Source organism: Phaseolus vulgaris, chromosome 5, assembly GCF_051622355.1.
Source record: "Phaseolus vulgaris cultivar YP4 chromosome 5, ASM5162235v1, whole genome shotgun sequence".
Classification (NCBI taxonomy): Eukaryota; Viridiplantae; Streptophyta; class Magnoliopsida; order Fabales; family Fabaceae; genus Phaseolus; species Phaseolus vulgaris.
Window position 1 is genome coordinate 1494807 of NC_143502.1, and position 66523 is coordinate 1561329.

Genomic DNA, 66523 nt, shown 5'->3' on the forward strand with positions numbered 1-66523 from the left:
CAGATTCATTTTACCATTTCAATATTATACTTAAGACATTGAAAATGATAATTTTGTTTATGTTTACATAATTTTTATGTTGCATTATGCAATATAACCTTGACACTATTATATTGGTTTTAATATTATATTTAAGCATACTTTTTTTTAACTATAAGATATAGTTTTAAGTTCTTAACAGAGCTAACTCTATTCACAAAATATGACAACAAAAAAAGCTGCAGAGTCTTCAAAATGCATTACACCATGAAGCCTCAAATATCACTTTTAATTCGTAAAGGATCACATCACAATAAGATCAAACACAAGGGATTTCTGTAAGTCCAAAAGATTTTGACATGCAAAAACAGCACAAAGTAATAGAAGAAAACAAGAAATGACTATCATTTAAACCAAATTCCATCTCTGATAGTCTTATTGATGTGAAAAATCCTCAAAAAGCATAACTATCTCGGCCTAATTCAAGATATTGAGATGCAGAACCGAGCACAGAGAGTTCTGACTAATAGTTAAAATGTAAAAGCTTTCGAATTGCAATTCTGCTTTTGATTACCAAAGCAAGTTATATTTTTTCAACTCACACAGTTACAGCACGTGTGGAAGCTCTGTTGTCAGATAGGGGGAGAGACAACCATCTCTGTCACGAAAGTTTGTCTGAGAATGTTTATGCCATGCCATGTAAATTAGTAGGAATTTGATAGATCTACATTTAAATAGTAAACATGGAAGGGAAGACACTAAGCTTATCACCACAAGTTATTTGTAGCAAGCATGTTTTCAATAGTAAAGTATAGTAACAAATCTTCATTTTATACGCACGTGATATATATATATATATATATATATGAAATATGCATGAAAATATCTGCAAATCGTGGAAATAGAAGATAATTCTAAACTTTTATATAAAAGTACTAGACAAGGTCAATCTGAAGTGAGGAGCAGGGGAAAGAAATAATGACTGTTTAAGGTACAACAGTACATACTATCTTGCGCTGAAAACCGGTTCTGCATCAGGTGATGGTTGTGTCCTTCGAGTGTATTTGAGTAGCAAACCTTCTGAAGAAAGACCTGGTACCTTCAGATCTCTGAAACATATCAAAAGAGGTTAACTCAAAGGTAAAAGAAGATGCGACACATTTTGAGGTAAAAATAATTATGAGATGTTCACCTGACATAGGGCTGCAGATCTTTCCATTCCCATTTTTTCCTCTCTCTGAAAAGAATGGAGAAACGCTCAGCTGGAGTGGAAGGCAAAGATGCAACGCTGAAGGCGCGAATCCATGTCTCAACTCCAACTCTCTCTGTCAATACTTCTCCTTCCATAAGATCAAAACTGGGCTGCATTCCATCTGGAACCTTCTGCCTCCATTCATCCATGAAACTCTCTAACTTCCTTTTGCCCCCTTTCAGGATTTCTTTTGCAAAATGTATGCATACTCGCTTCTCATCCAACTTCCAGACACGGCCAGGCATGCCTTCATTTAGTTTGGTGCCATATGTATGCAAACAATGCCTTGCTAGCACCCCAGGAAATCCATCTGATTCCAGTGTACAAACAACTTCATCTTCGTTTAAAGCATTAAGTGACCAATCATTCAACACCGAATTTTTCAAAAGCATTCCTAAAATCATGTCCATGTAACTCCCATCTACTAATCTCCAATATCCATTAATCTCCACTGCTGAAAGAGCCTGCAGTCCAGACCTTAACTCCTCATCACTAGCTTGGATATTGTTGACAAGATCATTCCAGTTATATAATCCTATTGTAGATTCCTGATTGTCTTCTAAATTTCCCACGTCAAAATTGTAAGTCTTTTCTGATAGAAAGGACTTAAGTTTATCAAGTCTGGGGGCCGTCTCTACAAGCTCCATATTACCAGATACAACTTTGATTACGGGTGCAACAACTTTATCTTCTTCCATATTACTATCATTCTTTTGTGGATTTTCATAAAATTCTGAATGATTTGCTGGTGGTACAAGCAGAACCGAATTGGAAGTTCCAACAAACTTCATAGCATATGTTTTGGATGGAGTACAAAGAACTGCATCTTCATCAGGCTGTCCTCTCAAGACCACCCTGAAATAGATCAAAATTTGTATTAAAGTTAAAAAAGTACAAATCGGGGGAGCTGAGGGCAGGGAAAGAGTTACAAGCAAATGATTGTCGGTCAATGGATACCTTTCATGCAGAACATCTGGGAGAAGTTTCTCATCAAGCTCTAGAAGGAGGAGGTCATCATGAGGTCCAAAAAGTGAGTGATATGCAACAGAAATAGATGATCCAGGAGATATATTTTTAAGGGCTTCTGCTCCTCTCGAACCTGGCTGCGGCGATTCCATTACTCCCTCTCACTAAGTACAAAGCATTAGTTTAGGAAGAAAAAAATGAAGATTTCTTCACATACTACACTATTATTGCATAAGTTAGGGAAAGAAAGACACAAGTTTACATCTATAGTATAGTGTGGGCAGGGCTATTCAGAAAGAAAACAATGAGCATGAATCACATGAAACAAAACGTGTCATGCAGAGATATAGTTTCCTTAGACAGAAGTCGCCATTGGTCTGCTTTTGACGAAATATTATTTCACAAAGATTATCTTATCCCTTGAGTATAGACGCTTGGTTCCTTCATTTCTAGATGCTTCTAACAACATTAAAGAAACACTGCACAATTATGATGCATAGCAGTATGACTTCGTGTTTTCAAAGTGTATATGCATAAAACACTATCATTGATATGAAAATAAAAATAATGACTAATATACGTCTTTAGTCCATAAATTTGTGTTAAGATTGTTTCTGGCCATTCAAATTTACAATGGATTTTTTCAATCCCGTGGTTTGAAAAAGGTTCTAGAGTCTCTCTGGCCAAACACCCTCTTCTACCTAAACAGTGTCAAAATCAAAATACGAAAAAGAAAACAGATATACATAAACCATATAAGTGAAATCCTAAACAGCAATTAGGGCAAAGGGACTAAATAAACCATTTCTAATTACAGGGACTAAAATAAATCAATTTTAAATATGAGAGACGAAAAACAAACTTACTCAAACATATTTAAATCTTTGGCTTTAGCAATTGAAGTTTATCAGAAGAAAATAATGAGAAAAATGGATTAAATAAGATTAAAGGGGTAGCAAAACCTACTCTCACTCTCTTCGGAACAAGCAAAAATCAGTTTCCTTTGTTCACATCATCAACAAACTCCTCTTTCCTCTTTTGTGATAAAATTTGAAACACCCAACTTCTAAATCCAAAAGAAATAGAACTATTACCCTAATCCATGCACGTTCATTAGTAACATTTCAAATTACTTAGCAACACAGTATAAAAATTATCAAGCGCTTCTTCAAAGATCTCAAATTGAAGTACAAGGATGCATGCAGATATGTATGTTGGAGGAAAAAGAGTAGAAAAAGGAGAGAACCTGATTGGGTTGAGGAATTTGTGTTCTCCTTCGCTGAGAATTCGAATGAGACGACGGAGATGAGGAAAACCCTTCGCGCCCAAACGAACTGTGATTTTTCATAAACGCGCCACTTTCCCTCTCAATATTTTGTTTTTAAGCATTCATTCTATTTTTATACCTCAATTTGATGTCAATAAAATATTAAAAAATACCTATAGTTTGAAAAAATTAAAATATGATTTTTTTTAAAAAAAAATAGAGTAAAATAAAAAAATTTAAATTCAATATATCATAATAATTATGTTTAAATTTTAATAATGGAAACCCATTAAAACCCAAAATTTCAACAAGATCTTGAATCAATCTCAAGTGACTGATTATTCTTACACCTCCATGCCTTCTTATGTTACTATCGTATTAAATACAAAAATATTGTTTTATCTTTTTTTTGTCACCCACATACATAATCTGAAAAATATTTTTTGAATATGGAAGTGTTCTTTAAATTTATAAAATTTGGAATTCTTTTTTTTATTTGAAATAAGCCTATGGATTATGTAATCCGGAATATATCCAAATTACATAATCCATAAGTGAATCTCATATTCAGAAAAAACTTATGAATTATGTAATCCGGAAGTTAATTACACATCTGAAAAAAAGGTTTCCAGATTACATAATCTAGAAGCTATTTTTATATATAAGATTACATAATTTAGAAGCTAATTTTATATATAGAAAAGACTTCCAGATGATGTAATCCATAAGGTAATTATAAAAGGTTTCTGGATTACATAATCCGGAAGCTAATTTTGGATCTAGATTTTTTTTTCCAAAATATGTAATTTAAAATATTATAAAAGGGATGATACAAGAAGGTATGGAGATAGAGGAAGAAGCAACCATCCGAAACAAATACATGTCATAAAAAAATGACAAATTCTTTCTACACCTAATCTTTTTAACATGCACCCTACATAATTTTAAATTTCAAAAAATATATTTCATTTTGAAAATAAAAATCTGAAATTAAAAATAATACATTAGGAAAAAGTAGATTCGAAAGATATTATTATATTTTAAAAATCAAAATCTCATATTTCAGTTAAAAGAATCTACAATACAAAAATTTTATTTTGAAAAAAATTTCCAGAAACATATTTCAAAAAAAGGATTCGGAATGTATTTTTATATATATTCCATTTTATTTAAGGACATTTTTATTTTTCATATTAATTGTGTGTCTCATATTATTATAATTCAAAATTTAAATCATAAAGAAGAAAATATGGTAAAGATCCTATTAAAAATATTTTAAAAATATTTTCAAATATTACGTGCGGTTAGATTATATAAATAAATATTTTATTTTTTTTAACTAGATTTTGAGGTTAAAAATCATAATCAAACTTATTTTAAAATATTATTCAAACTTAAATTTTGGAAATATTTTCAAAACTTTTATAAACATATCGGTAGGTATTTATGTAATTTTTTAAATAATAACTTTGTGAACTAAAAGATGTCATTTCAAAATCAGAGAACCATAAAATCACGTTAAAATTTAATGGGACAAAAAAATATTCTCACGTTCCAAAAATAAAAAAGATATTTTTAAATTTTTAAAATAAAATATAATTTTAAATTTGAATGTTAAACATATCATTTTTAAATTTAAGAAACTAAAAAATCATTTTTAAATTTAAATAACTAAAAATCACTTTTAAATTGAAAGATTAAAAATTTACTTTAAAAATCTTATAAGCTAACTTCAATTCTATGCAATATAAAGTGAAATCATGAGCAGTAATTAGGGCAAATGAAATAAACATTTTCAAACTACAACCAGAGTCAGTCAAATAAATAAAAAAGATGAAAATACTCAAATATATTTAAATCTTTATCTCAAATTTATTGAAATAACATAATTAGAATTAATGATTGAGTTATTATCCGTTTTATTTTAAATTTGTTGAGAAAATATTATACGAATGAATCACCACATTTGAATTTTATTTTTAATAAACATGTTGATAAATTAAGAAAAAAAAATATTTAAAATATCACTGAAAGATGTGACACTATTAAAAATTAAAGAAAAATACCATAAACTCCGGAAAAGAGAAGAAGAAGAAAAAAAGTTATTTGTTCTTCCTTGGCTGCGAATTCGAACGTGATCATGGAGAAGAGGAAAAACTAAAATCTAATTTTATAAATTTGTAATATATTTAGAGTAAAATAAAAATTTTAAATTCAATATAACATTTTAAATTTGAATAAAATAGAACAATGCGAATTAGCTATAACAGATTTATATTTTAAATAATAAATCAATCATTATTTAAATACATTTTCCGTTTTTCAATTTTGAGTTGATATTTTTCTTCAAACTTTTATTTTGAACATTGTATTATATTCAAAATCATTTTCCAAAATAATAAAATTTGTTAAGTTATCATGTTATACTATTTATAAATATATATAGCCTCATGATGATAGAGAAATTGAATCTATGTATTAAAATATTTCATATTGATTAAAATATTTTCAAAATATTTAACGTAAATGTTAAATGTGATTAGATTGTATAAATAAATATTTATTTTGCTTTACTAGATTTTGAGGTTCAAAAATCATAATCAAACTTATATAAAACGTTATTCAACTTAAATTTTTTAAATTTAAAATGATCATAAATCATATTTCTAAATCTGTTAAAAAACATATTGGTAGTTATATATGCAATATTTTAAATGATAAGTCTCTGAACTAAAAAAGGTTATTTCAAAAACAGATAACTATAAAATGACGTTGAAATTTAAAATTCTAAGATTAAGAAACTTATTTTCAAATTGAGTTTGACACCTTGTTATAAGAAACTTCACATAAGAAAAATTCTTAATTTTTTTAAAAATTCTTATAATAATATAAATTAATTTATAATATAAGTAATTAGTAGATAAAATCTTAGTAACTAATTTTAAATATTAATTTAAAAATTACTTTATAAATTTTTATTAGTAATAGAAACTACTTTAAATACTAATAATTTTTTTAGTTTATAAAATGTTTTCTAATTAGTCAATATAATAACTAACTATTTTGGTTTCTAAAATTAATTTTTATTTCAAATTTTTTTATTAAAATATTTTTAGAATGATATTTGAAAATATAATTTATTTTATATTATATAATCTAAAAGTAAAAATAGTTTATAGATTGCACAAGTAAAAAAAAAACTTATGAATTATATGTCTGAAAGTTAAAAAAGTTTTTGTATTACATAATTAGGAAGTCAAGAAACTTTTGTATTTTACAATCAGAAACTAAAGAAATATATGGATTACACAATTTTGAAAGTCAAAAATATTTCTAAATTGTATAATTAACAAAAATTATAAAAAATGTATTTTTAAATTATTACGAAAATTCAATTTTTAGAGACAAAGTAAATTTTTGTGTATTTATAAGAAAAATATGGGAGTGATTTTTATTTTTATTTTTTATAAACAAACCACTGGTCTTTCTGGTAGTTTTCAATATCTTTGTACCAATTTTTTTTCATGTATGAAAATGTGTTTTTGAAGATATTACATTAAATATGGTAAAAACGTAAAATACAAATTTCCAACTTATAATAAAAGGTTAGGTTGAACTTAAATTCGGTTGGAAATCTCACATCGACCAGAGATTAGAGCCTTTCATAATATATAAGTGGGTGCAAACCTCACCTCATTGAGCCGGTTTTATGAGGTTGAGTTAGGCTTAAAACCCCCTTCTTAACATGGTATCAGAGCCATTTTCGAGCCTATCCTAGCGAGCATTTGTTGGATTTATCAGGCCACCTGCCATCAGCCGATATCGGACCACCCATAACATATATCTCCACGCACGAGTTGGTAGCCTCGGTGTGAGGGGGTGTGTTGGAAATCCCACATCGACTAGAGATTAGAGTCTTTCATAATATATAAGTGGGTGCAAACCTCACCTCATTAAGCCGATTTTATGAGGTTGAGTTAGACTTAAAACCCACTTCTTAACAAACTCAGTTTTGAATACTTGTTTTGATATGTGATTTTGAGTAATGTTGTGTAAGGTTCAGTAGATCCTTAACTGGTAGAATGTAAGAAAACTTGTTTTGATTTTTTGTATAAGGGTTGAAGTATCTCTGAATTACCTCATTTTATTTTATTTAGTTTTTACTGGTAAATTACACTTTTGATAAAAAAATATAAGGTAAATTACAATCTAAATATGAAGAATATTATTGGTGTTTTTTTGTTGAGTATGATCCACACAAAATGCAATCCACAGAATGAGTTGATGTTGGATTTAAAGTGATGACACTTGTTGATCATAAAATAGAGAGAATGAGAACCCATGATTGTGCAGAAATATGTGTTTGTTTTCATGTATATATACACACAATTAATTTCTAATTTATCTTTTAAAAACTAACTTTGAAGGCCTCAAAAATATCACAACACAATGCAAGCTGTGAAAGAAAAGTTTCAGAGTATGAATGCCACACGCAAGGCAAAACAAGAAGCAAAGGCTGAAGAAAAGGTACCTCTAAATTATTATAACACATTTCAACAATTACCTTTTCCTTATATCATCACAAATTTTAACACACATTTTGTATTCCAAAATCTAGCTAGTTTCATAGTTTCACAAACATACCATTTTAATTTTTTATCATAAAAAATATAATAAAATAAATTGAAAACATTTAAAAATGTTCCAAAACTTTATACAAAATTAGTTCTGATACACACCAAAACAGAAAAAAACTACAAAATTACATGCCATGATCCCACAAACCTACCATTTTAGTATCTAAAAAGAGGTAATTGCATGTTTAATCACCACTTTTTTTTTCTTTCTAAGAACGAGTAATTTTGATATGTCATTTGGCCAGTAAAAATGTTAACATGTCACTTCGTGATAATAAATATTTAAATCTTATATTAATTCACTACTAAAAAGTTCAAAACAAGAAATTTAGAGAAAAAAAAATAAGTAGTTGTTATATTTATTAAATTATATATTATTTTAGACATAAAAAATTGATATTTAAATTAAATTTTATTTTTATAAATAATTTTTAAATTATTATTTAATTAGGTATCAAAGTTTTAATTATTAATTATCTAGATTTTAAAGTTGGTAGCTAATTAAATACAGATTTATAAATTATTTATCAATAATAAAAATGAACTTAGATATCAATAAATTTTGTTAGTTTCTAAAATAATATTTAATTTAATCAATATAACAATTAATTATATTTAGTGTCTAAAATTAGTTTTGATTTAATATTTTTTTTATAGTGGTTATGCTAAACAAAAATAAGTAACTAATATTCTAAACTCATATTTAATTCAATTTTATAAAATCAAGTGAAGTTTAGATTCTATTTATATATATGATTAGTTTAATCTTTAGTCAATGAGAGATCTGATATCGAATATTTCGGAGCGATTTTGAAGGCGGAGAAAGAGATTGCGAAGGCGAGAATGGATGTTGCTCGAGAGATAAGGTTGGCAAAACAAGCTGAAGCAGAAATGGATCTTCATGTGGCAAATGCAGGAAAAAGGGTTGATCATGAAATATCTAAACACACTGCTAATAACCCTAACCTTGTTGAAGAAGCCAATCTCATGGAGGACACTTCAAAGGGAGCACAAACAACAAATGTTCCCACTTACAGAAACTAACTCAAATTCATGTATATATATTACATGCTTTATACATTAAGACAAATATGAACAAAAATAAGTCTCCAATTAATGTATACATGAAAAAACCTTTTTTAATCTTATCACTTACTCTCATGTATATATATTTCTAATTCCTTTTTCACTCATAGATCAATTGTTAACAAAAAAATATTATCATTGGTGGGAAATTAATTATTTTTTTTAAAAAAAATATTAATAAGAAATAACCGCACTTATAAATGGTATTTCCAAGTGCGGCTATATAGCCGTACTCTTATCTCTTCGATTTACAAGTGCGCGCTGATCAAATGCGGCTATACAGCCGCCCTTATAAATTTTAAATAGCCGCATTCGTTTTGTCTTTGTGCACTAGTGTTAGTGTTGTTACTAATTTTAAAGATAGGAAAATAATTATAAATATTATTTGAGACTAAAAAAATATTGATATGTAAAATAGTTTCTATTATTAATAAATATTTTTTAAATTTATATTTAATTAACTATCAAAATTTTAATTACCAATATCAGTTTAAAAAATATTTATTGATGATAAAAACTATTATATATAATAATTTTTTGAGTTTCTAAAACAGTATTCAATTTGGTTAATATTGTAATTAACTTATTTTTTTTATCTAAAGTTAGTTTTTAATGATTTTTTTAACGAGTGTAAATCACTTAAACTATATATTAATCTTATATAATATATGCTTAAATAAGTTTTAGGTCCATATATATTATTCAAAGAGTATCTAATAAATTATTCTAATAAAATTTTGATTTTAATAGATAAAAGAATATTAATTTATATTTTTTCATAATTGAAATATTTTAAATTTGTTCTTTTGGTCCTTTAACCTGTCTTTTATCACAACAACCACATGTGTTTCATGTGTATATATCATTACATGTAATAAAATAACTTAGTGCATATTATTTTAATAACATGTGTATATCATATCATTTTCATGTGTATTTCATTGTGTGCTACGTGTTCTACTAACAGTCACATAAACAACAAAACTGACATAAATAACCCAAAAGAATTAAATTAAAATATTTCGTTTATTTACCTCAAAACAAAAAAATAAAAATAATCCTATATCAAGGACTTAAAATTTATTCAAATATAAATAAAGAAAATGGGGAATATAAAAAGATTTATACGACTTTGTCGTTATATAAACTAAGATTTATAGTCTGTAGCTAGAAACGTTGCTCGAAGAATTGAAACAATAATATAAGAAATTAGTACAATTGTGTGTGGCTGATAAAAAAAACAAGTACAATTGTTTGTTAACAATAAGAATTGAATCAATAATATAAGAAACTAGTACAATTGTTTGTTAACAACTATAAAAATATGTCAAAAAAATCTAATATTTATGATAGAAACAAATGCACAAATAAAGTTTCATTTTCTCAACCATTAAGCCAAAGTTAAATTAGAATTTGTACATTATTGCACTAAAGATCAAGTGATAGATGTTTGTTAGACTTTGTTTGTTTAAAAGGCTTCATTATTGAAGAGATGAATGATGTATATTTATGGTTTGAATAAAAAAATGTGCATAGAAGTGAGGAGAGTGGATATATGTGAAAAGTGATTTATCTTTTGTCTTCAGATGCAAAGATTGGAGGGAACAGTCACGTAGGATAGCGGTTTTCCTGTTTTACCCTTGTGTTTTGGTTTTAGGGACCAGATTTAGGTCTTGGTGATTTTGAGCCATTGGACGAGAGAAAGTAATGACGATTCTTTCCATGGTTCGACAAGGTTAAATAATCCATATTTTTTTGAAAATAATTATTCAACAAAGGTACCGAAATAACTTAAATCTACACAAAAATACCTCCTATTTCATTATTTAAATATTTTTAAATATAAGGATAAATTTGTAAACTTACATTTTATATTTTTTTTAAAAATAAAAAAATCTCTCAATCTCATCACATCACTATCAAATTTCAATATAAATTTTTCTCGCCAATTCACTATGATATACCTCAATTCAAATACACCCACCTTCTTCACACTTTCATATCAGATTACAAATAAAGTTTAAAAAACTGAGAGATTTGATGAAAAAAATGAAGAGAATTAAAATTTTGGATTAAAGAAGAATGTTGTATAATAATAAAAAATTAAAATTAAATAACTCTATTAAGATGTAAACATAAGATACATTTAAATAATTCCAAAAAATAATTGTAGTAAGTGTATCCTTTAATAAGTGAATAAGAACCACTTGTTCTCCATCAATTATATTTGTGTGGGTCTTGCTTAGTTATATATGACAAAAATGAAATAATGCCAATTTTGATATATATGTGTACATCACAATAACTCAAGTGGGTTGTTGATGTTACTTGATAATGACACAAACGTCCATTATTGTCGAAATTTAGAAAGGAATGCACTATTTATTACTAAATTCCAAACAGAGATATAGAAAACTTGGTCAATAAAATCCATACAGAAAAGGAAATCACACCTAATGACACGAATACATAAAAAAAAAAAAACTAAAGAAAAAAGTTGATTAAAGGTCATGAAAATAACTACTAAACTTTTTTATACAGTTAAAATAGATTATCCACTTTAATCACATTTTTCCCTTTCAATTTTTTTATTCTTCTTTCCTCTCTACATTTGTTGAACTATCACACTTTACATTAGTTAATTCCTTTATTTTATCATCCCTAACACGAGTTATTTCTCTAAGACTAATTCACCAAAAACGTGTATAAGAAAAAATATTTATTTATTAATAAATTATATGCTGTTGTGATCCTCCTGAATTATATGATTAATTATTTGGATAAATCTCGCATTTTAAAGACAAAAACGAAATTAGTTAAGAAGTCGTAATCAATATCAGACTAATATATAAATTAATAAAAAAATTATATTAATTCATTTTTATTAGTGTGAGGATTAATTTATCATTTTGAATATATTTATATTGATCATCGTGTCAAGGTACATATTTAATAATATTTATCACATTCAACCAGCTTATAACAAACACTAACTTGAGTGTTATGAAAACCTTTTACAGGTACCATAACTATTTGTAATCGAACGATAACTATTTGTAATAGGATAAGATACCAAATTTGGATTTAGATAGAAAGGGAGTGATACTCATTTTCAAATTCATGGTATATGGTGGGTTGATAAGTCTCCATCCATATTTTTATGAATTAATTCCATCACCTAATTGTAGGGATATCGTGTGCGGAAGCGTGATAATAGATAAATAGCCCCAAAACAAATTCTCTCTATATGGGTTAAACACTTACACATAAGAGCAGAAATAGAGAGTATAGGAAGAGAGAGAGAGGAAGCAAGTGTAAGTGTGTGTTGCTGTTTGTTGTGTATTACATTGCTTGAAGGGAGCCACTGTATATAGTGGTTCTAGGAGACAACAATAATAAATACAATTAATGGTAATTAACCTTTTTTTGATGACAATTGATTATGACAATTAACCTCCCATTGATTGCAATTGATTGTGCCAAGTAACCTCCCAATTATGACAAGAAAACGGAAAGGTGAGTCATAAACCAACACTAATAAATTAACTTCACTTTATTCAATAAATTATTTTTGCATCAAACTTGTTTTTTTTTTAACGGAATTGTCTAGACTCATCACAAACAACTCTCTCTATTAATAGAAACCAATAATCACACATATTCTATTCAACTTTATGTAAGAAACATCATGGAAAGGAGGGAGGATGATGGAACATTCATTTGGTTTCTTAAAAATAGATTAAAAGAAGTTATATTTTGATACTTCATATTATATGATATTAAATAACTACTTTTATGTTACATAAAATTGTTAAATAAAAATTAATTTTAGAAAAAAATTAGTTGTTATATTAACAAAATTAAATAATATTTTAGAGACTAAAAGAATTATTGACATCTAAATTAGTTTATTATTGGTAAATAATTTACAAATTAGTATCTAATTAGATACCAAAGTTTTAGATACTAACTTTAAAATCTAAATAATTGGTAGCTAAAAATTAGGAAACTAATTTAGATACCAATAATTGTTATAGTCTCTAAAATAATATCTAATTTAGTCACTATAGAAACTAATAATTTTTTGTCTCTAAAATTATTTTTTATTTAATATTTTTTAGTAGTGATATATCACCTAAATAAAATAACTAATATTTATCTATCTTAAAAGATTACAATTTTGGAACTAAAATCAGAATTCATATATTTTGTAAGAAGAAAAGAAAGTGATTTTAAATTTTATAGATGAAAAACAGTGATATTTTATAATAGAAACAAAAACCAAAACTCATAAATTTCATAGCAATTAAATTTAAAAACATATTGAAGTCCACTAATGATATAAATTTCTTGATGGGTATTGTTTTATAAATTAAGAAAAAGAAACGAAAATCTACTCATAAATTCAAATAAATTTATATATAAGTCGAGAATTATACTTTGAAAACATAATAATTTTTTTTATAAAATTTGAATTTTAATTTTCATACTTTTTTCTTCTAAAAAAATTACAGATAGATAATTTACTGACTGATTTTTTTTTTCCTAAAATGATTATGCAATGCAATGAATTTTAAAACATAATTAGTAATATAGTTAAAAGACCTAATAAATAAGGTGATAGCTACCCTTATAATAAAGTTATTTAAATTTGTATGGAAAAAAGAAAAAAAGTTTAATTACTTTTAGCAAGTGGCAGACCAACAAAAATAAACATCTCAGTGAAGGTCCACCTAATGCAGCGGCAATAGTGCAGCAAGACCAAAAAAAGAGTCTTAATAATATATTATAAACTTAATTATATATTTTAAAACTTTAAATTTGAATTATATCTTAAAATTTAAATTAATCTTTGTAATCTCCATAATTTAAAAAATGTTTGTTTAGTGTGTTTGTTTCAAATACTGCCAAATATATATTTCACTAACTCTATTTTCATTATGCCTTCTAAAATTTTGTTTAAATTCTTAAATATTATTAAAATCAAAAGTTTTTCCTATTTTAAAGAACTATTTTTTTTCTTCTAAATCTGTAGGACAAAAATAGGATCTGTTTTTAAACGAGATTGCAACTAAGAGAACAATTATCTTTCTCCTAGATCGTTGATCTTCTACTACTTCCTTCCTTCTCAAGATAGCTTTACAGCTTTTCCTTCGTACACTCTGATGCTTAAGTGAGATATCGGTGTTCGGTGCTCGATGAAATTAATGCGAGGTGATTATGTTCCTTATTATTGAAATTTATAACTATTTATATAATTATCATAGACTCTCTATTATTGGACCGGATTAAGATTTTAAATCATGACTAATAATATATTATCTAATACTTAATCATTATTTTATTTATTAATCTTATATTAACTTTAATAATTTCGGTGATGAAAACATATACAGAGTACAAGTTGGTTTTGGATTCTCGTGGCATAATAAGAACATGTAATGTGTGAATTGTCAAACTCTACAATACTATAAGTTACTTGGTGAAGACTTCAACTTTTGCTTCAAATTTCCAAGTCTCACACACATTTTCGTGGAGAATTCCTCGAACTTTCACATTTTTCTGATCCATTCATTTTTTATCCCACTTTTTCAGAAAAACAAACAATTCTTCCCATTATATAAGAGCAGCCACATAACAGCTTCCAATTCCAAACACACCCTTAGAAAAAAAAAACATGGTGCATGAAAAGAAACTAGTTGATGAAGTCTCCGGTTGGCTCAAAATCTATGATGACGGTTCAGTAGACCGGACCTGGACCGGACCGCCACAATTTAAATTTTTGTCCGATCCGGTTCTTCCCCACCAACAATTTATCGATGGTGTTGCTGTTCGCGATACCACCATTTCTCTAGGTGATCACAACCTCCGTGTTCGATTATACTTGCCGGAAGTTAAGTCGGAGAGTAAGAAAAAATTACCCATTATTCTTCATTTTCACGGTGGTGGGTTTTGCATCAGTGAACCGGACTGGTTCATGTACTACCACTTTTACGGTCGAGTTGCTCTAGCGGCTCAGGCCATTGTGGTTTCCCCTTTCCTCCGCCGTGCTCCGGAGCACCGTCTCCCGGCCGCCATTGACGACGCCTTTGACACCCTCCTCTGGCTCCAAGCCGTGGCCCAGTCCGGTTCGCAAGAACCGTGGCTCGAGCAACACGGGGACTTCAACCGGGTTTTTCTCATAGGAGACAGTTCTGGCGGGAACGTGGTGCATGAGGTGGCTTCGAGGGCCGGTTCGGTCGAGCTGAGGCCGGTTCGGGTTGCAGGAGCGATCCCGGTTCACCCCGGGTATGTCCGGTCCGAGCGGAGCCGGTCCGAGCTGGAAATGCCGCAATCACCCTTTTTAACGTTGGACATGCTCGACAAGTTCTTGGAATTGGCACTGCCGGTCGGGGCGACGAAGGACCACCCCATAACGTGCCCGATGGGCGAGGCGGCGCCGCCGCTTGAAGGGCTGAAACTGCCGGCGGTGCTGCTGTGCGTGGCGGAGATGGACTTGATACGAGACACGGAGATGGAGTACTATGAGGCATTGAAGAAACGCAACAAGGACGTGGAAGTTTATTTCAGCAATGGCATGACTCATAGTTTTTATCTGAACAAGGTTGGTGTGGATATGGACCCTAATGTTCGTGCACAAACCGATGCTCTCCTCACCAAGTTCAAGGACTTCATTCAGAAGCACTGAATGAATCCAAGAAACTTAATGGTTTTAAACTCTAAATCCTAAATCCTAAACTTTACGTTTGAGTTTGAGATCTTTCAGAACTATTGTGTTAAGATTAAAATAACCGTCGTTTTTCATATTTTTTTACGTCAGTTCGAATTGAATATCTTTCAAAAATCTTCTAAGACTGTTGTGTTAAGATTAAAATAATCGTTATTTTTCATCTTTTCTACATCAGTAAAATAAGAAAACATTCTGACCCTAATCAAAGTTCTATAAGCTATAAATGAAAAAAAATTGTTAGCTAAAAACAATTGGTTTAGACAATACCCATTAGAAGATTAATTGGTTTAGACAATACCCATTAGAAGATTTATTTAGATGGTTTCTTAGATAATTTCCATTAAATAGTCTCTTAGATAATATTTATTGTTAATTAGTCTGCTAGAAGAACTTATTAAATAATTTAAACTTCTAATTTATTTAAATCATCATTTAATTGTTGGAGATTTTACATCGATTATATATAAATTTTTTATAATATATAATAAGTGCAAATTTCATCTTATAAACTAGTATCAAAATTTATAACATAGTATCAAAACCATTTAAAATTTATTCTATGGATAATTTATTACACTTATAAAATCAAGTCATTTTCATCCAAATTGCACTTTGTTATATGGTGGGTTGAAGTCTCCATCCATATTTATACGAATGAGTTGGAGCACCTAATAAATTGACTTTGCATCAAACTTGTGAATGATTTCTTTCTTTGTCGTCAACGGAATTGTATGGACTCATCATCACAAACAATTCTGTCCATTCATAGAAACCAATAATCACACATATTCTATTCAACTTTTATGATACTAATTAACTACTTTTATGTTACATAAAGAAGTTAAATAACTATTGTGACTAACTTATCTATAATATAAAGTTGATACATATCACCTAATTAATAAAATAACTAATATTTATCTATCTTAAGATTACAATTTTGGAACTAAAATCAAAATTAATATATTTTATAAGAAGAAGAAAAAGTGATTTTAAATTTTATATGAAAAACAATGATCGATTATTATAGAAACAAAAACCAAAACAAAATAAACATCTCAGTGAAGTCTAGACAATGCAGCGGCAATAGTGCAGCAAGACAAAAAAAAAAGTCTTAATAATATATTTTAATACTTTAAATTTGAATTATTTGTTAAAATTTAAATTAATCTTTGTAATCTCCATAATTTGAAAAATGTTTGTTTTAGTGTCTTTGTTTCAAATACTGCCAAATATATATTTCACTAACTCTATTTTGACTATGCCTTCTAAAGATGGAAGTTTTGTACTTCATTTTGTTTTTTTTTAATATTTAGGTTCAATTATATTTTTAGTTTTTGAAATTTAGAAAAAATAATTTTTAGTATTTAATCTCTCAAATTTAGTAAAATATAGTTTAAGTACTTAAATGTTAAATTTGAGAGAATAAACATACTTATAGTAAAAAAAAGGGTTATGATATTTTGACACCCTGGCTCTATCCTAAACCCACAATAAATATTAATATTTATAATAAAAAAATAAAAAAAATCTCTTTAATAAAAATACAAGTTAAATACAAAATATTGTAAAATTATAAATGATTAAAATATTAATATTTATTGAGGTGTAGGATGGAGTATGAGTGTCAAATAAGTATTTTTGAAAATAAAATTATGAGTTTGCTTTTTATTTTTTTGGATCATGCGAAGAGTCTTTATTCGAAGTCTTGGAACCTTAATCAAAGAATTTTGAGAATTTTAAAAGTTTTTGTTTGGATTAATGCTCTCCCTTTGAAATATTAAATTTAAGTAAAATAAAATAACTTTATTGAAAGTAGTTTGTATTAATTATTATAAGTTTATTATTAAAATACAAATAAATACATTATATATATATATATATTATCATTTACACTTTAGTCTATATATACTACATATAATTATGATCTAATGATGATTTACGTATACATGAAGTAAAATTAAGGAATAAAATATATTATATAAGCAGAAAGTCCACAAATGTAGTAAATTCATGGTATGAAAGTATGGAAGCATACATTGGTATATTACTAGTTCACTCATCTTTGACTTAATCAATATTCATCAATTTTTCCATGCCTTAATCCATAGTTAAATTTTTCACCAAGCTTTGACCATTCATCTCTGATATTTGACTGAATTTTCATGGCCAATTCATGTTCATCTCTCAAGTGTGGCACTTGTTCCCTCAACTCATCTCTTTGAGCTTTCAAAATCTTTGCTTCCCCAAACACTTCTCTCTTTCTTTGAGTAGCCATGTTCTTAGCTGCTTGTGAAGCAGAGATGTTAGCTTTAACACCATTTATTTGCTCTTCTAGCTCCCTCTTTCTTTCTTCCAAATAGGCCAACTCATTGCACAACTCATTTTCCATGCACACCACTTCCTTGAAGTGTATCTTGTTAGCTTCAAGACACTTTTCTAGTTCATCAGCTTTCAACAACTTTGCTGTGGTGGACTCCATTTTCTTGCTCTCACATGTGTAATCCCTACTCCAATCAGTGAACTGTCTTGAAACTTGTATTATCAATGATCTTATTTCCACTGATATTCCATCTTCTGCTGGTAAATTTGTGAGGTACTCTAAGGTATCTTTCATTGTACTGTATTCATCAGGGCCCAACAGAGCAGAAAACTGTTTGGTGACACAGTCTTGAAGTGTCTTCAATGCTTTCTTTGTCTCTTCACTTGGCCTTTTGTTGGCCAATTCAGAAACCACTATGAAGTCATTGTTAAGTGACACCACAGAGATCTCATCATCCAGAACAGCATAAAATGCCTCCATGTCTCCATCATCTATAGTCAACAAGCTGGTTTGATTTTCCAAGAACTCAACTGTTGTTGGCAGCACCATGGTGGATCTGTTACTGTTTTGAGGTGTCTGTGTAAAGCTTGTGACTTGGGATTGTGGTTGAGCTTTCACTAGATGATCAGAAACTAGCATGTTTGATCCAGAAGCTACAAGAACAAGAGAAATTTAAAGGAGTTGTTGAGATAAAGCAATGAAGTGAAGTTTTTATTCATGTTTTTGAAGGAATCATGGCATATCATTCCACATTGCATATTGAATTGAAGCAATCTGTCTACTACAAACCAACAAGTTTGTTTTGTACTATAAATTTGATTTTAGATTACCCATAGCATGCTTTGTCAATTGGTTAGAATATTAAAATGGAGCTGGATCAACAAACTACCTAAGTAAATGGACACATGATTTGAAGATAATAACATGAACACTATTGCATGGAAATAATGCATATCCATGTAGATCTCAGGCTTACCCTTGACACCACCAATATCTTCATGAGGCAATGATAACATTGAATCTTTGGTAACACCATTCAATGTCTTTTCATGCAATAAATTCTTATCTTGGTTCTGATCAGTTCCAGTGTGGCATGCAGCTATATCAGGTGTCTCACAACCCTCCAAGTTATTGAAAATGTAGCAGTTATCATCTACTCTTCTGCAATATTGGGAATCTTGTGTTGACCTGATGCTTTTTTCACTCTCTGAATCTAAATCTGCATCAGGATCTGTAAGTAGTATGTCCTCCATGTTAGCTTCTTGCTTACACACATGAACTCCACACCAACTCACACTCACATTTGATGCTCCACTTATCTTCTCACATGAAATCTCAACCTGATTCCAGCCATCCATCAGATATAAATCAAGACTAGGCCAGTGGATGGATGAATGAGTTCTCAAGTCATAGAGCCACACATGATCTGTCACCATATCTGAAAAGCCTCTTGGAATTTCCAATTCATAAACTTCCTCACCATTTATATAAAATCGAATTTCACAGTTAAAAGTCTTCTTCATCTCACTCTCAACCTCAAGAGCAAAGCATATGATAATAACTGGAAACTTTTCTCGCACCCAAAATGTCATATATTCTCCTTTGGTGACATGGTCAAACCATGCTGGAACCCTTGTTCCAGGCACCATAACCTGTAACTCCCATCCCTCAAAAGTTTCCTACACAAGAAAGTTCAAGTAAAAATGGTCGGTGACTAAAGAGCAGGGAGATTTAAGAAAGAAGATGCAAACCTTGTTCAATAATAAATTGGATGACTCTGCAGTCAATGATGTGCAATTTCTTGCATTAATGTATTGCATGTTAGGAGGAAATGCTGGAATTTCTTGGAGTTTCTTACAGTTGTCCAAGTGAAGTAATTCCAAGCAAGGACATTCTTGGATGCAGCTTGGAAGAGATACAAAATTATTTTCTGAGAGTACTACTGATGCTAATTTTGGGAAACTATTGAAAATTATGGGAAGATCTTCATCTACAAGGCCACAGTTTTCTAGATTCAGTGACTGAATGTTACCAAAGGTAAGGGTAGGTTCTCCCATATTTGTCAACTTTGTCAAAAAGTTTCTAAGTTGTGGACAGCCATCCATATCAAGGTTTGTAAGACTTTGAAGCATATCAAAGTTGTGAGGAAGTTCCTTGAGGTTTAAGCAAGATGTCATGCTAAATTCTTGAAGACCAGAAAGGTTTCCAATGGAAGGAGGCAACTCTTTTATACCAGTGCCTTCTATAGAAAGGGACATGAGGTTATCCATTTTCCCCAAAATAGCAGGAAAATTTTGAAGGCTTGAGCACCAATTAAGGATAAGACTTCTCAATGATGTCAACCTGATGGCACTTGGAAAAACCTTAAGCTTAGTGCATCCATAAGCCCTGAACTCAACAAGTTTCTCAAGGAATCCAACAGATTCATGAAGTTCTTCTAAATTTGTACAATAGTCAAGATTTAGTTCTGTCAAATTAGGGACTCTTGAAATTTCAGGTAGTTTTGTCAACAATTCACAGGAACTCAAGTCCATAGAAGTCAAGGAATCCAAATACTGCAAAGAAAATGCTAGTTTAGCATAATTGCAAGTTATGTGAAGAAAGAAACAAAGAAAATTCTACCATGACAAAATGAAACCTTACCTTGAATGGCTCTTGCATTGTAAAACGACTTCCTGACAAGTTGAGCACAACAAGTTTCTTTGGTTGAAAAGTAGATGGCAAAGATGAAGGATATTTCATCCAATCCAGCAACCTTAAGTTGTTTGGAAGATGTTGGGGGCTTCCAAAAAAGTGTCCATTTCTAACTATAAGAATCTGAAGATTTTTCATCTTCTTGAAGGAATCATCTTTCAAGTGTACCATATAGTCATCAGGGAGGTCCACCATCATGCCTTGAATTCTATAAGTCCCCTTTAACCAAAACATGCATAAAACTACATTAAGCTTGAGATTTTTTTATTCAAGTATGTGACAGTTATTATGTTTTAAAGTTTAACCAATCACTTTATCAAACTTACACCATCTTCTAATCACAAACCATCATATCAGGGTAAGTTTGTTAACTGTTATAATAGCTATAAAAAAAATTGCACTAAAAATGACTCTAGATTGATTCATAATGTAAAAACCTTTTTACTGGTAATGCATGCCTATTACACTTCATAAACTTGTGAAACAATGTAAAATAACTAACACACATATGGCTCTTACAGTATTTTCAGTGAGTACTTCAAAAACATCTTCATGATGCCACAATCTACTCCTTTTTCCAGGCTCTATTGGTGAAACTTCTCTAACGATTTCCCTACCCATGTCTTGTATCAGATCATGCATTCTCAATCTGTTATATTCATCAATACTAACAAGAGATCTATCAATAAGTACACTGATGCCAAATGTTGGATAAAAACCACAAGCTTGCAGTGTCTTCTCTACATACTCCACTGTCTCCCCCTTGAAGAAGCAAGCTACATCAAGGAAAATTTCCTTCTCATTCTCTTCTAGATTATCATAGGTTACTCTTAGTACATTCTGAACCTCTCTGCTGGGAATCTTTTCATATTTTCCCAGAGCAGATTTCCACTCTGCCACTGTTTTACCAAACAAAGTAGACCCCATTACTTTCAAAGCCAATGGAAGCCCCTCAGCATAGAGAACCACACGGTTACAAATCTCCAAATAGCCTGCATCAGGTGCCTTCCTTTTGAAGGCACTCCAAGTGAACAGTTCAAAAGCTTCACCATGGTTTAGTTTCTTTACTTCATAGGTTTTGTCAACCTGATGAGCAGCCAGCAAGTGCTTATCCCTTGTTGTTATAATGATCACACTTCCAAAACCAAACCAATCGCGTCCTCCTGCCAGTGCTTGAAGCTGCTCCAACTTGTCAACATCATCAATAACCAAAAGTACTTTTTTGCAACAAAGCCTTTTCTTGATAATAGGGATTCCTTTGTAAATGCTTCCCAGCTTGATGTTCTTGTCCCCAACTGTATCAAAAAGAAGTGATTCTTGAAGTTGCACTAAGCCTTGTCTTTGATTTGAACTTTCTCTTATGTCAGCAAGGAAACTTGTAGCTTCAAACTGGTCAGCAATCAAGTTGTATATCGCCCCTGCAATTGTTGTCTTACCTATGCCTCCAAGTCCATGGATTCCAATGACACGAATATCTTCACCTGGTTCAATATGCAAAAGGGGCATCACTTCTGATATGCGAGTCTCTATTCCAACTGGGTATTCAGCAATGTGCAAAATGGTGTGGTTTAGCTTTTCAGAGGCCTCCTTAATGATCTCTTGGATAAGCTGAAATTCATACCTGACAAAACAAGTAACAAGTTCCCCAACACAATGTGTGAGGGAATTGAAAGCTATGAAGGTAAGAAAATGCTATTGAGTACTCTTTTCTTATTACACAGTTTAAAGAAACAAACATAGAAAGATTTTATTGTATGAAAATGAAGTATTTAGTATATCAAACGCATTATTCAATTCTTGATTTTTTAAGCAATTAGAAGAAACACATGAATGAGAAAAAAAAGGAAAAACTGGTGAATAAAACAAATGCTTAGTACTATTAGTTACATACCCATTTTCTAAGGTCCAACCTGAAAAATTGGCTGCTTCAAACAATGCTCTCTTCCACTTTTGCATCTTTTCCACATTACCCTTGAATCTGACTTCATGCTTGGCCATTGCTGTTCCAAAACTTCCTCTCTGATGGCGCACCTCAGAAGGGTCCACATGAAAGAAAACTGGCCACACAAGTTGGCCTCTTGTTTTGTAACACTCAAGGATCTTTGCAAGCTCATCAAGACACCATGTGGAGGATGCATAGTTTTGAGAGAACACAATGATAGCAATCCTAGACTCTTCAATGGCTGCAAGAAGAGCAAGGGATAACTCTTCCCCTCTCCTAAGCTTATCATCATCAATGAAAACATTGATACCACTTTGGCGCAAACCATGATATAGAAAGCCTGTAAAGCTTCTCCTTGTATCTTCACCTCTGAAACTCAAGAACACATCATAAGTCCATCCACGTTCAAAAGCAGAAGATGAAGAAGCTCCTTCACTCAACATAATTGCCATTAGAACCAAACTTTCTGGCCACAGAAATATGCACCATATTCTTGTGCTCAAGTTAAGGAGGACCCCACAAATTAAAACTAGTTCAATTAAGAGTTGAAAACAACGATTTTAGTGCTCAAAAGATACTATTGCTTTTTAACAATTAGCTTATAGAAGACGCAAGTATGTTGAAGAAATTATTTTATGGTTCTAAACTATCATAAATAATTTCTCAAGTGGTGGAAGTCAAAGTCAAACTTATAATCTCACTTTAAAACTGAACCACTTGAATTGAGAGGGTTGACTAAGATGTCATACCACCCATCATTGTCTCTACCAAACAACCACATTTTGTTCTTCACTTGGGTCAAAATAATTTCAGCCACATGTGATGATGGTGATTATTGTTCTTACTAGATGGTAAATTTTTCCTTGTAGAAATGCTGGACTTTGAGAATAAGATCTATATGAAAACCCTGGTACCAAATGAAAGTTCACGTACACAACTTTTGGAGGATCAAGTAACAACTTTAGAATAATAATGAGTTGTTATTAAGATATAATACTAACATTACTCCTTATTTTCTCAACCATGGATCCGACCCAACTCAGCCTGACTAGTCTAACCTAGTTAGGTCTGAGGTGGTCCGACTCCATTATGTTTAAGATGGATCTGACTTGATTCGGCTCAACATGGATCAGACTCGACTTTACTTAACTAGGACTCGACTCGACTTAATGGGGATACAACTTTTACTTGGGCCACGTGAGTCCAACTCTACTTGACCTAGCGAGAGAAAAACTCTACTTGGATCGATGTGGGTCCAACTCTACACCCAATGTAGACTCAATATGGCTTGATCCAATGTTGAGTTAACTCGACAAAACTTAATTTGAGAAGACTCTAATTGATCTGATATGAACCTGACTTGATTCAATCTAAGGTTGATCCAACTCGACTTGATTCGAGGTGAGACCAACTCGACTCAACTCGAGGTAAGCTCAACTTCATTGAGTCTGAGATGGACCAACTTGATTAAATCCACAAGTTACGTAACACTCTAGTTTGTGATGTGCCTACAATGTCTTCGAATTCTGATCTCATATTTCACATCAGTCTTTTTTTTCTTCCAGCTCATTGACACTCAACCATATAAGTGATGATAAGTGCATGGATTTGAGATGTGAATCTCCTACCTCAGTGGCTAGTTAGATAAATAAACTTTATGTAAAGTTAAAATGTAAAGTTTTGATAAATAAACTTTATACTGAGTTGCACTAAATACTTTTTAATATTTATTTTCAGTATGTGACTATTCTCGTGACAAAGTTTAAAAATATTTTGGTTAGTGAGCAATAAAATTCATTTTTTACAACATAATTAGTAAAACATGTCTATAAAAATTATTATTATTATTATGAAGAAGAAGAAGAATAAATTCTAATGTTTATTATATTTTCTTTATGATACGGGAAACTGATGATAAACATTTTGTAATTTTAAGTTTTTGAAAAATATATTTAATTCGCTTTCAATTTAAATATGCTTTCTATCAATATCTTAAAAAATTAATAAAATAATAGACATTTAAAAGTAGATTATATAAAATTTTATAAATGTGTTTGTTACATTAAAATGGCCCCTAACAAGGATTCTGTCCCTGGACCTATTATGATACTAATAACAAATAAAATGGAGTTATTAGGAATATATAAAAACTTTTAAAAAGTACAATGGTGAGGAAGAAGTTAACATGTTGATGTGGCAAAAAATGTATTTTAATCATTAAAAAAGTTATAATGGTAATGAATAACATAACTCCTCCAAGAGACAAAATTGCATATTTTCATCATAATATTAACATTTCAAAATAAAAAAAATAAAATAAAAATAAAAATAAAAATTATATATATATATATATATATATATATATATAACACGTATATCTTTAAAGGTAATACAAACATATATTATTTTTTTTGTTTTATTGAATGTTAGGAAATAGAGAATTTTTTTTTGTATCTTTTATTGAAATGTTTCTTCCTGCACCCCATAAATGTTTTACCTGTAGTCATCAATTTCGAAATTTAAAATTTAATTTTCATAATATAAAAGTGAATTCCATAAATTTAAAACCAATCTTAGAACATTAAAAAGCAATGTGTTTCTGAAGATGCAATCATTCGGTGTGATTAAAAACTTTAAAACCTAATCTCCATTTACCTGTCAACCGTTCTGGTCATGAACACATTGGCAAAATAATACATTTTTCAAGACAAAAATACTGAAAATTATACAGGGTATCCAAACATATCCTACAGAAATTATAAGCTTGCAAAGCATAACATCCTGACTTTAAAAAATAATTTGAAATGTTGCTTGTTTATCTTCCTATCTGCCGAGGCAGCACATGCCAATAAGCCAGAAGTCACAAATTGTGAAAGTTACAAAGCAACTGGTGTCTGCAAGGAAAATTGTCATTAATGATCAATGCCACTTTGCACATCAAATCCCAAACACAGTGAATAAATGACACTTTCCCAATTCAGAGGGTTGCCTAAGAAAAAAATTATGTAGGATTCATACAGTTCTTTTTTAATGAAATAGAGTCAGTCACCATAATAGATGATAGCCCTAAGTAACAGATTATAAAGGAAGATTTCAGAAGTGCTTGTTTGATTTAGCGAAGTGAATATGAAGGACCAGCAAAAGAGTAACGGGATGAAACTGGCACAGCAGAAGCTTCCAAACTGTCCTGATAGTGCTGCATCCGATTGTATTCAGACAAAGCATCAGCAGCAGAATATGTTGAGTAAAGCCTATCTTGAACAGCCTCTCTCCTTTGCAAGCTCTCACTTTGAATCAAGGTTCTTCCCCCTGCCAAATAAGAGCCTGAAGAGATTTCCTCTCTAGGTGGAAAATAAGGATCCCTTGGTGAAGCACCATAGTGATACGGGTCATAAGGATCATCTGCATGTTCAGAAATTCCACCATGCAAATAGGTCTGATGCTCACTCTCATTCAAATGACGATGATTTACATGAAGACTTTCTCTGTGGGAAGGGGCAATTGTACTGTACAGAGGGTCCACATGATGACGGTGATCTCTTTCATAATCCCTCTCATAAGGATCCCGTGTAGGATTAACTTGGGAGGGTGGTATCACATTCCTTCTGTCTCCTTGGAGACCATAAGCTCGGTAACTCTTCTCAGTAAGAAATAAATCACGAGGAATTTCCTCTTGCCGTTCAATTAGGGGATCACCTTCCCTGCGCAAATGAGACCATAATCCCCTATCACGAAATGTTGCTTTTGGAGGTGAGCGAACAGGCTGCAAGCCTGAACGAACATCGACTGGTCGGAAAAGTTCAGTGAGCTTCCTAACCTGAAATGTGACATTTGAATATATCAACGGTGAAGAATAAAAGGAACTGAAACTAGCCCACCAGAGGCATATTTGGTTCTCACTTGTCGAGCAGTAAGTTCTGTTTTAAACTTGTGTTTATCATTGTAATTTTCCTGGATCGCCTTCTTGAAAATGCTTTCTGGTAATGGGAAACAATCAGAAACAACATTGAACCGCACCTGAAGGTTGCACCATCAGCACATGACTCATAATAAACAAAGACAGTATTGGGACAAATTAGATAGGAAAAGTAGATGAGAGCAAGTAACCTGAGCAGGAAAGCTACCACCAAAAGCTCGGGGTTCGAGTTTCATACCACCAGAAGATGAAGCTTTGTAAATCCCATACAACAGCCTCAGATCAAAATCATAAAGAAAAAGCTTAGTTCCAGGCTTGATACTTAGAACAATGTCTTTCTTAATAGCTGAAACACCCATGACGCGATAGTGGAAACAGTCGGGCTTTGTCTTCCCACTACACATAAAGATGAAACCAGCAGGTTTTTGTCTCTGTTTTTCACTGGAATTGGTGTTGTCTGCACCACTATGATTATTTTTGTTTATTCTACTCCCACCACCTTGGTCAGACCCTGTATTCTTCTGCTTCTGTTCACTCTTATCCACCTTAATGATCTTATTATTTTCAGCCCGATGGCTCTTCTCAATAGGACTTCTCTCATTAATGACGTTCCTATGTTGACCTGCCTTCTCGTTATTCCTTCCATTCTCTTCACTCTTGTCTTTTGGCAGTTCATCACTATTGTCCATTACTTTTTTGTTCTTTCTAAGCCTTCTCTTTTCCCCAATCTGTTGAGAACCTTTATTTATCTTGGCTTTTAACTTAGCATCCTTGATTTTCTTATCAATTTTAGATTTAGCCTTCAATGATCGTGGAGTATTCTTGTTTTTCTGCCCTGGTTTACTAGATCCTTCAGCAGGATTAGTTTCCTTACCCTTTTCTGATGATTGAGGATTAGAAGCCCCCTCTTTATTCTTATTTTTCCTGTTTTGTCCCATATTACACCGGTACTGGTACTGAAGTAGACAAATTTCAAAATGTTAAATGTTACTGAAACCTGAAACCAGTAAACAAAAAGCAACAGCAGATCAATTAAGAGGCTAAGATTGAAGAAGAAAAAAGGGAGGTGTCAAAAGAATCTCTAGATATTTTTAAATCAGAAAAAGTATTTCTTGGTTGATTTTTTAATTTTGAAATTATTATATTATTATATTTTTAGATTTTAGATTTTTACTTATTTTTTATTCTATCAAAACATTATTGAGTAAAAACTGATGATGCAATCATATAGTTATTTAAATAATTATTTTTAGAAAAGACAGTAACAAAAAGTAAAAAAAAAAGCTTGGTGCATATATAAAAAAACAGGTTTTAAACAGAAAAAGTGTTGGGTCACACCAGACTTTTAAAAATGCGGTGCAAATATAAGGAGGATTGTACAGATGGTACCCATGCATTAAAATGGGTGACATGGTGTTTTCCGAATTTATAATTCCAAATCAAACAAAATCAGTGGATCTCACTTTTCTTTTGAAATTGGTACCAAATGGTGCAGTGATAGAGCAGCACAAGACATGCACATTCAAAACAGATAGCATTAAGAGCACATGCCATTGGGAGTGAGGAGAGGTTGAAAGGTGAATAATTTATACTTCATATTTGGTTAAAAACAATCACTAAGTGCAAAAGTTAACAAACAAGAAGGAAATACATAACTGGCAAGAGAATGAGGGCATATAAATTAATAAATAAATTGATGTAAAAAAAAAAGGAAAAGGAGTTGGAATTTGTTTGAATGGAAAAAAGAGACTAGATAGAGGCTGAGAATTTTGAAGTCATCACAGTGTGAAAAAGAGTTTCAGACTTGTTTTTACTAATGAACAGAGCATAGATAACAGAGTCGGAAATCAAGTTGAGATGTGAAAAGGTTAACTAGAAGTAGTCAAAATTGAGATCTTACATAAGATTAGAAAGTAAAAAGGAAGATAAATTGTGTACAGAATGTAAAAGAGTATATAAAAGATAAAATCACATTTGAACACTCGTGCAAACACACAAACATATATAAAGACTAGCTGTTAAGAGGGTAGAACCAAAACTGACAAGTACTCCACCGAAAACCCATACTACTCAATGAGAAAATGGCTTGCTTAAAATTAAGGAAAATGAAAAACTACCCACTAAAAGAATTGAAACCATGCTTTAGTAATTGCCAACAGAATTACTTAACACTGAACCATGACATTTCATAAATATGTGATAATAATAATAATAAATATTCATAATTTTAGTCATAATGTCACCTTTGCAGTCCATGTGGATCAACAAGTTTACCAGTGACCCATTTTGACCAATTAATCTAATACCCTCAACTGAGTTGATAATCAACCCATCAATATAATACTGTCCATTCAGCCACCCCAGCAACCACCTCACAGAACCCAACCACCTTCCCTTCTCCCAGAAGGGAGACATGCCAGCTGCTTCTTCTACAACCCTAGGCAAGGACAGAAGTTGCAGAACAGGGAGCCCGGAAAGCTGCAGCTGCATGCTACCAAGGATTTACATATACATGCAACCAGAACAGGCCAGAAGAGATGTGTAAGAGAAGTGGGAAATGAAAGAGATAGGTAACACGTTTTCAGAAAAAACAGAATAGCATTCCTATCCTGGCTTCTATTTGAGACACTACAGCCACATCACCAAGCCACACTGCCATGGAGGCCCTCGGCAACGGGCTGCTAACTCACCGCGGCACTAGGGCCCTATTCTTAACCATGGTTTTGAATTAAACTAAACGTGCCATAATCAGACGACATTGAGACAGTAGTCATTCCAAAACCCAACCACAAGAATCATACTTGTGTGGGGACTGGGGTGTTATAGTTAAGGGTTTATCTGCGTGAACAATACTTTGGTTGAAGTAGCGAAGAAATTACTAAATTTAAAAAATCACAATAAGATTAAAAATTTACCAAGAAACATGTAGCCAGAAGATTCTCTTCCCAATACCAATTCACTAGACTGTCTAATGTACCTCGTACCACTCCAATTACAAAAAAAAAAAAGACACGCAACAAAACGAGTAAAGGCTTCATAGAAAGTGAATACAAAAGCATAATCAAATACAACCCTGATTTAATTCAAACAATCCAAAAACGAAACCCTAATTCCACTCAAATATTTAAACAAACAAAAACCCAAAATTAGCACGAGAGAAAGCAGCTAGCACAGCTTATCCACATAAATACTAAGCAATACATGCCAAAATATCTCCCGCATCTCAAAAACCTATGTTCTAGATATACAAGTTTCAAATTAAGGTTCATTCCTTCACCAATAAATTCAAAGAGCAATTAGAGAGAAAACCTGAGAGATCAATCGAAAGAAAGGGTTACCCAAGCAGAGAAGGAAGTGCCTGCAATTCTGCGATTGAAACTTTCTCAACTACCCAAAATCCTGTGTTTCTTTCTTCCAATCCCTATTCTATCCTCCTAAAACATTTAACTCAATTTTCTTATTCAGGTATTATTAATATGCTTATTTGTTACCCAGAACACCATATTTATTTTAGTTATTTATATAAAATTTTATGTTGACAAATTAAATATACTGATTCCAATAAACAATTATCATGTTATCATATAAAAAAATATAAAGATTAAACCAAAATTAATATACTAAACAAAACGTTATACACAGTATATATCTATTAATAAAAAACTTTAAAAGAAAACTAGATGAAAAAATTTATTATACTAAAAATATAAATAAATTATTAATTATTTTGTTTATCTATACTTGATTTCTCACAAATAACTATCAAAATTAAAAATATCAATAGATAATTTTTTTATAAGTAAATAAAATGCTATTATATTCCGTTCACCACTTATTTAAGTAAAAATGTTTTAGTGTTAAGTCAAAGGGATTTGAAGATAAGTTAATTCGTTTTTATATTAGAAAATACAATTTAAAATATTAGAACGGATAATACTTATTAACTATTTAAATATATCGAGTTTATTTTTTTATATATATATAATGTTAGTAAAAAACATTGTTATTGTTTATATTATTTAGATTTAATTATTCGTTGAGTTAGATTTTAGAGAAAAATATAATAAACTAATTTTTATGATCAATAATTTGTTGGATAAAAATTACAAAGAATATTTTATAATTTTTAGTTGGTGTAAACATTTTTATTAATTTACAATTTTTTTTTCAAAATTATCTCTTAAATAGCATGTTTAGCCTAAACATTTAAATTTTTCCTATAAAAAGAAATGTACTTCTGTTTGAAATTAAGATTTAACGAGTAATTAAGTTTGATTATTATTTAAAAAAATATATAGTGTATTTTACCCAAATGAGTTTATTAGTATTTATTTTATATAGACATTGATTTAGTAATTAAAAATATTTATTATCCTTTAGTAATTGGTGAATCTTAAAATATATAACAATTTTTTGAAACATATAATAAATATTCAAATTTTTTGTCATTTTTTTTAATATTCTCTTTGTTTTTCTTGAATCACCTTTTTCTCATGGTAACAATGAGGTCTCAATATGCTTTCATAATCAAGTACACAGTCAATAGTGTTATGCAAACTTCAAGAAAACAAATTACACGGTAAAAGTTATTTGAATTTAATTGAATTTTGAAATATAATTAATAATATTTTGTGCAATAAATAAAGTTAACAAAAACACACACAAAAAAATTATATTATAAATTCATAAATGTTATTTAATGCATGTGACATTAGTGATTATTACTTGTAATTTTGGATCTTTGAAAAAAATATTTAATTGAATATATTTTATATAAATGCATTTTCTATACTTTTTTTAGTTAATTTTAAAAACTACAAATATTTTATATAAATATCAATATTTATATATCTACTGAACAGCATATATTGAATATGTCAATATATGTTCAAAGATGAAGTAAATTCTTGTATTAGTGTGAGGACCCAATTTAGTTCACAGCTGAACAAGTGCAAAGAGAGAAATAAAATATGACAAATGTTGTGCAGCATACAAACCCTTTAGCCTCCAAGGCAGTGACAGTGGAACCAGGAGTTATCCAATTGCATGCATGGATTTGAAAGATATTTCTTAGTTATAATTTTCCCAAATTACTAGCCCAAAAATATAGCAACATGAAAACATATTTGTCTATCTTCCTATCCATTGAAGGAGTATATGGTAACTGATAAATCTTAACTAGCCACAAGACCAAACCAGTAATCACCAATTGATATCAAACTGATAGCCACAAAATCTTGAGTGATTCAACTCAGTCCAGATAAACCTTGACATCAATCCCATTATCAATAAGTGATTGAACTACAGCTCTGATTTTCCCTTCAAACTTGTCCCTTTCCCTTGGAGTATAGGAAGCAGTGTAAACATCAGCTTCTCTTGCTCTTTCAGATAAAATCTTACCTACGGATATGCATGCTGGTATGTCTGAACGAGACCTGAGAACAGCTTTTATGTCCTTGGAGTTGGTACCAGCAACTGCAACCTGTTTGCTTGTCATTCTGTGAGTGAGTGAAGCTGATACAAAGCGTTTTGAGATAAACACATCAAGGGTAAACGGTTCCATGTAGGCAATCGTTCTTTGTTTGAAAGATATGTGCTTGTGTGGATTCTTTGACTTCTTCCCTTTTTGGTATGTGTAAGGTCTGCTATTGTCATCATCAAGGAAATCCTCAACCCCAAAAAAGCTTCTAGGTGCCATGTGCGTCTGTACAAAAGAAATGAACTAAAAATGAGTATTAATACTTCACAAATGATTCACCTCAAATTGGCATTTCAGGCCTGTTAAACTTTATGTTTCAATTGGATAGAATTCACACTAGCTACTTGGTATGGTAACTTTGCACATAAAGTGCTACATGTCCTGTTGAAAGACATAGTTACATAATGAACTGCAAGACAATGCTTGGTAGTTGATATTAAAGTTGTCAAACCAGAGAGTTTACAAAAATTCACATAGCTTTAGTAAACTCAATCAAGTAGATTCGACTCGTACAAGTTTACCCAACCTAATATAAAAAATAATATTAAAATAATTCAATATTTTCACTTTGTAAAAAAGAAAAGTAGCAAATCACAGTAATACGGTATCATAATACATTAGTACTATATAAGATTAAACAATATAGATGACTAAATCATATATAAATTCATAAAAGCATCAGTTCCTAATGTGAAAACAATTCAGAGAGGAATTGATTTCTTCAAATAATTTGAGCCTAGTAGTAAATTAGTCGTTGTGGAGGTAAAAGTTAGACAGAAATTACATTTGATCTCAAAATTGTTAACACGAGTTTACCCAAATTTACTCAAAAAAGAATTTAATAGCAAGTTAATCTATCTAGGATTGTAAACTCTATAGAGTTTACAACTATGGTTGATTTGATACAGTACATGTATATGTGGGATCAATGAATTCACACAAGTGCTTAATAATCTCTAACTAACCGCTGCGTAACATAAATCCTTTTCCAACTATCAACCAATGCCCCTCACAATCTTTAACTGATGCACTACAATTTAAAACCAGAACCCTTTAATATCACACAATAATATCATCTGTTATACTATGTAACAAACCTAAATTACTGAATTTACTCCTCCTGTAGTATACCTTCCAAACTTTATTTCTTCTATTAAACTTAGGCTCATTCCTAACTATATTTAAAAGCTAAAAACAATTATCTGATTATCCCAGGCAAACTTAACCCTTACAACTTTATAAGCTTCAGGATTTCCTTCTTCCTTTGAAAGGAATTATTTCATTTACTTGAAACAACATGAAAATGAAGTGTTTCATTATCATTTGTTTTCGACATATATTTAACTGGTTTCCCCCAAATGTGGTATTCAATAATGTCTTCTTATTTATAAACCAATGAAGGTTGCCCCCAAAGTTGGACACTTGTATCAAGATTAAACCAAATTCTACTATTTATTAAACAGACAAAAAGGAAATTCTACAGAAAAATAATTTAAATCGTGCTTTGAAAGGAGACATAAGAGACTTTACCTGTCCATTGTGGAAAAAGCACGAAGGCACATGAATACAAGGAAAAACTCTGTTTCCTTCAAAAGCATAAGCACTGGTTCTGCAAATTCTGCCAATTGCTTGTTTCAACATGTTTCCCTGAACCCTATAATAACTCCTCTTAACTGCCTATGGAGTGCAGGATTGTGTTGGTGTCTTCTTAGGTCGTTTTGAGTTTCCACGGTTTCTCAATGCTCCCCCATACCGCTTCAAAGACTGGACTACAAAGTAGTGGGTTGGGCCATATTAGAGTTATTTGTGTCTTTATCTAACATAGGTTCCCAGGAATGTCATTTTTCTAAAAATAAACCAAACATTCTCAACTTAAAATTCCTGGGAAGATAAAAACTATTCACAAATAAAAAAGTACCAAACTTATGCTACCAAAGTAGTAATAATATATATATATATATAATATAATTATTTAAAAAAGTTACGATATATGTTAAAAATTAAAAAAAAAAACTTTTAAGAGTCACTTGGGCTTGCATAGACCCTCATATGGGTTTTGCCCCTTTCAACTCCAGCCTTCTAGTCATTTCAGTCACTAAATTCCAAAGTGCACAGGAACACCTGATAGGCACTTGGAGACCCTCCCTTTAAAGACTAGCTGTTAAGAGGGTAGAACCACAACTGACAAGTACTCTACTGAAAACTCATGCTACTCAATGGGAAAATGGCTTGCTTAAAATTAAGGAAAATGCAAAACTACCCACCAAAAGAATTGAAACCATGCTTTTGAAATCGCCAACGGAATTACTTAACACTGAACCATGACATTTCATAAATATGTGATAATAATGATAATAAATATTCATAATTTTGGTCATAATGTCACCTTTGCAGTCCATGTGGATCAACAAGTTTACCAGTGACCCATTTTGACCAATTAATCTAATACCCTCAACTGAGTTGATAATCAACCCGTCAATATAATACTGCCCATTCAGCCACCCCAGCACCCACCTCACAGAACCCAACCACCTTCTCTTCTCCCAGAGACATGCCAGCTGCTTCTTCTACAACCCCAGGCAAGGACAGAAGTTGCAGAAGTGGGAAATGAAAGAGATAGGTAACACATTTTCAGAAAAAAACAGAATAGCATTCCTATCCTGGCTTCTATTTGAGACACTACAGCCTCAACACTAAGCCACACTGCCAAACAATACTGTTCCATTGGTTGAAGTAGAAAATAAATTAATTCAAACAATCCAAAAACGAAACCCTAATTCCACTCAAATATTCAAACAAACAAAAATCCAAAATTCTCTGCAGGTAACTTATCCACATAAATACTAAAAGGCAGACAAGAAGCAATACATGCCAAAATGTCTCCCGCATCTCAAAAACCTATTTTCTACATATGCAAATTTTCAGGTTTTGAAAATTGGAACCTCCAAAATCTACTGAAATTCATTAAATTAAGGTTCTATGTGTTCCTCAACCAACAAATTCAAAGAGCAATTAATCATCTAAACCACGCCACAGGCAACTACGGACGGAGTTACAAACGATAACAAGTAGTTGTAGAAGGAGAGAACCTGAAAAGAGGGATGAAAACGCAAGCAGAGAGTGGTGCGGTACTTCTGTTTGAAAATTAAAAAAAAAAAAAAAAGTACCTCATGCTTATTTTATGAATACTTTCAACTTAATTAAACTAAAAGATTTAACGAGTAATTAAAAAATTTTATTATTTAAAAAAGTGTAAATAAGTGTATTTTACCTTTATTAGTATTTATTTTCTATAGACATTGATTTAGTAATTAAAAATATTTATTATCCTTTAGTAATTGATCAATCTTAAAACTATTACTATATACATAATTAATAACTTAAATTTTAAAATATATAATAAATATTCAATTTTTTGTCATTTTTTTAATATTCTCTTTATTTTTCTTGGATCACCTTTGTCTCTATTTTTCTTGGATCACCTTTGTCTCATAGTCAAGTATATAGTCAATAGTGTTATGCAAACTTCAAGAAAACAAATTATATATCAAGATTAGAAATCACAGTTTTATTCAAACACTTGGAAAATGTTCAAAATTCTCATAGATGTAGAGATTGTAAATGAGAGAATACAACATAAGAACAGAATCTAGGGTTTTAAGATAGGGGAAGATACACAATGAGTAAAGTTGTGTAGAGCTTCGATGAGCAAACACAAAATTAAAGGACAAAGGCTGAGAATGGAGCACGAATCGAAACTTATGATGATAAACTTGAAGAGGTTGGCCTCCTTTGAAGAAGAGAAGCATCATTGTTATAGAGTGTATTGTGTTGCCGTGAGTGAGAGATGAGTAGAAAAAACGTTGTCAAGAGTGAGAGATGAGTAAAAAAAGTGTTACCCAAGTCCCACATCGAATAATATGAGATGTTCAATGGAACGTGTTATGTTACAATTTTTCGTCATCACATACCATTTTTGGGGGAGGGCATTATTTTATGCTTTTCTAATGATAAAAATGACTATATTAGAAGAAAGAAAAAAAGACAATTTAGAAGACCAAGAAATCCTCTTTAGAAGGATGAAAGAATGAACTATAAAAAGCTCATCTTAGAAAAGTAAATTTGTCAAACTGTTTTCATTTACCAAAAACACCTTTTAAAACCTCATAAGCTGAATGCCACAAAGAGGCAAATAAGAGTGTTTTATACCATACAAAGGATTTATTATTAAAAATGTTGGGGTTTCTCTCACAAGCTGATACACCAAAGCTTAAAATGTTGTGACTCATAATACAAGAAAAACTATAACCATCCACCACCTACTTTCTCTTCCATCTCATTTCCACCCAATTTTCTTCCTATCCCTCTCTTTCTTTACCATTACATCACTTTCCTCACATCTATCACATCCACTTTCTTTACCACTTCCTACCAGAACTTTAAGGGGCTCATAAAACAACCTTCTTCCTCTATCTAGAAGTTTGTACTCGTACAGTACCAAATACAAAAGAAATAGATATCTACTTGAATGCTAGGTGGATAGTTCGAACCTTTGTAATAAGTTACTAAAGGTGTTGATTTCATCTCAGAAGTGTTATTCTGCAAGTTAACAATCTTTAAAGAATATTTACTTAAAAGCTCTCAGTGTAATGAAAAGAAAAAACAACAAATAATATTTATTTACATGTATAATCAGTGGATAATGACAAGTCGTGTATTAATAGATTCGGATTGAAACAATCGTCCATTTATGAAAATTCAGGGGAGTCATTTTGACAAGCACCATCCATACCTGGAGAAAAGTAAACAGTGAAGAGTGTTCCTGCAAATTACCCTTAATGAAGAGGCTAAGATTCTATTCCCAGCAGAGACAGTAACCTAAGGCTCTTTTCAATCGAGTGACAGAGATCAAATCCTTGAAAGAAATAAAATAATAAACAAGATTTTCCCTTTCATTTGTCCCCAAGGAATTCATTTATCTCATTCTGAATTAACAACCTCACAATGCATGAACTGCATGAACAACTTGAGAGCAAGAGGTACACCATAGAGAATTACAAAATTTTAAAAAACAGTGCCCACATATTAGTTATTTAACTAAGTGGCTGAACTGGAAGATCCTTGGTTGTTTCAACTAAAAATGGAATTGGCTTTGTTGGTGCTGGCAACCGACCAATGCTATCAACTTTATCCTTTTGCTTTGGAGGAGGTCTAGCAGCTTTAGGCAACAATCTTCCTTTCTTTTCAAACCACTCAGGCTTCAGCAGTGCCCTCAAGCCCAACTTATTGTAATACACCCTTCTCACAGACCCACCAGCTCCTTCAACTGCTTCCTTAGCCCTAACAGTAACCCTTGATACCTGTAGAATCACTGTGTTAAATTATACTATGGTATTTAAATCTTAACATTTCCAATTCTAACATAAATCTCAAACAACAAGAGTTTGTTTATACGAACGTACAAGAAGAAAAAAACAAGGTAAGAGAAAATTAGCCCATAAACTTTGAACATACAGTATATTACCAACTTTATCTGTAACAAATGCTAAGTTAGACACCCTACAATCCATTGTACCATTTCAATTACCGAGGTAAAATCTTGCTGCGCCCAGTTAATTTATGCTGCTAATGGAGAAAGAATTTCAAGCCACCGTCTAACTAATCATAAGGTATTTAGCATAAGAAAGAATGATGATTAATTATGTATATGACCGTGGTGAAATTTAAGAAATTAGGTAGAGATAAGTTTAAAAACTGATAAAAAGATATATTTCGAAAGTTAAAACTTAAGAATCAAAAAGCTTGATTATGATCCTCAAAACACGTATAGCCTTCATATAAAGTCTACCTCTAGATGAATTGGCCACTTGATCTGCTCGGAACCACGCCCCATCAATCTCACTCCATCTTTCGCTTGCTTCCCAAGTACCCCAGCATCCTATGGTAATAATAATGACCACAAGAATGAGAGGAATCACATGAAGCAAAAACAATTCCAGAAGAACTGAAAAGGTGAGGTAGCAGTTATAAAACCTTGAGTGTTTTCATTGTAATCAGTTCGGAAGAATCTATCTTCCCAGCATTAATAAACTTTGCAATTCTACCCAAACCTATTGGCTGCAGAAAAATATGCATATATTTTTTAACAATGTAGACATATAAATGACTGATAGATTAAGGGTTGCAGAGATTAAAATAAGAACAACCAAATCAAAATCAACATAAAATTGAATAAAAATGAGCTACTCAATGGTCATAAATCCAAAGTGAACTCCGACAATCAAGGTATAGAATACCTTACTACAAGTTACAACAAGGTCAGCATTCACGTATAAACAGTTAAGATATAGGGAAAATCCCTTGAATACAGTAAACTATAAACTTTGAAAAACATTTGCAGATCACAATACTTTCAGTGAAAATCATGTTTGGGAAATGTCGCCTGGAAAATAGAGGTTCATATCAATTGAGTTGAAACCAACTTAGCCACTGGACATATATTCACAACAGGAGGTTTCAGAATCTTGAAAAGAAAATTAGCATCAGAGATATTATTTCTTGTAATTAAAAATAAAAACACGATATCAGCATTAAGCATATCAATATAGCTTCGCAGTGTCAGGGAATGTTTCCCACTTATAATTTAATTTTTAAAGAGGGAGAAAATACAAAGAGAGGGAAACCAATAATGATGACAAGAGATTGTGTTTGGAGTGGGAACAGGACAGAGACGAAAGGAGAGCAACCTTTACAGATGTATCATAGAAGGGAAAAAGGGGGTAATTTGTAATTAGTTGTAACCAGGTAGTTAGTTATGTGGTTTGGGAGTAAGGACCTAATAAATAGGTCCTCAATTGTAGTTAGGGCTTTTTAGCTTTTGTTTTCTAACATTGGTGAATCTGGTTTTTTCAAAGTGAAAAGGAAAGTGCTCCTTTTGGAGGTAATATGGTTTACCCTCCCTGTTGTTTTGATTGTTGCGATGAATACTATTCCTTTCAGTCACACTATTTTGTGACACAGAAAGCAATATTGTGTTAGGCCTTCTGTTTTTGGTTTCCAACAGATTGATCTTACACACACAAACTCAGGGAGGTTTAGTTAATCTTTCAAAAACATAACTGCCTCAGAACTCTTAGATCATCCTTGTGATTGTGATATTTGAAAATTGCATCCAAATGTTATGGATTGTGCTCTGAAAGACTACTGCTATATATCCCGTGTCCATTGGTAGCTCCAACTACTTGAGATGCAGTCTACTTAAAGACCACTATAGCACTATTGCATAGCAGAATTTCTCAAATCCATGATTGCAATTCTGTCCCTGTAGACTGCTACTGTTGTTGAGGTTGTGGTATGAGTCTGTATCCTATTGACATCTTTTTTAACAAACAAGTCATCAGCCAATTGAACTTTTCACTCAATAATATCATGCTAATTTTGTGTTTTATTTTTATTTGTGCATATCTTAATTTCTAACATATATATTTGATAAAAATCATATATTCTAACTGTTACGTAACTTCTGCTATAAGCTCGCAAAGCTATTATCCACTTCAGAATTGAATCCGTAAAAAAAGATTGAGCACACCAAAAGAAAGTATGTAATTTTGGTTTTCCTTATGTTATGCATCAGACAAAAATAAACTAGAAATATAAAGATGAAAACATACCTGAAAAATGAGGCTAAATGGGTTCTTGAACCCACGTTTGGGTAGTCTTCTGCGAAGAGGAGTCTGGCCTCCTTCAAAACCCAATTTTATACCTTTTCTGGCTCTCTGACCCTTGTGACCCTTCCCAGCAGTCTTACCCTTTCCAGACCCAATCCCACGCCCCTTCCTCGTGGGCTGTTTCCTGGGAACATTATCTCTCAAATCATTCAAGCTCAGAAGACTGTACGCCCGAAAACCTTGAAATTCTGGAAATTCATTACGACTAATTGTTCGATGAGCATTGGGAGAATGAGGGAGCTGAAAGGGTTGAAATTGGATAGAAGGGTATCTGAGAATGGGTTTGCTATGATTTGAGCTTCTGATGATTGACGTTGAGAGAACAGATAACCTTCGTCTAATCATTTTTTTCTACTCTAAACTTTCACGGACAAAAAAAAAAGTGTTAATTTCCAATGGCAACAGCTTCTTAGGAGAACCAAAACAGGACAAAATACAATGTTACAAATCACACTGGGAGAGAAGACACATAATCATTACAGATCCAAATAAGGCCAAATCACATGAAATGAAACACAAGCTACCAGTGAAACGAAAGTTCATGCTACATACCAAATTCAAATGCCAAAACATGAGACCGGCCTTACATTACAACCAAAACTCAAATCAATAGCCTTTAAACATACAACAAAAACTGAAAACTAAGAGAATTCATCCACAAAATCACACAAACCAGAAAGCAGGATGGAAAAAGGGACCGCTCACAAACTTAGGCAATAAACCAAATACCACATAAGCACTCATCATAGCTAAACATTTTACCCCTAAAAAAAAATCACCAACAAAAACAACCCAACCAAACCGGAATTCGCACTGGCAACAAAGTTTCTTCCCACCAGAGCAATGACATATTGCAGGTGACAGTCAAACATTTTATCAAACAGTTGGTGCCCCAAAACACAAAATCACGATCTTGTGAAACAACGCGCAAAAGAAAAATACCCATTTGCCCCTTCAACCAATCTATCACTCCGAGGCTCTAACCAATCTATCAAAACCAAAACACGAGACTGTCTTTGAAGCTAATAATCACAAAACGAAAGTGAAAGCAAAAGTACTAAAAATCACCCTTTTACCTCCCCTTATGTGAAACGTTGAAAAAAATGGTAGAATGAGCTTCAATGGCGTTTTACTCTACCAGCAAATTCGCACGCAGCAATGTGCCTCAAATTGAAAGCACCAAGAGCTCTACTCAAGGCCTCTGTGTTTCTTCTTCATATGAGTAATCTATTCCTCCTAAAATATTTAACTCATTTTTTTCTTTCTATTAGGATGTGTTATTATGTTTATTTATTCACCAAAATACAAATAGGTTTAATTTGGTAAAATCATAAAATTATTTTTAATTCTTTTCTTTTGCTATAGTTAATTTCTCACAAACAATTATCAAAAGTAAGCATATAACAGAGAATAATTTTATATATAAGTAATTAAAAATAAGGAGTAATTAGTTAATCCTTGACTTTACTCAAATTATATTAACGAATTTAAAAAAAATCTTCTATTACAGTTTAAAATTAACTTAGTCCACTTAATAAAAAAAATGTTATTATGATTTATATTTTTTATATTTAAAAAGTTAATATATCTAATACACTATTCCGAAGTGTCTCTGAGTTAATTGTTTTTACCAATAAAATAAACTTAATTAAATAAATTCATTTTTAACTTAACTCACAATCATAATTCATATGAAATTATTTTAATTCACGTTAACACCTTAATAAGAAAATTGATTAATAAAAATTGTAAGAAATGTATATTTTTTTTAAATAAATGGGATACAACAAAAGCTTCATCAATATTCAAGTTAGATTATTATGTGACCACTAAACTGGGTTTTTAATTTCTAATATGTTAATGCTGCAAATTAGTTCATGAGTAATTAAAACAAAGTTTTAAAAAATGTACGTGATTTTCTCATTAAATTATCATATGACGTCATAAACTATTGAACAATCAATGTAACAGCGTGTTTTTCTAAAGAAAAAAAAACACCAACAGAAGCTTTGCCCCACCACCACCAGTGCCTTTCATTTTCTTTTTTTTCTCTCTCTCTCCAATTCTCTTCTCTCCCTCTCTCTTAATTTCTCTCCCAATCTTCATCTATTTTAGAATCTGATCATACCACGTTGTAGCAGAGGAGTTAAGGAACATTTCTACCCGATCAGATTTTCAAACAGAGTAAGTTCATTTTTACTCTAAATATCCTTTGTTCTCTGTTTTTTTCTTAGGATTTAGTCATCAATCTTGGTGGGGTCAGTTGAGAAGTTTAATCCTCTCAACTTATTATATTATATACTGAAATTTTGTTCTGTTTGGATAATTTGCATTAGGCCCGTAAATCTTGAAGCTTATCCAAACGGTGGGGAATAAAATTCTAAAAGTTGCTTGGAAAGCAAGCAATTGAGGTAAGGGAAGCTAAATTTAATTTTTAATAGCACCCTAGGATAGAAGATCTGAATGCGGAAGGGACGTGGTCCCAATATTCAATTTCTCTTGTAGGGATGTTGTGTGTTTATTTATATTGGGTTGTTTGTTTATATATTATTTAAATTTGTGGAAATATTGGGTTTTGATGATTTAGTATTAAAGTGTATTTTTTTATGTCAAATAAACTTTTGAATATTGTGGATAACTTTTTGAATGATATTGTATGACGAAATGGTATGAAATTGAATTCATACATTTGGGATAATGTATGGACGGATGTTTGTTGTGTATTAAGTATTGATGTCGGGATAATGTATGGACTGATGTTTGCTGTGTATTAAGTATTGATGCCTATGTGGTAACAGAGATCTCCGGGTGGTCAAAAGCTGATGGGGGAGTTCATGCACACCGTGACATATGAGATGCACGGCTTGGGTTGTATTGAACTTACCCTGATCCTTTCTGTTGGATTCGCTGGTAATCTTTGGATCAGGTGTTAGTCTCTGGTAGGACTTACTTAATACGGGTCTTCCGGAAGACGTTGTTTGTTGAATATCTTGAATGTGTAGATCCATGTGAGATCTATGTGATTGTTTTATTGTTGAGATTTGAAGAAGATTGAATAATTTGAGAAATTAATCATGTAACTTGGTTTTCTCTTTTGATTTAATTGTGTATATTATAAAATTTTATTTTCACTAGCTTACCCTTGCTTTTCTTGTTGTGTTTGAACTGCAATGACTGTACTATGTACACGAGCAGATGACCATACAGGTGCAGGAGAGCCTTAGAGGGTTCAGAATCTTATTTTGAGTTGTGGATATGTAAATTGTATTTCTATAAATCCTAATCATGTATTAGGAATGTTTTTGAAAAACTCCAAGTTTGTATAGAAACTGGTAGAACTTTTATTGTAATAGTTATATGTATTTTCCGGGGTGTTACAATCAACGTGATTATAATTATCACTTCATGTTATTACTTAAGGATTACTTAAGTATAGAAATTAAAATAAATAAATAAAAAGTTTGCGTCGATTAAAATTTTGATTAGAAACTAAAAATATTGAAAGGTTTAAGGATAACAAACAAATCCTAAATATGGGCAATAACACATTCTATTCTTTGTTTCTTATCTTAATTATTTTTTAACAATAAATATTAAATTCATAATTAATTAGAGTGGAACCAGATTTAGTAGAACATCACACAAAAGTATTTTAATTTGAAACTGCACTCAATCTACTACTAAAATGATAAAAAGTCTTTTGCAAAATAAAAAAAAATAGTGTGGTTAAAAAAAATATTTCCAAAACTTTTTTTTCAGATTAAATTTTCGGATTTGGATGTATGAAATATATTTTTGATTTTTGGAAAAAAATTTGGAATGTATTTTTAGATTTTGTGTTCTGATTTTTATTTTCAAAATATATTTTTTTGCATTTTGGATTTTTTCTTCTGGAACAAGATTTTAATTTTTAATTTTAATTTTTTTAAATTATAAATAGAGAATAATTTTGATAATTTTGAAAAATGATAGGATGGAGATTAAAATTGATATGGTGAAAGGAAGGAAGAAAGATTAAAAAGCAAAGAAGTTGTAGAAAACAGTTATGAAGGTTTCGTACCATTTTAATGTCTTTTAATGTCACACACTAAAAGTTTATTTCTATAATGTAAAATTTTTTAACGTCTATCACAATTTGAAAAATAATTTTGAGAGTTATATGTTTCAGAAAAAAAAATCATTTTTATTGTATTTTTTATATTTTTATTTTCATGAAAAAAGGTTATGTGAAAAAATTAATTAATGGTCGTAGTTACATTATTGGTTAACCCATAATGTTATCACACACTACCAATGATATCAGATTATGAAAATTCAAAGACCACATTTCTTTGTAAAATTAAGTATTTAATTTTCTCTATACTGTTTCTCTAATTTTTTTTATTCTATTTTAAATGACTTTCACCAACACATCTTTTTAAATAATTAGCTTATACTATCTTTTTAGATTTTTTTCTTTGCAAATTAAGTTCCTACAATTTTAATTACATAATTATATAATTTTGATATATTATTATTAACTTCAAATTTATCATCATTTAATTAAAATACAGACCCAATCGGATAATAAAGTGTTATATCAGTATTTTCATTAAAACTTAAATATCAAATTAATGAATAAAATATCAAATTATAAAAATATTAAAAGTTAAATTCGTGAAAGTAAAACATCAAAATTACACAATTGAAAAATAAAAAAATTAATTCATGAAAGAGAATAAAGAAACTAAATTTGCAAAATCTCTCTCTCTCTCTCTCTCTCTCTCTATATATATATATATATATATATATATATATATATATATATATTTATATACACATTCATATGTTCTATTTTATCTATGTGGCTACTAATATTAGTTTTCTCCTACACTCGTAGTTATATTTTTAAATATATATAAAAATATATTATTTTGGTACATGCAATTTGTATGTTTTATTTTACCAGTGTAGCTACAATTACTGTTTTTCTTCCACGATTTTATTTATACATTTCAAATAAATAAATCCTATAATACCACAACACATAATAAAACATTAATTATTTTTGTGTAATTATCATTATTTTTTAACAAAATTATAGAGTTAATAATACTAATAATATTATTTGAGAAGCCTGAGCTCAACAATATAATGCTTTAGAAGTAACAAGTAACAAGATAAAATTGAAAATAAAATAAATTTATACATAAGTAAAAATTTAAAAATAAAATTGAAGGATGAAAATGATGAAAAAAATAAGAATAAATCGTTTTATTTATTAGGTGTTGATATAATCAAACAAATGAAACGAAAACTAACCTAAAAACCATGAAAATATTGAATTCTAAATTACTTTATTCTACGATTTACACGTAAAAAAAAAAAAATCTTAACCTTCAGTTGTGTTTATAGTGAAACCCCAAAAACTTTTATTTCTGAATCAAATAAAAAACCATTTCTCTTTATTTAATTTATAATTTTTTCGAGGAAATAACAAAATTATCCCTTGACTATGTTATCAAATTGCACCGTTAATATTTTTGTTTTTTAAATGATAAACAATAATGATACATTAATAAATTTAATATTTTATACCTCCACATTATAACTCACAATATTATTATTTTAATATTTTTATATTATTTAATTATAATTTTACTTTTTATTATATATATTTATTTTTAAACCTACAGCAATAATAAAACCATAGTAACTTCAAGATTCTCGAACTATCATTTTCTAATATTTTCCAATAATAATAAAGTAGATATAATATATGTACTAAGGGAACAACTTAGTGAAAGAAAAAAAATACTTATATGTCAGATTCTATCACATCATACAAATTAGAAATCCAGAAAATTCTATTGCTTATAGTTTCTCGCTGACGAAAGAATTAATGAAAACTTAACCGTCACCAAATTTTCTCACTGTAAAAAACACAAAGCAATTAGTTATACAATCAAGACAAGAACGAACGATTGAATCACCTGCCGTGGAAAGCCAGCGGAACGAGCTCCGACAATGGCGTCGGTGACGGTGACGGCAACGGCGAAGGCACCGGAGAGTTCCGGCAGAGCGGACACGTGGCACTCATCTTCAGCCACACGTCCACGCAGTCCGCGTGGAAGCAGTGGTGGCAGCTCGGAACGCAGCGGACGGTGTCCTTGGGAAGGTACTCGCAGAGGCAGATGGCGCAGGGGCCACTGTCGGGCCTGGGGAGGCGGACGCTCTCTCCGACCACGATCTTCGGGTAGGCCTCGATGGCGGGCTTTTCCAGGCCCAGGACGACGGGCCCGGGCCCACCGGAGTCGTGAATGCTGTTATTTTGTTCCGTTTGGTCGTAGTAAGTATTGTGGCGAGAGCGAGGCGAGTTTGATTTGAAGCGGACGCAGGCGTAGGAGGCGAGCATGATGGAGGAGATGAGGACGAGGATGCTGACGGCGATGGCAATGCCGTAGCCGAGACCAACGGCGGCAGTAGTGGTGACGGTGGCGGAGACGCCGCGAACATGAGAGAGAATGCGGAAAAGTTTGGTTATGAAGAGTATTGGGAAGAGAGTGTTAATTGAAAGAGTGAGAGAGTTGAATTGCGTGATCAGAAGCGCAATTCCGCGGGAAAAATTAAATGACTTCGGACACTGAGACATTGACATTTCATTATAATAAAACCCTAATCTAGAAATTTATTAAATATATTATTTGATAATTTTTTTAATTAGATACAAAAATTTATGCCATCTTTTAATTAAATATTTTTTTTATCAAATAACAACAACCTTGGTAGAAACTCATATATATATATATATCATGATTTTTGTAAGTTTCATTTTTCTATGTTAAAGTATTAACTTGAACTCTAATTTTATAAAGTAATTTTAGTTTAATGCTATGAAATATTGATGTTGATATATTAAATTTGATTAGCATATGATGCTCTTGTTATTATTAATTTAACATGTAGTTTATAGGTAAATATTAATTTATTTTAATTTTTTCGTATTTTTTCATTTAAGAAATAAGTTTTTAAAAATATTTACTCCTAGAAATATCATAAAATAGATTAAAGTTAGAATCAAAATGAGTTTGAATATTATAAATTGTTGTTTCCAAAAAAAAAATAAAAATACAATGCACCAAATAAAATGTAATATACACTTAATATGAAACATGTTAGGTTATGCTTCTGGCTCGATGTTTAGTCATTTATGGATCGTTTTCCGACTTATGTATCTAACATTATGAGAGAGTATAATTCAAGGATCTCAATCAATTAACTTTAAGTACTATCAACTCCTATTTCATATTGTACTCATTTTATTTATGTTCTTACTGACTTGAGCGTCGGAGGAGGAACCCCTATCGTTTTTCGAAGGTTTAATCACTTGAAGGGAGACAGTAGACCTATCAGTAGGATTCGAACCCAGATGAAGTTCTGACCATCTGTCAGAGAAAAAAGAACAAGTGGCTCTTGCAGGATTCCCAAGAAATTCTTCGATTTCTTCCGGAAGTAGATGATTATTCATCTGCTTCTCACGTTCCATGAATAGTCGGCACATTGAGGAATATCCAAAAAGGTTTTTAAGGAATCACTATGATTCTATCTCTGTTCGTTCCGTTTGAAAGAGCCACTGCTTTATCTCTCCATCGAATCAAATTAGCCAAACGTGTATGTTCATGAGCCCATGCCAAAGTTTCAATCAATTCCTGCCAGACCACCATTAGAAGCTCATCCAGATGCCGACCGACCTCAAGTTGACTAGAACAAAACATAATTATACTGTTTGAGAAAATATTGATAGGATTAATCATCATTTTATTTTTAAAAGATATCCCAAGACATCTCAAAAAATGAAAAACAAATATATGTATTTAAATTAATTTTGATCGTAATTTTTTTAATGAGATAAGATCTATTTCATACCGAAATACTTTATATATTATTAATTCTAAAAAATCACTAGCATATTAAATCTAGTTATTGAATTAAACCATTTTAATTTATAATATTATTTAGCATTCATTAATGATTTATTTGATGATAAAAATCAAAGTTAGGTGATCCTTTCAAATAGTATCTAATATCAACAAATAACACTTTTAAAAAGATGGTTAAAATATGTAAAATATATGTTATTTATCTATGTTAAATAGACATTAGTAATTCAAAATAATGTTTTCAAAATTCTAAAAGTACGAAAGATAAAGAAAAATATTTTTACATAGACTCAAATAAAAATAATATATTTTATTAAGACTAAAAACAATTATTTGAAAATTTGCCCAAAAAAGAAGTATATATCAAAATAAAAATGCATTCATTTTATAATTTTATAAAGAATAAAAAGGTATTTAAGTCTTTTTAAACTAATATTTTAAAAAATTAAAAACATGTTTAACCTTCTAATTTAAAATAAGATTATTTTAGAGAGTAAAGTAAATCATTGTAATTCTTTACTATTATAGTCAAATATTAAGTTTAGTTTACAAAGTATATTTTTACATTCTGAAATCATTATGTTTCAAGAACCTCCAAAAACTATTTCAAATTTTTGCTTTACTCAAATTAAGTAGAGAGTATTAAACATTATGTTTTGTGACTAGTTAAAAACACTAAATCACCCCTTTTGTTTTTTAATTTTTAATAATCTACTTCTTTTATTTTACTATTTTTATAAATTAAATTTTAATACTTTTAAACTAAATTAAATTTGAATACTTTTTTTTAAGGTATAGTCAATAGTTTAAATTAAGAAAATGACATTTTCCCTATATGAAATTGCCATGATTTTTAATTTTTATGATTTAAAAAATAAAAATATCCTTCATCTAATATCACTAATAGATGAATGGTCCATTTATAACTAGTTTTTGGAAGAAGAATTAGAATCCTTAATTATACTTAATTATAGAAATTAGCAATCTAATTTTAACCCTAATAAAAAAAACAATTGAAATTGAAATTAATGTGTAGCATGCAGAAGCTGCCACTACCACCTTTTGTTTCATTGGCGGTGGAAAAGAAATTAGAAACCCTTCACCTTCTCATATACATATGTATATATAAAGTCCCATTTCCCTCGAAATTCTCAACCGTTACTCTCTCTTTCTCTCTATCTTCCTTTATCTTCATCGAACAACCTCTTCGCCGGCGGTCCGGCCGCCGCCTCGCGGTTCTCCTCCGAATATTCCGTTCAATGCTTCGTCAGCTTTTGTCCGTTCAGGTTCGTGTTTTGCATAATCTTCAATTTACTTTAGTTATTTCCTTATATTCAATGCTGTGTCCGCCTCCAATTTAGCCGTTCAGGTTCGTGTTTTGTGATCTTCATTTCTTTTGGTTCGTTCTTTATATTCGATGCTGTGCCTAAATTATTCGTTCAGGTTTGTGTTTTATTGACCGTCAACTATTCTAATTGAAATTATCTTCAATGCTGCGTGTTTCGCTAAATTTTCTCTGTTTTTCTGGCGTTTTGAAATCTGCCTGGTGTTTGCCTTTTGTGATTACACCTTTCGATTTTTTCGGATGTGTTTTCAAATTTTCGTAAGCAGAGAGCTTAGCTTGTGGAATTAGGGGAATGTGAAGTGTTTTGTTTGTATGTGTGTTTCTGTGTCTATCGAGTTCTTCTTTGAGATTTGAGAAGGATGATGTAATGTTAGAAAATTGTTTGGACGCTAAGAATTAGGATAGAAATTAATCGACACACTTCTCGAAATCGTCTAATTCGATAGATTTTTGGCTTACCAGCTTGATGAATGCTTTTGTAGATATTTTTTGTTGTTGATTGTGTGCCTTTTATCTACTCAATTTTCAGATTTAAAAATTCCGAAGTTTATATTGATTTTTCCCTAATCTGTTGTTTTTTTTTGTAAGAATGGCACCTTGTCATTGGAGTGGTTATTATACAATTTAGGCCTTTTTTTACATCTTTGCTACACGGAAAATTGAATGAGATACTTGCTCAATTTTTACCAATTTCATTGCAAAAAAAAAGTCTCGGGATTAATTTTCTGATTTACATCAGTCTCGAATCATAAATGATTCTGTTTTGACTGACTGAAACACTTATCTGATTATTTATATATGCTTATTTCTCTAGTCCTCCATTCCTTTTTTTCTCTTATCTCTATCAAAGTATCTATTCACCGTGGAAGGAGCTTGGAAGGAGGAAGAATTTCTTGGATATCATTTTGATGATTTAAACGTTTGTTTTTTCAACTACTTTTCCAGGTCTTGAATTCATAAATAAAGGAAACTTAGTATTTTAAGTAAGTCTTTGCTGTACTCGACGTTTTGGAAGCTTTCACAATGAGTGCAGCTGAAGATCTTGTGAACAAAACAGAATGTGGGAAAGAAAGCCAGGAAAACCACACCACAGGTCCTACTGAAAATCCTGTAAAACATAATGATGCTTTTTTTGAAAATCCTGTAAATGACCATGCAACTGGTGGGGTAGAAAGACCTGTAAGTTTCCTAACAGACATGGAACGAAATCCTACAAGTGAACAAGTGGGTATTGCAGGAAATATGGTAAACAACCTAGCAGGTGTTGCAGAAACTCCCGCAAAGGAACACGTAGCAGGTGGTGCAGAAAATTTTGTACCCAATGAAGCAGGTCTATCAGAAAGTGGTGTGAATTACCAAGCTGGTGGTGTAGAAAGTCCTATAAGCAACATTGTAGAAAGTCATACAAGCAACATTGTAGAAAGTCCTATAAACAACATTGTAGATGCTGCAGACATTTCTTTAAGCAACCAAGCAGATGCTACAAGAAACAGCAAAGAAAATGCTGTTGAAACCCCTGTAGCCTGCAAAGCAGATCGCCTTCCGGAAGAAGCACAGGAGATACTGAAATCATTGGCTAGTCACTGGGACGATGTACTTGATGAAAATGCATTGCAGGTGTTCCCTCTCAAAGGAGCAATGACAAATGAGGTATTCCAGATAAAGTGGCCAACTTTGACTGGAGAAACGTCACGAAAGGTTATTGTCAGAATTTATGGTGAGGGTGTGGACGTGTTCTTTGATAGGAGTCATGAGATTCAAACATTTGAATTTATGTCAAAGAGCGGGCAAGGTCCTCGTCTACTAGGACGATTTACTAATGGTCGTGTTGAAGAGTTTATCCATGCACGGGTAATTTGATCTCTTTTATAATTTTAGTGCTAATAATGGTACTCATGTAACTACCTTCGAGCAATCTGTTATTATTTGGTTCATGAATGTAAACTGTAGATTGAACGCATTGCACAACTTCTCTAATCTACATCCGCCTGTGTCATAATTTATCCTGCTACATAAACATGATTTGTAAAAGTTAAACATTGTTTCTTTCTTTTTTTATTGACCTCTGTACACCAGTTAAAAACTAGACATGCTCACATATTTGATGGTGAATTTATCAGACATTAACAGCATCTGATCTACGTGATCCATCCATTTCTGCTCTTATAGCAGCCAAATTGAAGGATTTTCATGATTTAGATATGCCTGGAGAAAAGCAAGTCTACCTTTGGGATACATTGCGGTATGTGCTATTTGAACACCTGATCCAGCATCTCCATTAAAAGTGTACAGAAAGAAAGTTTATATATGTCGAAAAGGCAATAAGAGACCAGCTCTTTTATAAATTTTATTTAAATAATATTTAACACTTCCATATTTTGGTTACTACTAGGTGATTTCTCAAATATTTTTGTTACAATGTTTCAGAAATTGGCTTAGTGAAGCCAAACGTTTATCATCCCCTAAAGAAGTTGAAGCATTTTATTTGGACACAATAGACAAAGAAATCGCCATTTTGGAAAAGGAACTATCAGGCGCACACCAAATGATAGGATTTTGTCACAATGATTTACAATATGGTAACATAATGCTTGATGAAGAGACCAATTCTGTGACCATCATAGTGAGTTTCTGTTTGTGCTAGTTTATGGGGGAAATGATATAATATTTAATGTTTCAAGGGTGCTGCTCTGGATAAATAAGTAGTTTTTCTATAGCAACAGAATTTCTGGCAATATCACTTTTTTTCCTTATATGTTCATAAAGTGATTTTCTCAGTAGTAGCAACTTTTTTGCACTATAGTATGTCTTGTGGACCCAGTTTATCGATATGTACCAAAAGTTATGGAAGAATTATTTGCACAAGGTTACGGGCAATGGTTCAAAAGATTAAGTATGCTTTGTGTCTTGGTTTAAAAATTATTCCTACAAATGTGAATTCAGAATGTAATATTTTCATATTTGATATTTGTTATGAGTTTTAAAATATTATTTCCAGTCTCAGAATATTGTTCATGCCTAAGAATGTAGTAATGCCTTATTCATTTTTTCCCATAGTGAGGGTTGGTAACTGGGAACTTTATATGCTCGTAGGAAAATGGGAAGTCATGTTCTAACTCAATTGTAACTTCTATTTCTACTTTTACTTTTTATATTATCATTTTGAATTGCAGAAATAAATGTATTTTTGAATTTACTCATGAATTATATTCCCGGTTGTAGTATTCCTAGGAGTACCTTGAAATGAAACAAATGCCACCCTAGCCTTGATCAGAAGTGGAAGAAAAGGATCATTACGAAAGAATACCATAGTGATGATGGTATCTTAAATGTGGGTGCAAGACTTTGGGTGATCATAGTTATAGCTTGATAAATGTTACTGTTTCTTTATTACTCATGCTGTCTTCTATATCTCTTGGGAGAAAAGGGAATCTATTTAACAGATGACATGTATGATATGAGATTGTGAATGATGTTATATATCTTGTATTTATTCTTTGTTTTTGTTTATTTATTTAAATATGGCTAAAGGTATGAGAAACTGGTTTATTCTTAGTTATATTTTTAAGGGACCAATGAACCATAGTCAGCAAATATGATTTAACGCCACCTTTTTGTAATAGGACTATGAATACGCAAGCTATAATCCAGTAGCATTTGATATAGCCAACCACTTCTGTGAGATGGCTGCTAACTATCATGCAGAAGAGCCTCATATCCTTGACTACAATAAATATCCTGGTATTGGGTCATGTGGATTTTTATTTAAACTTGTTTTCATTCATGTTATCATTTTCTGTGAAAAGTTAACTTCTATTTCAATGGTTCTCTTGACAGATTTGGACGAGCGTCAAAGATTTGTGTTGGCATACTTGAGTACCTCTGGTAATGGATTACTTCAAATCGCTCTATGATGTTAGAAGATTGTATTGCATCTACCACAAAACATTAAAAATTGGTGTTTGCTTTCAGTTTACTGATATTGATGATCTCCCGCATAATTGGATTAACCAAGTTGTATGGTCCAAATTAAACAAAGAGTAGAGATCAATCATCAATATGTCTTGTATTTGATCACCTGTATAACCATGCATCTTCTTAAGGACTGTAATTATTTGTGCATGAAATTGTGGGTCTCCATTGCAGGTCAACAGTGCAGTGACAATGAAGTGGAGCAGCTACTTCAAGAAATTGAAAAGTATACACTTGCAAATCATCTATTCTGGGGCGTTTGGGGAATAATCTCGGTACATTCAATTTTTCACTTTATTTTGCTTTAAATTATGCTCCTTGGCACTGTCGGATGGGTGTAGCGGAGTCCTTAGTTGAGGGAGAAGTTATTCCAAAATACACTTTCCATAAATGTGCCCTATTCCAATAACTATAAACGTTATGGGAGGGCTGCTAAAAAAAGTGGTGGAATTTTCTGATGGTTTCTTAGAGCAACGCATGAAGGCACGAATAATAGATGTGTGCATTATTTTTGTTGCTAGTGTTTAAACCATTATTACAGCTGATGAAACTAATGGCAATTGAATTTGCTATTGATGAGTCATAAGTTCTGTCGAAAGATTTTATGTTAGGTGTCTTCTACACACTTCTTTTAGGCTCTCTAAAATGCATTTTATTTTGTGAGACAATGACTCGTGTATATAGAAAAGAATAACCCAAAACGTCATAGTGACATGGCAATAAATAATTGCACTGCATGCAGTATACTGTGTTTGAGTCTTTATTATCTTCAAAATTCTCCCATCCGAGGTGCATACTTAGTTTCCACAAGCAAATGTGAATTTCTCTACCTTTAACTTTGAGAAATCCTATGTATATTAAATAGTGCCCACCCCGTAGTAGAGAGGAGGATAGGCATTTTGTTTTAATTATTCACTGCGTTGTCTTCTAATTGATTAACTTGTTTCAGGCACAAGTAAACACAATTGAATTTGACTACAAGGAGTATGCTAAACAGAGGTTTCAAGAGTACTGGGCAAGGAAACCTTATCTTTTAATAAACTCTGAAGCACCTTCTCCGTATAATGTGCCCGAAGGTACAGGTATTTGATTTCAGTTGTTTTGTGTTGCTGCCTTGTGAATAGAATCAATAGATTGCAGCATTCATATAACATTCCAATGACGGTAGTCAAATTTTGTTGTGCGATTCGTAAATGTGTTCCAAATATGGTAGTTGTGTTGTTTGATTCGTAAATGTAAGCAAATAACAGTACAGTGATGATAGTTGATCTTGTTATGTGATTCTTAAATGTAAGAGAGACTGTACATTGACTTAGAAAGTGTTAGCTGATGATGAATACTATTGTTAGCATTACAAGCCATGGAAAATATGAACACATATAATTAGGTTATTGTATCTAATTTTTTTTATGCATATTTTAATATCTTTTTATTTCATTTGAATTTAAGTAAAAAAGTAATTTTTTATTTTATTTTTCTTTCCTGAAACGTAAGTGCCAAAAGTCGTTCTAATAGATTCTATGGGAATTTTAAGAAAAAGAATGAATAATAGTTGTGGTAGGTTTCAACTTTTGTGTTGGAAAGAGTAGGTTGATAATTGTTAGTATTTTTCCTTACTGGTTGTATGATTTACTGCAGTCTATGCATTTTATATAACTTTAATTTGTGGGTTTGTTTGTACTACCATAATTAAGGAATATGAGGATCAATATGATTTAATTTAGTTCTTTAAAAATGGTTTCTCCATATTACGTATCTTAATTTTGTAATCAATTACTTTTTTCTCTACTTATTATTTGGTCTGAATTGCGTTTTTTCTATCGCTACTTTTTCATACTTTTACTTTATTATTTTTTATTACTGATTTTGTTTTTGTTCTGGAAGGATTCGTTAACAGTGAAATTAAGTTTTTATTTTAGATAGTTTTTGAAAAAAATATTAATGATGAAACTAGACAAGAAAAATAATATATTAGTTTCTCAAGACAAAAATATACTTTACTCTATAACTTATCTAATTTTATTGGATAATACATTATTCTCATCCAACAATAATAATGTTTTATTTAATTTTATTGGAGTAATGTATTATTCTCTTCCAAGGGCATTAAATAAAACATAGTTAGATTTTTTTTGTTTTGTTTTTGTTCTTGACATTGTGTTTTAAATTTCTTTAATATATCTAATTTTATTTAATTTATCTTAAAAAATAAGTAAAGGTTCTACATAAATGAAATGTTGGATTGGCTAAGACAAAAACAAATTAAGAAATGGAAATCCTATGTATAAATGTTTTGTGGTAAATAATGTAAATAAACATTTGGCAGGAGAACTAGCATCAAGTGGTCCCAGCCACAGATCAAAGAACTCTGGTATCTTCAGGAAGATGAAAAAAGTATTGGGCCTCGGTTTGTTCAGGTCCAAGGGCTAGGGACAAATTTTTATTTTTCCCACCTCTTTTTTATTTTCCACTCCTTTTCTTTTTTATTTTATCTTCATTTTATCTATGTACATTATCTTTCTATTTTATTTTACTTTCCAACACTTGTATTGTGCTGTGGATCACAATCATGTTAATTTTATATTAAAAACATATCAAATTAAAATAATATTAACCTTAAATCTTTTAATTTATTATGCGTTCCGTTATTAAATATTACAACCATAACAAATGAACCAAACGTACAAATAACGCTTTTGTATTGATTGTACTGGCAACCGTATATCTTCTACAGTTAGAATGATCATTAAAAGGTATATGTGTACTTTAATTCGAATTGAATTTCATGATTTTATTAAAATCATTTTATAAGTTTAAGAAACTTTAGTTAACTTTGATAAATTTAAATTTTTTATAGGACGTGGCACATCGAAATTTGAAGAATAAAATGTTTTCTTAGAAACCATTTTAGTGTCTTTTAAGTAAGGGGCTTGAAATGCTTTCATAATTTAAATTATGAAAATTAAGTAAAAGAAATAAGAATTTAAGAATTTCAGTCAAAAAGTAAATAAATAATGATAGAACCTTGTTAACTGAAAAAACATAAATAAGTATTTTATCCACGTTATTAATATAATTCATATTTATAATATATTAAACAATTTGATGTATTTATTTAGAACATATATTTTAATTAATTGTATTAACACTATATGTAAACAGGATTGATAAGTAGCATTTGTTCTAAAATACTATTTTTAGTTCAGATAATTAATTTGAAGTTTATATAATTTATTAAATAGTATATTTTTATTTAATTAAAATAAGATAAGCTAGTTATATTTTTATTCAATAATTTTTTTAATGTTGTATCTTTATTAAAAAAATTATAATTTATCAACATATTTATAATATTTTAAAATTATATAAGAATTATTGTTTTTTTCTTTCTTGTGTTTCCACATTATGAAACTAATTTAAAATTATTTCTTTCAAATATATTAATTTAAATTATTTATTCTAAATATTTTTTTTCTTTTATATATTCAACTAAAGTTGTTCAAAATAAATTACTGACATTAAATACAAATAATAATACATTCAATTTAATTAAATAATTTAAAATAAATAATTAAGTCATTAAAAATAAATAATTAAGTTATTCAAATAGAGCTATCAATTGTATGCAGGATTGTCCATAACTCGTCCATTAATTCTACTTTTATGAAACTATGAATTTTGGATAACGGAGCAACCAGTCATATTGCATCCGATTCACAAAATTATCTTAGTAAGATATTCACTAAATTGTTGTGTCGTCTTTTTTCACATGGTTGCGTTTTGTAAGACTTGGCTACGGGAGATGATTGCCCGGGTAAACAACACGCAAACTTATACTACATGTCCCCTCTTTCAAACCAAGTCCACGTATCTCAAATTTCGACCGACCCTGATTTATGCACAAACGCCTCGGACATCCTTCTTCGGCGCGTCTACAACTTGCATCTTCATCACTACCTATTAGTAAAAATCTCATTAAAAATCTCATTTTCATTCATAATAATTGTAGTATTTGTCCCAAAGCTAAACATACAAGGGCTACCCTTTTAAGTACAATAAAATCTCATTCTTCATTTAATCTATTGCATTGTGACATTTGGGGTCCTTATAAAATCCCAACTCATTTTGGAAATCTTTTTTTTCGACTATACTTGGGTATTTCTTATGACTCACAAGTCTCAAAACCAACACTTCTTAAAATCATTCATTACTTTTGTACAAAATCAATTTTAAGCATATATTAAAACCATCCGCGTTGACAACGGATTGAAATTTATTTCAATGCGTCTTTTTATCTTTAAAAGGTATTGAATGTTAACGCACTTGCGTCTACACTCCTCAAGAAAGAGTAGTAGAATGCAAACATAGACACATTTTAAACATAGCACAAACCCTTATATTTCAGTCTCATTTACCAAAACTTGTGAAATTTTGACCTACTTTCTGAAATTTTATTTTGGGTTCGCATTGCGCTGAAAAAATTCAGACAAGTACTTTCATATGTTGTTTGCACCCAGGTAAGGAGGCACGTCCATAAACAACTCACAAAAAGAAGATACGGGGGAGAAAAGCCAGGACGTTTTGTTTTCGGAAAACCAGTTTTGTTCACTCTCGGTCTGGGACTTACTACGCCTTACTCCTTGGGTATTTTGGTTTGAAATTTTTACCAGACGTTCGTCACTGTGTCTACTGAGTTTTGGCTAAGCCCCAGATTGGAACCACAAGATTGGCAATAAATTTTTTATTCATGACTGCCAGGGCCGAAAGGAAGGTTCGTTTGTGTGTGAAAGTGTTTTATTTCTTTCGCGGGTAAATACTCATCCGTTTGACATGAAATTTGTCGCGTTTTGTCCCAAAATTCAGTGGAGATTCTTACGTGGAATTTCAGGAAAAAACTATTTCGGGAGAATTTTTCAGAAATTTTGTGCAAACCAAGGCTATCCTCTACCAAAACTTGTGAAATTTCGCCCTGCTTTGTCAAAATTTTATTCTGGATCCGTATTGCGCTGAAAAAATTCAGACAAGTACTTTCATATGTTGTTTGCACCCATGTAAAGAGGCACGTCCATAAAAAAATTACAAAAAGAAGGTACGGGGGAGAAAAGCCAGGACGTTTTGTTTTCGCAAAACCAGTTTTGTTCACTGTCGGTTTGGGACTTACTACACCTTACTCCTTGGGTATTTTGGTCTGAAATTTTTACAAGACGTTCGTCACTGTGTCTACTGAGTTTTGGCTGAGATTTGAGCCCCAGATTGGTCCCACAAGATTGGCAATAAATTTTTTATTCATCACTGCCAGGGCCGAAAGGAAGATTCGTATGTGTGTGAAACTGTTTGAATTCTTTCGTGGGTGAATACTCATCCGTTTGACATGAAATTTGTCGCGTTTTGTCCCAAATTCAGTGGAGATTCTTATGTGGAATTTCAGGAAAAAACTATTTCGGGAGAATTTTTCAGAAATTTTGTGCAAACCAAGGCTATCCTCTACCAAAACTTGTGAAATTTCGCCCTGCTTTCCAAAATTTTATTCTAGGTCCGTATTGCGCTGAAAAAATTCAGACAAGTACTTTCATATGTTGTTTGTACCTAGGTAAGGAGGCATGTCCATAAACAAATTACAAAAAGAAGATACGGGGGTGAAAAGTCAGGACGTTTTGTTTTCGGAAAACCAGTTTTGTTCACTCTCAATCTGGGACTTACTACGCCTTACTCCTTAGGTATTTTGGTCTGAAATTTTTACCAGACGTTCGTCACTGTGTCTACTGAGTTTTGGCTCAGATTTGAGCCCCAGATTGGTCCCACAAGATTGGCAATAAATTTTTTATTCAACACTGCCAGGGCCGAAAGGACGGTTCGTATGTGTGTGAAACTGCTTTATTTCTTTCGTGTGTGAATACTCATCCGTTTGACCTGAAATTTGTCGCGTATTGTCCCAAATTCAGTGGAGATTCTTTCGTGGAATTTCAGGAAAAAACTATTACGGGAGAATTTTTCAGAAATTTTGTGCAAACCAAGGCTATCCTCTACGAAAACTTGTGAAATTTCGCCATACTTTCTGAAATTTTATTCTGAGTTCGTATTGCGCTGAAAAATTCAGACAAGTACTTTCATATTTTGTTTGCACCCAGGTAAGGAGGCACGTGCATAAACAAATCACAAGAAGAAGATACGGGGGAGAAAAGCCAGGACGTTTTGTTTTCGGAAAACGAGTTTTGTTCACTCTCGGTCTGGGACTTACTACGCCTTACTCATTGGGTATTTTGGTCTGAAAGTTTTACCAGACGTTCGTGACTTTGTCTACTGAGTTTTGGCTGAGATTTGAGCCCCAGATTAGTCCCACAAGATTGGCAATAAATTTTTTATTCATCACTGCCACGGCCGAAAGGAAGGTTCGTTTGTGTGTGAAAGTGTTTTATTTATTTCGTGGGTGAATACTCATCCGTTTGACCTGAAATTTGTCGTGTTTTGTCCCAAAATTCAGTGGAGTTTATGTGGAATATCAGGAAAACACAATTTCGGGAGAAATTTTCAGAAATTTTGTGCAAACTAAGGCTATCCTCTACCAAAACTTGTGAAATTTAGGCCTACTTTGTCAAAATTTTATTCTGGGACCGTATTGCGCTGAAAAAAATTCAGACAAGTACTTTCATATGTTGTTTGCACCCAGATAAAGGGGCACGTCCATAAACAAATTACAAAAAGAAGATACGGGGGAGAAAAGCCAGGACGTTTTGTTTTCGCAATACCAATTTTGTTCACTCTCGGTCTGGGACTTACTACACCTTACTCCTTGGGTATTTGTATTTTGGTATGAAATTTTTACCAGACGTCCGTCACTGTGCCTACTGAGTTTTGGCTGAAATTTGAGAACCAGATTTGTCCCACAAGATTGGTAAGAAATTTTTTATTCGTGACTGCCAGGGCCGAAAGGCAGGTTCGTTTGTGTGTGAAAGTGTTTTATTTCTTTCGTAGGTGAATACTCATCCGTTTGACCTGAAATTTGTCGCGTTTTGTCCCAAATTAAATGGAGATTCTTACGTGGAATTGCAGGAAAAAACTATTTCGGGAGAATTTTTCAGAAATTTTTTGCAAACCAAGGCTATCCTTTACTAAAACTCTTGAAATTTCGCCCTACTTTATCAAAATTTGATTCTGGGTCCGTATTGCGCTGAAAAAATTTAGACAAGTACTTTCATATGTTGTTTGCACCCAGGTAAGGAGGCACGTGCATAAACAAATCACAAGAAGAAGATACGGGGGAGAAAAGCCAGGACGTTTTGTTTTCGGAAAACCAGTTTTGTTCACTCTCGGTCTGGGACTTACTACACCTTACTCCTTGGTTATTTTGCTCTGAATATTTTACCAGACGTTCGTCACTGTGTCTACTGAGTTTTGACTGAGATTTGAGTCCCAGATTGGTCACACAAGATTGACAATAAATTTTTTATTCATCACTGCCAGGGCTGAAAGGAAGGTTCGTATGTGTGTGAAACTGTTTTATTTCTTTCGTTGGTGAATACTCATCCCTTTGACCTGAAATTTGTCGCGTTTTGTCCCAAATTCAGTGGAGATTCTTACGTGGAATTTCAGGAAAAAACTATTTTGGGATAATTTTTCAGAAATTTTGTGCAAACCATGGCTATCATCTACCAAAACTTGTGAAATTCTGAAATTTTAGTTTGGGTCCGTATTGCGCTGAAAAAATTCAGACAAGTACTTTCATATGTTGTTTGCACCCCGGTAAGGAGGCACGTCCATAAACAAATTACAAAAAGAAGATACGGGGGAGAAAAGCCAGGACGTTTTGTTTACGGAAAACAAGTTTTGTACACTCTCGGTCTGGGACTTACTACGCCTTACTCCTTGGGTCTTTTGGTCTGAAATTTTTCCAGACGTTCGTCACTGTGTCTACTGAGTTTTGGCTGAGATTTGAGCCCTAGATTTGTCCCACAAGATTGGCAAGAAAATTTTTATTGATCACTGCTAGGCCTGAAAAGAAGATTCGTATGTGTGTGAAACGGTTTTATTTCTTTCGTGGGTGAATACTCATCCGTTTGACCTGAAATTTGTCGCGTTTTGTCCCAAATTAAGTGGAGATTCTTACGTGGAACTTTAGGAAAAAACTATTTCAGGAGAATTTTTCAGAAATTTTGTGCAAACCAAGGCTATCCTCTACCAAAACTTGGGAAATTTCGCCCTGCTTTCTGAAATTTTATTATGGGTCTGTATTGCACTAAAAAAATTCAGACAAGTACTTTCTTATGTTGTTTGCACGCAGGTAAGGAGTCACGTCCATAAACAAATTACAAAAAGAAGATACGGGGGAGAAAAGCCAGAACTTTTTTTTTTCGCGAAACCAGTTTTGTTCATTCTCGGTCTAGGACTTACTACGCCTTCTCCTTGGGTCTTTTGGTATGAAATTTTTACCAGACGTTCGTCACTGTGTCTACTGAGGTTTTGCTGAGATTTGAGCCCCAGATTGGTCCCACAACATTGACAATAATTTTTTTTTCATCAATGCTAGGGCTGAAAGGAAGGTTCGTATGTGTGTGAAACTGTTTGATTTCTTTCGTGGGTGAATACTCATCCGTTTGACCTGGCATTTGTCGCGTTTCGTCCCAAATTCAGTGGAGATTCTTACGTGGAATTTCAGGAAAAAACTATTCCGGGAGAATTTTTCAGAAATTTTGTGCAAACCAAGGCTATCCTCTACCGAAACTTGTGAAATTCTGAAATTTTATTCTGGGTCCGAATTGTGCTGAAAAAATTCAGATAAGTACTTTCATATGTTGTTTGCACCGAAATAAGGACGCAAGTCCATAAACAAATTACAAAAAGAAGATACGGGGGAGAGAACCCAAGACGTTTTGTTTTCGCAAAACCAGTTTTGTTCACTCTCGGTCTAGGACTTACTACGCCATACTCCTTGTGTCTTTTGGTCTGAAAATTTTACAAGACGTTCGTGACTTTGTCTACTGAGTTTTGGCTGAGATTTGAGCCCCAGATTGGTCCCACAAGATTGGCAATAAAATTTTTATTCATCACTGCCAGGGCTGAAAGGAAGGTTCGTTTGTGTGTGAAACTCTTTGATTTCTTTCGTAGGTGAATACTCATCCGTTTGACCTGAAATTTGTCGCATTTTGTCCCACATTCATTGGAGATTCTTACGTGGAATTTCAGGAAAAAACTATTTCGGGAGAATTTTTCAGAAATTTTGTGTAAACCAAGGCTGTCCTCTACCAAAACGTGTGAAATTTCGCCCTACTTTCTGAAACTTTTCTCTGGGTCCGTATTGAGCTGAAAAAATTCAAACAAGTACTTTCATATGTTGTTTTCACCCAACTAAGTATGCACGTCCATAATCAAATCACAAAAAGAAGATACGGGGGAGAAAAGCCAAGACGTTTTGTTTTCGGAAAACCAGTTTTGTTCACTCTCGGTCTGGGACTTACTACGCCTTACTCCTTGGGTATTTTGGTCTGAAATTTTTACCATACGTTCGTCAGTGTGTCTACTGATTTTTGGCTCAGATTTGAGCCCCAGATTGGTCCCACAAGATTGGCAATAAATTTTTTATTCATCACTGCCAGAGCCGAGAGGAAGGTTCGGTTGTGTGCGAAACTGTTTGATTTCTTTTGTGGGTGAATACTCATCCGTTTGACCTGAAACTTGTCGCGTTTTGTCCCAAATTCAGGGGAGATTCTTATGTGGAATTTCAGAAAAAAACTATTTTTGGGATAATTTTTCAGAAATTTTGTGCAAACGAAGGCTATACTCCACCAAAACTTGTGAAATTTCGCCATGATTTCTGAACTTTTATTCTGGGTCCGTATTGCGCTGAAAAAATTCATACAAGTACTTTCATATGTTGTTTGCACCCAGGTAAGGAGACACACCCTTAAACAAATCACAAAACGAAGATACGGGGGAGAAAAACCAGGACGTTTTGTTTTCGGAAAACTAGTTTTGTTCACTCTCGGCCTGGGACTTACTACGCCTTACTCCGTGGGTATTTTGGTATGAAATTTTTACCAGACGTTCCTCACTGTTTCTACTGAGTTTTGGCTGAGATTTGAGCCCCAGATTGGTCCCACAAGATTGACAATAAATTTTTTATTCATCACTGCCAGGGCGGAAATGAAGAGTCGTTTGTGTGTGAAACTGTTTGATTTCTTTCGTGGGTGAATACTCATCCGTTTGACCTGAAATTTGTCGCGTTTTGTCCCAAATTCAGTGGAGATTCCTACGTGGAATTTCAAGAAAAACTATTTCGAGAGAATTTTTCAGAAATTTTGTGCAAACAAAGGCTATCCTCTACCAAAACTTGTGAAATTTCGCCATGATTTATGAAATTTTATTCTGTGTCCGTATTGCGCTGAAAAAATTCAGACAAGTACTTTCATATGTTGTTTGTACCTAGGTAAGGAGGCATGTCCATAAACAAATCACAAAAAGAAGATACGGGGGAGAAAAGACAGGACGTTTTGTTTTCGGAAAACCAGTTTTGTTCACTCTCGGTCTGGGACTTACTACGCCTTACTCCTTGGGTATTTTGGTCTGAAATTTTTACCAGACGTTCATCACTGTGTCTACTGAGTTTTGGCCGAGATTTGAGCCCCATATTGGTCCCACAAGATTGACAATAAATTTTTTATTCATCACTGCCAGTGCCGAAAGGAAGGTTCGTTTGTGTGTGAAACTGTTTGATTTCTTTCGTGGGTGAATACTCATCCGTTTGACCCAAAATTTGTCGCGTTTAGTCCCAAATTCAGTGGAGATTCTTATGTGGAATTTCAGGAAAAAACTATTTTGGGAGAATTTTTCAGAAATTTTGTGCAAACCAAGGCTATATATACTCTACCAAAACTTGTGAAATTTCGCCCTGCTTTTTGAAATTTTATTTTTGGTCCATATTGCGCTGAAAAAATTCATACAAGTACTTACATATGTTGTTTGCACCCAGGTAAGGAGGCACGCCCTTAAACAAATCACAAAAAGAAGATATGGGGGAGAAAAGCCAGGACGTTTTGTTTTCGCAAAACCAGTTTTGTTCACTCTCGGTCTGGGACTTACTACGCCTTACTCCGTGGGTATTTTGTTCTGAAATTTTTACCAGACGTTCATCACTGTGTCTACTGAGTTTTGACTGAGATTTGAGCCCCATATTGGTCCCACAAGATTGACAATAAATTTTTTATTCATCACTGCCAAGGCCGAAAGGAAGGTTCGTTTGTGTGTGAAACTGTTTGATTTCTTTCGTTGGTGAATACTCATCCATTTGACCTGAAATTTGTCGCGTTTTGTCCCAAATTGTTTTGATTCTTACATGGAATTTCAGGAAAAAACTAATTCGGGAGAATTTTTCAGATATTTTGTGCAAACCAAGGCTATCATCTACCTAAACTTGTGAAATTTCGCCCTGGTTTCTGAAATTTTATTCTGGGTCCGTATTGCGCTGAAAAAATTCAAACAAGTACTTTCATATGTTTTTTGCACCCAGCTAAGGTGGCATGTCCATAAACAAATCACAAAAAGAAGATACGGGGTTGAAAAGTCAGGACGTTTTGTTTTCGGAAAACCAGTTTTGTTCACTCTCGGTCTGGGACTTACTACGCTTTACTCCTTGGGTATTTTGGTCTGAAATTTTTACCAAACGATCGTCACTGTGTCTACTGAGTTTTGGCTGAGATTTGAGCCCCAGATTGGTCCCATAAGATTGACAATAAATTTTTTATTCATCACTGCCAGGGCCGAAAGGAAGGTTCGTTTGTGTGTGAAAATTGTTTGATTTCTTTCATGGGTAAATACTCATCCGTTTGACCTGATATTTGTCACGTTTTGTCCCAAATTCAGTGGAGATTCTTAAGTGGAATTTCAGGAAAAAACTATTTCGAGAGAATTTTTCAGAAATTTTGTGCAAACAAAGGCTATCCCCTAGCAAAACTTGTGAAATTTCGCTTTACTTTCTAAAATTTTATTCTGGGTCCGTATTGCGCTGAGAAAATTCAAACAAGTACTTTCATATGTTGTTTGCACCCAGATTGGGTTTAGGGTTTAGGCACGTCCATATCGTCAAAATATTGTCAACCTTTTATACAATTTATATTTTTGTAAAATAAAGTTGTGTATGATTCACTTAAATTATATTTCCTTCCAATCATTTTTAAAGGTATATGTATCCTTATAACTTATTAATATTTTTCTTTAACTTCAATTAATTATCAAGGGAAATCACTTTGTTTACTAATCCCATAAATTTCATATTTTGAATTAAAAATTATTTCCAATTATTACTAATATCAATTTAAATATATATGTTATTGATTTGAAAAGTCCTTTAAATTTTCATATATTATAATTACCATTCTATAAAAAAATAATTATTTAATGCTTAGATAATTTTAAAGTAATTTGTGATTTTTTTTAAAGATTAATTAAATAGTGTTAATTTCGTAATTTTCATCTAAGTGTCCCTTTAATCTCCAATCAAAGGAAAGAGAGGTCAAGGTCAGAAATTAGAAAAAGACTCTAAAATAAGATAACTCGGAAACAATAGACAGCAACCCTTCGGATTGAGCTAGCACCTTCCAATATATAAAGGATGGTTAAAATTCATGAAATAAATAAATAAACAAAAAACAGAAAACAAACACACTACTTATATTTTATATACATATATACACACACATGTAGATGATGCAATATTTTAAGAATGAAATATAGGTTATTTTGTTATCACTTACATCAAACACTTGATTTGATTATATATTATTTTATAATATTATAATATAATCATGTACATATTCTCTTATCCTTTCATTATTATATTATGTTGTGGATTTTTTAACAATTAATTATATTACGTTAAAACTTTTAAATAAATAATTTGTGTTAATTGACACAACTTCTTCAATGAAGTCATATCACATTATCGCGACTTATTTATTATAATAATTTTTTAAAAAAACATGTCACCTTAACACACGACTCATCCATTATAATAATTTTTTATCCATTATAATCATTATACTCATTTCAATAATTTTTTAAAATTTTACTTTAATAATAATTAATATATGTAAAATTGTCCTAGTAAGATATCGTTCCCTAATAATGGAACCCTTAGTTATGAATAATTATCTGTGCAATGAAGAAGAAATCAAATTACTTGTAAAAGGGAGAAGATTAAAATTTGTATGCATGATTCAATACATTTGAGTAGTAAACGTGTTTTCAACAGTCCCTACTTGGTGCAATTGTTAAAAAAACATACTGATAAATTAAGCCTT

General features: G+C 31.6%; 9 protein-coding genes and 1 long non-coding RNA gene across 28 annotated transcripts; 4 read left to right on the top strand and 6 right to left on the bottom strand.

Annotated features, from left to right (window-relative positions):
* Positions 1-360: 360 nt before the first annotated feature.
* On the bottom strand, positions 361-3590 carry LOC137834707 (zinc ion binding protein). Of its 3 annotated transcripts, none has more exons than XM_068642853.2 (5): positions 3444-3590; positions 2189-2361; positions 1172-2086; positions 987-1088; positions 361-654 (listed from the first exon to the last, which is right to left on the bottom strand). In XM_068642853.2, coding segments are annotated over exons 2-5 (1179 nt in total). In that variant the 5' UTR covers positions 2350-2361; positions 3444-3590; the 3' UTR covers positions 361-653. The 3 variants fall into 3 exon arrangements, with proteins under 3 accessions (XP_068498954.1, XP_068498953.1, XP_068498952.1); XM_068642852.2 differs by lacking the exon at positions 361-654 and adding an exon at positions 3164-3292 and having other exon boundaries at positions 882-1088; positions 3444-3564; XM_068642851.2 differs by lacking the exon at positions 361-654 and having other exon boundaries at positions 882-1088.
* Positions 3591-7893: 4303 nt separating this feature from the next.
* LOC137833880 (uncharacterized) lies at positions 7894-9228 on the top strand. Its single transcript, XM_068641954.2, has 2 exons — positions 7894-7991; positions 8918-9228. Exons 1-2 carry the CDS (start codon positions 7914-7916, stop codon positions 9143-9145), a joined length of 306 nt encoding a protein of 101 aa, XP_068498055.1. The 5' UTR covers positions 7894-7913; the 3' UTR covers positions 9146-9228.
* Positions 9229-14595: 5367 nt separating this feature from the next.
* On the top strand, positions 14596-16039 carry LOC137834709 (strigolactones hydrolase CXE15). The gene has a single exon (XM_068642856.2). The coding sequence runs from the start codon at positions 14865-14867 to the stop codon at positions 15873-15875; it is 1011 nt and encodes a 336-aa protein (XP_068498957.1). The 5' UTR covers positions 14596-14864; the 3' UTR covers positions 15876-16039.
* Positions 16040-17877: 1838 nt separating this feature from the next.
* LOC137834710 (uncharacterized) lies at positions 17878-23411 on the bottom strand. 2 transcript variants are annotated; one of them, XM_068642857.2, is made up of 6 exons: positions 22826-23411; positions 21454-22555; positions 20884-21153; positions 19992-20795; positions 19217-19919; positions 17878-18893 (listed from the first exon to the last, which is right to left on the bottom strand). In XM_068642857.2, exons 1-6 carry the CDS (start codon positions 23326-23328, stop codon positions 17992-17994), a joined length of 4284 nt encoding a protein of 1427 aa, XP_068498958.1. In that variant the 5' UTR covers positions 23329-23411; the 3' UTR covers positions 17878-17991. The 2 variants fall into 2 exon arrangements, with proteins under 2 accessions (XP_068498958.1, XP_090158828.1); XM_090302702.1 differs by having other exon boundaries at positions 20884-21142; positions 22826-23364.
* A 2353-nt stretch (positions 23412-25764) lies between these two features.
* On the bottom strand, positions 25765-30285 carry LOC137834712 (uncharacterized). Of its 7 annotated transcripts, none has more exons than XM_068642860.1 (4): positions 30131-30285; positions 26984-27789; positions 26777-26893; positions 25765-26693 (listed from the first exon to the last, which is right to left on the bottom strand). In XM_068642860.1, exons 2-4 carry the CDS (start codon positions 27728-27730, stop codon positions 25989-25991), a joined length of 1569 nt encoding a protein of 522 aa, XP_068498961.1. In that variant the 5' UTR covers positions 27731-27789; positions 30131-30285; the 3' UTR covers positions 25765-25988. The 7 variants fall into 7 exon arrangements, with proteins under 7 accessions (XP_068498961.1, XP_090158763.1, XP_068498960.1 ...); XM_090302637.1 differs by having other exon boundaries at positions 26777-26853; positions 30102-30285; XM_068642859.1 differs by having other exon boundaries at positions 30102-30274.
* Positions 30286-31808: 1523 nt separating this feature from the next.
* LOC137834713 (uncharacterized) lies at positions 31809-35446 on the bottom strand. 5 transcript variants are annotated; one of them, XM_068642865.2, is made up of 3 exons: positions 35361-35446; positions 33802-34035; positions 31809-32496 (listed from the first exon to the last, which is right to left on the bottom strand). In XM_068642865.2, the coding sequence occupies exons 2-3, from the start codon at positions 33910-33912 to the stop codon at positions 32044-32046; spliced, it is 564 nt and encodes a 187-aa protein (XP_068498966.1). In that variant the 5' UTR covers positions 33913-34035; positions 35361-35446; the 3' UTR covers positions 31809-32043. The 5 variants fall into 5 exon arrangements, with proteins under 5 accessions (XP_068498966.1, XP_068498967.1, XP_068498970.1 ...); XM_068642866.2 differs by having other exon boundaries at positions 33802-34040; positions 35361-35426; XM_068642869.2 differs by having other exon boundaries at positions 33802-34040; positions 34658-35418.
* Positions 35447-36967: 1521 nt separating this feature from the next.
* On the bottom strand, positions 36968-41258 carry LOC137834715 (Ribosomal protein L18e/L15 superfamily protein). Of its 6 annotated transcripts, none has more exons than XM_068642871.1 (5): positions 41075-41258; positions 39942-40354; positions 38305-38388; positions 38120-38209; positions 36968-37631 (listed from the first exon to the last, which is right to left on the bottom strand). In XM_068642871.1, the coding sequence occupies exons 2-5, from the start codon at positions 40341-40343 to the stop codon at positions 37365-37367; spliced, it is 843 nt and encodes a 280-aa protein (XP_068498972.1). In that variant the 5' UTR covers positions 40344-40354; positions 41075-41258; the 3' UTR covers positions 36968-37364. The 6 variants fall into 6 exon arrangements, with proteins under 6 accessions (XP_068498972.1, XP_068498974.1, XP_068498973.1 ...); XM_068642873.1 differs by having other exon boundaries at positions 41067-41255; XM_068642872.1 differs by having other exon boundaries at positions 39942-40359; positions 41067-41251.
* A 782-nt stretch (positions 41259-42040) lies between these two features.
* Positions 42041-43250, top strand: LOC150027413 (uncharacterized). The gene is made up of 3 exons (XR_016520751.1): positions 42041-42182; positions 42335-42409; positions 43194-43250. It is a non-coding gene; the product is annotated as an uncharacterized LOC150027413 (long non-coding RNA).
* Positions 43251-45843: 2593 nt separating this feature from the next.
* On the bottom strand, positions 45844-46516 carry LOC137836195 (RING/U-box superfamily protein). Its single transcript, XM_068645047.2, is given in 2 exon segments — positions 45844-46466; positions 46469-46516. Coding segments are annotated over 2 exon segments (525 nt in total). The 5' UTR covers positions 46494-46516; the 3' UTR covers positions 45844-45966.
* Positions 46517-49053: 2537 nt separating this feature from the next.
* On the top strand, positions 49054-55775 carry LOC137834717 (putative choline kinase 2). Its single transcript, XM_068642875.2, has 9 exons — positions 49054-49203; positions 50208-51113; positions 51383-51504; positions 51690-51885; positions 52886-53003; positions 53100-53147; positions 53409-53509; positions 54184-54310; positions 55561-55775. Exons 2-9 carry the CDS (start codon positions 50286-50288, stop codon positions 55662-55664), a joined length of 1644 nt encoding a protein of 547 aa, XP_068498976.1. The 5' UTR covers positions 49054-49203; positions 50208-50285; the 3' UTR covers positions 55665-55775.
* The last annotated feature ends 10748 nt before the right edge of the window (positions 55776-66523 follow it).

Excerpts from the sequence above, each read along its gene's own strand:
- LOC137834707 (XM_068642853.2), bottom strand. The coding sequence starts at position 2,349 with ATGGAATCGCCGCAGCCAGGTTCGAGAGGAGCAGAAGCCCTTAAAAAT. Across the intron at positions 2,087-2,188 it reads CCAGATGTTCTGCATGAAAG|GGTGGTCTTGAGAGGACAGC; the intron begins GTATCCATTGAC and ends GATCTATTTCAG. Across the intron at positions 1,089-1,171 it reads GATCTGCAGCCCTATGTCAG|AGATCTGAAGGTACCAGGTC; the intron begins GTGAACATCTCA and ends GATATGTTTCAG.
- LOC137833880 (XM_068641954.2), top strand. The coding sequence starts at position 7,914 with ATGCAAGCTGTGAAAGAAAAGTTTCAGAGTATGAATGCCACACGCAAG. Across the intron at positions 7,992-8,917 it reads AAGCAAAGGCTGAAGAAAAG|GCGGAGAAAGAGATTGCGAA; the intron begins GTACCTCTAAAT and ends GCGATTTTGAAG.
- LOC137834709 (XM_068642856.2), top strand. The coding sequence starts at position 14,865 with ATGGTGCATGAAAAGAAACTAGTTGATGAAGTCTCCGGTTGGCTCAAA.
- LOC137834710 (XM_068642857.2), bottom strand. The coding sequence starts at position 23,328 with ATGGCAATTATGTTGAGTGAAGGAGCTTCTTCATCTTCTGCTTTTGAA. Across the intron at positions 20,796-20,883 it reads CAATGCAAGAGCCATTCAAG|TATTTGGATTCCTTGACTTC; the intron begins GTAAGGTTTCAT and ends TTTTCTTTGCAG. Across the intron at positions 19,920-19,991 it reads CCAATTTATTATTGAACAAG|GAAACTTTTGAGGGATGGGA; the intron begins GTTTGCATCTTC and ends TTTCTTGTGTAG.
- LOC137834712 (XM_068642860.1), bottom strand. The coding sequence starts at position 27,730 with ATGGGACAAAACAGGAAAAATAAGAATAAAGAGGGGGCTTCTAATCCT. Across the intron at positions 26,894-26,983 it reads GTGGTAGCTTTCCTGCTCAG|GTGCGGTTCAATGTTGTTTC; the intron begins GTTACTTGCTCT and ends TGCAACCTTCAG. Across the intron at positions 26,694-26,776 it reads CAGAACTTACTGCTCGACAA|GTTAGGAAGCTCACTGAACT; the intron begins GTGAGAACCAAA and ends GTCACATTTCAG.
- LOC137834713 (XM_068642865.2), bottom strand. The coding sequence starts at position 33,912 with ATGTTGAAACAAGCAATTGGCAGAATTTGCAGAACCAGTGCTTATGCT. Across the intron at positions 32,497-33,801 it reads GCTTTTTCCACAATGGACAG|ACGCACATGGCACCTAGAAG; the intron begins GTAAAGTCTCTT and ends TCTTTTGTACAG.
- LOC137834715 (XM_068642871.1), bottom strand. The coding sequence starts at position 40,343 with ATGATTAGACGAAGGTTATCTGTTCTCTCAACGTCAATCATCAGAAGC. Across the intron at positions 38,389-39,941 it reads CATTTAGCCTCATTTTTCAG|CCAATAGGTTTGGGTAGAAT; the intron begins GTATGTTTTCAT and ends ATTTTTCTGCAG. Across the intron at positions 37,632-38,119 it reads AGTGGCCAATTCATCTAGAG|GTATCAAGGGTTACTGTTAG; the intron begins GTAGACTTTATA and ends GTGATTCTACAG.
- LOC137834717 (XM_068642875.2), top strand. The coding sequence starts at position 50,286 with ATGAGTGCAGCTGAAGATCTTGTGAACAAAACAGAATGTGGGAAAGAA. Across the intron at positions 51,114-51,382 it reads AAGAGTTTATCCATGCACGG|ACATTAACAGCATCTGATCT; the intron begins GTAATTTGATCT and ends TGAATTTATCAG. Across the intron at positions 53,004-53,099 it reads TGACTACAATAAATATCCTG|ATTTGGACGAGCGTCAAAGA; the intron begins GTATTGGGTCAT and ends TTCTCTTGACAG.